This window comes from Lampetra planeri, chromosome 36, assembly GCF_965212315.1.
Source record: "Lampetra planeri chromosome 36, kcLamPlan1.2.h2, whole genome shotgun sequence".
Classification (NCBI taxonomy): domain Eukaryota; kingdom Metazoa; phylum Chordata; class Hyperoartia; order Petromyzontiformes; family Petromyzontidae; genus Lampetra; species Lampetra planeri.
Genome location: NC_136142.1, coordinates 6447389 through 6519477, shown reverse-complemented (window position 1 = coordinate 6519477; position 72089 = coordinate 6447389). Strand labels below are relative to the sequence as shown.

Genomic DNA, 72089 nt, shown 5'->3' with positions numbered 1-72089 from the left:
CCACGAAGATGTTGTTATTCTGCTTTGCAGTAGCCGCAACAACAACAGAAACCACAACTCCACGTCCGCTGCCTGTGTGAGGAGGTGGCGACGATGGCGTGGAGAATATTTCGAACGAGTCCTGGGCCCCTCCGCTCCATTGACTCAGCCTTCAATGCGTACCCGGTGCGGCGGTGTAAAACATCGCCTCTGGCGGGTCGAAGGCGGTGGCTGGCCGCCCACCCCCTCGCGTGCCGTGCCGGCCATCGTGGGCACAACTCTGTAACAGCACTTGCCCCGTCAGTCCGTTGAGGCTATTCGGTGGGGATCTTTGATTGTGTTTGGGAGGTCTTCATCTAGCAGTGCATTGACCATGGCTAATCGATGATGATGATGATGATGATGCGTAGGTTGTCGCGGTTTTACTGCGCAGCGACCTCCAGCGCCACGCATTGTTCGGTCCGACGTTCCGCACCGGGGGCCGTGCGGCGGTGGGGTTTTCGGCAAATGCCCACAAAACCCGCAGCCGAGAGGAGGTGCCACCCTCGATGCCGCCGCACACGGTGGCCGCGATTTCCTTCATGGCCGCGTTGGCGCAAAGACGCTGGCGACGGACGCCTGTTGGGTACGCGTGGATGTTCTCTCGCTATGTCACACTCCAGCACCCCGCCACCACCACCAGCACCACCGATGTGCTTCGAAACGGTTAAACACATTTATATCGGAGGGGGGGGGGGGGGAGGTTGAATGAATGTTGACGTTAAATAATCGTTATTCAGCAAAGCTCGCGTTACGTACGAACTCGAGACCCAGAATAGTGATTAGTCGGCCAGAGAGGTGAAATGAAGAGGAAGTTTGCGCTTTGAGATGTAACGTCGGCTTTTTTATCTCCGCGCCGAAAGACCGCCACGTGAATTCGTCGTCCATTCTTGTCGCCACCTGGTTTTTTTTGAGTTTCGACGTTTTTTTTTAATATTTATTTTGTTTCGCGGACGACGGGACGGGTTCCCCGCGGTGTCGCGACTTTCTGCCTCGGCTATTTTACAACGGGAGGAGAATCCGTGGCGCCCGAGCACGGCAGCGCCAGCAGCGGAACAAAGACGCAAACATTTCAGGAATATTGTGCAACTTAACGTGGTCGATTGACTGTCGTCAATGAAACACGCGAAATAATAATTTTAAAAAAATTTGAAACTGAACATTTCATTTTGAGAGCAAGAGGCGCCACGTGGGGAAAAAAAGGAAGAGTTTGGCTCCGTTTTTAATGTGCAAGTGATGCAACAACAAAAAAATGAGAGAAACTTCGAATCGGTACGAGACCCGTGCAAACGTGTGTGTCGCTTCGATCGAGCAATGCACATCATCGTGCACATCGCCCCGCCGTAGTTCTCGGTCTCGTCGTGATTTGTTCATCCTCATTGGACGGGACCAGGCAGAGAGGGGGGCAGGCTTGCATGCGTCCTCGATTTAAATCGATGAAAATGGATGTTAGTTTTCTCGAGGACAAACCGCAAAGTAATCGCAGGGGTTTTTGTTTGTGTGTGCGGCGTGGAAAACCGTTGGGTCCCGGTGGGGTGTCTGTCAGCTGACCCTCGCCCCCCTCCCCACCCCCCCCCGTCTTATCACCGAGGTGTGCGATGCCCTTTTCTCTCTCTCTCTCTCCACCTTTCCACTCTCCGCCTGCATTATCGCCCTCGGACTTTGCGCGGTCGGGACACCATAAAAGCCGGGACCCTAAATCACAACTTTATTGACTGCCGCTGCCATTTCAGACTCTTGTGCAATCACCTTTTATGGGTTGGGGGCAGTTGGGTTGGGGGCTGTTTGATTGTGGGGTGGTGGAGGTGAGCGGGCAGGTGGAAGCAACGAGAAAATATATAGGCGTGTGTGTGTGGTGTGTGTGTGTTGCTGGCTGTGGGGAGCGGTAGTGTGCTACGAACCCAGCCACCCGAGTTCGATTCCCGCTCACAACCAACGCTCAGTGACGATCATCTGCACCGGTTTTGGGCCTCCCCTAGGTCGGCCCGGCCTCAAATGAGTACCTGGTGCGGCGTGTAAGCGTCGTCGCTTTGACAGACGGCCTGGCGTGGTGCTGCCCCCCCCCTCGTGTGCCGTACCGGCCTTAATAGGTGCTCGCTAACAGCACTTGCCCCGTCAGTCCGTTGAGGCTATACGGGGGATCTTTATATTTTGACGCTTGCTCGCACCTGGGTGGAGGGAACGGTGGGGCAGTGGTTGGCGCATTCGGCATTATGCATCTGGCGATCTGCGTTCGATTCTGGCCGTCACGGCAGTCACTGTGGTGGGAGGCCTTCATCCAGCAGTGGATTTATAAGGAGCGGTGGGGAGGGAGTGTAAGTTAATTATTCACGAATTGTATTTAATTACGTAATGTGTAACGTGCGGGGTACGCATTTGCACGGTGCAGCACAACACGTGGTGTGGGTGAACTACAAATAGCGAGCCTCTTGCCAAAGCTAATTGTTTCGTACACAAAACCTCGGCGGCCGTGTGACACGAGAGAGAAATGCGTCTTTTTTTTACTTTTTAAACCACCGCAATGCCAGCTTTGTGGGTGCAGAGGACTGATGAATGAGGCAGAAAGAGACGTGGAGAAAAGGGTTGGTGGTGGTGGGGGGGGCTGGGTTTGGTGAGGTCCTCTGTAAGACAAAACGCTCAATTTTAAGCCGTCACCTGAGCTGAATGGGGCGGTTCCTGGCTCCAGATTTTTAGGGGGTTTGCCGCACAAAGGTGGTTGCTGTGTCTATACCTGCACTGGTGACCCCCCCCTAACCAGCACCATCCCCCATCCGGCCCCCACCCCTGCCCTTCCCGCCCCCACCCTCACCCACTGTGCCGACTCTGCCCGGCCGCATTCTTTCGCAATGCAGTTACGCTCCGTTAAAGGTCACGGGCGCGACTCCCGGGACACGAACCCTCGCTTGGCTCGTTAGGGGCGATGGGCTCACCTTGTCATGACAGGTAGGGAGGATGGGAGGAGGAGGGGGGGGGGGTAGCTGCAAGGTGGTACGGCGATGGGGGAACGGACTTCATTTGGTCAGAACAACGGTTTAACACCCGTCCCTGGTTTTCCTGAAATGGTATTTCTTGTCGAGGTTGTTCTGGGAATTCTGAAGTCTTTTTCCGGGACATTTAAAATTCCCGGTGCTTTGTCAGGTATGTACTGATAATTATTATGATGAACGCACCACTCCAAGGCTTTACAAGTAGATCTCCCAATCTTTCGCGTTCGTGAGGTCATCATGTTATTGCCGTCAAACGTCCAGGGTTGTTTTTTTATACCTCCCAGAGATGGCAACCCATAAGTCGTAAACACTGCTCGCTGTGGGATTTACAGCCCTGTAATCTGTCCACTGCTGGATGAGCGACTTTGCACCACAAGTTTTGTCTAGTTGTGGTGGTCTTTTAGAGAGTACACTTTTCATCACGACGATCAATGGCAGATTGGCGAACGCGGCAGGGGATGGAGGCCCAGAACTTATTCGGATGTCGCTCGTCACAACTGAACCCAGGTTGCCGGCTTCTTAGCGCAGTGCGCGGGACCACCTGGGATTAGAATCGATTCCTCCAATAGAATATCAGTTTCAACAACAACAAAGCAGGGATAGGCGATCGCTGTTTTGTGAAATTCATATTTGCTCTTGCATTGTGGGATTTTGATCAGAGTACAGCTCCATATGTTGGAGAAACATTCTGTTGACTCGAGAATTCGGTGAGCTTTAAGTAGGACATCACCTAGCAGGGAATCCTGGTACGGTGGTTGAGACTAAGGATGGGGAGTGGCAGTCCTAGGAGGGGAAGAACACGCCCGAGAGAGCACGTCAACTGTAAAGATGCAGCAATGGAGGGATCTGGTCAGCCAGCGCTTCATGGGGGGCTCCGTGGATTGTGGTGTGTGCGTGACAGCGGATGAATGGTGACTGCTCACGTGATGGGGCCTGGGTTTCGGCAACGGGATCGATCGTGGCTCACGGTAGCCGAGGTTTGGTTTAGTTTTGGAACACAACATTCCACACCGAACGAGCCAAAAGCCCCACCAGCTATTATAGCAAGCCCCTGCCTGGCTTTTGTGCCAGATTTTGTCAAGTCTGGTTTCAAAAAGTTTTTCTCACCTGGTAGAGGTCAAATTGCATTCAATGCCTTAGTTTTTTTGTACTACCACAATGCTTTGTATTTTCGTGCCAACCCGTCTAGAGACGTGTACAGTGCTATCCGTACGGAAATATTGTGTACAGTGGCACCAGATTTTTTTACACTCGTTGGACAAGTTACAGGGGGAGAGACTAAAAGATGAATAAACAATCTCTCCCTATGCACCACGCGTCCTTTCCCAACACACATTGCCAATCGTGGCCTCGCGTTTTTCGCTATGACATTTCTACTCAAGAACGTTGCAACAGAGACCCCCTCCCAGTTGCAACCCATTGTTAAAATTGCTCATGGCGTAACTTAATTAGCGGTCTCCTTCACGGGCTTTTTATCTGCCAGGGTTAAATATTCTGATGTATAATGGTCCCAGTCAAATAAGCAACAACTTTGGTTTGAGCACTTCTATAACGCAAGCGATTTAATCTGCAGAAGGGTTTCCCAGGTAAATTGTTTGGTGGTAGAGCTCTTATCGATCAATCGTTCGTGGGTTAAAATCGATGTTTAATGCTCGCGGGTACACGCATGGAATCACGTGTTAAAGAACCGACGGGTGTGTGTGTGTTTTGGCGATACGTGCTAACGGTACGCAAATGCTATTCTAACTTTACATAGATGCCAATGGCTGTATACAAAACGAGACTGGACTTTTTTCTTTTTTTAAAGACAATTACAAACGAGACGGTTAAAATGAGACACGCTGGAACAGACCGTTCTTGAATCGAATCGCAATAATTAAGCCTCGTCGCCAGAGTTTGGGCGACGAGGCCCTCCTCCCTCCTCAAGTGGCATTGGATTGACAGGCCCACGGGCCTTGCCGACGACATAGAGGTGCGCAGTGGGTGTAAAACAAAAAGGCGATCCGCATGTCGGCTCGTGAAATGAACCAACGTGAATCTGAGATTACAACAATCACTTGGGAAGAATGTCCAACGGCAATGGCGGGAGGGAGTCTGGGGGTGTGGGGGGGGTTAAGATGCTTTTTTATTTTCCCCTCTGCGTACATTTAATTGCTTTGATTATTTTAGTCTAATAAAAAAATAAAACTCAGCCGCAGGTCTGTTTTTTTTTTTTTACAGAGCGCGCGCCACGAGACTCGTACGATCCGACCTCGCCATTTGCGCCGGATACTCCCAAATGCAGCGGTACCATCTGACAGGTGGTGGTGGTGGGGGAGTAGCCTATAGGTAAAAGGGAGCCCGCTGTCCCATTTTTAGTCGGGAGCCTCTGAGGAGGAGGGGGGGGGATGGTCACGGGGAGAGAGAAAGATGGCGACGGGGGAGGGGTGGGTGGCGTTCTTCGTCATTTTGATTTTAAATTCTCAGCCTGCCACCTTTTTTTTCCCGAGTTTCCCGTGAAGCCCTCTCGTGGCCAATAGAACCCTCGCGACAATGGCGCGCAGGGCTGCTGAACGCCCCCGGGCCATTCGGTACGCAGGGAAGGGGTAGAGAAACGAGAGAGGGCTTCCTCGTCGTAGAAGATTCGAGGCGAATGTCCGCCGAGAGAGGAGGCTCTCGGAGTTTCCTCCATTTTTGAAAGAGCCGTTGGCATGAGCAAGCAAATTGCAGTGGCTGTACCTTTGTCACACTTTTGTTGTTGAGCCTCAACACGGCAGAACGATTTGAACGGCTCGCGCGAACCTTTGTCCCCCCCACGCGATTGGCTGGAACCCGTTCGCCACGATGGCGAAGGGGGAGCTCTGCGATTGGCCGGCGGTTGCTATGGGAGCCTCGTGCTGCTTTTGTGTGGGCGCGAGAACAAAGGGTTTCCGCCATTTGCAAAAGGAGCCTCTATGTCGGAGCCTTTCACAGCTTCCACGCGACGTTTGCGTGGAACATTTGTGTTGTATCGCACGTTCCTATGGCTACTACTGTGCGATTTATTCTGTAGTGGGTTTTTTTTACATACTTTGTGTATTTAAGGGACTTTGCGTCGAAATGGGATCCCATGTGCCTATAACCATCTGGCAGTTGACTCGCAATTGCTTACAGAAAACTTGACTGCGGATGAGACGGTGAATTTCCAAAACTGTTGGCCTATTATAAGCATCTGGCAGTCCACCAGCAATGTATTGAACAAAGCCTGACTCTTCTGATGAAGACGCAGTATGTCGAAACCGGGCATCCAGAGTTTTGCTTGTAATGAAATCAATGCTGCTGATGTTGTGCACTCCTGGAAAAGAATGTCGTAATGGGGTTGTGTAAGAATTTTTACACGTGCAATTTTGTTCGAAAAAACTGACATCGCTGTCAGGTTTTTCTAAAGTGTGGTACTGCCGGTGGTGGTGGTTCGGCAGCCTTTGGTAACGCATTCGGAGCGGGTCAACGAGCGGCCGTAACGTTTATTAATGTTTGAGTAAAAGGAGAGGAGGGGGAGGGAATAAACAAATAATCAAACTGGCAGCGAACGACGAACTGCCAGCGGTTGTATGGCGCAAGTTCGTGGCAAGCCGTCTGCGGAGACGCGCACACAGAACCTGTTTGATTTGACATTTCTTTCGATGGAAATTGAGAGATTGAGGCCATGGGAGCCCATGGGGTGAGGTGGTTTACAAGTTACGGGACGTGGGACAAGACGCGAGAGAGAAAGAGAAAATGGTAGACGGGCGAAGACACGTGGAGGGAAAGCCGCGTGCGATGGGAGGAGATGTGGGAAGAGATTAAAGGGAGACAATGGAAGTGGAAGATCGAGATGAGTGGGAGGAGGGGGGTGTGGGAGAGTTGAAAGTTTCAGATGGAAACGTCTAGGGGAGGGGGGGGGGTGGTTAACAGTGCCACGTGGAAAGGCGTGGAACATTCCATTTTGGTGAAAGGGGTGAGGGAAACATGACGCTAAACTTGAGCACAGTTGGCAAGGTTTATTTTATCTCGATAAACGTTCATGAACGGTCACAAGATTTTACTCGCAAAGTTTCGAGATCAGTGGCAGAATCTTTGTTTCATCCCTGCGATAGAAATATCACTCGACTGATCGATTACTCTTTTGATTCTTCTCGTCCGCGTTGGGTTTCGTGTGACCTCCTGCAGCCACTAGAGGCCGCTACATTTTTTTTGTATCCGTGATATTTTGAGAAAGGACAAGAATAAAAACGTAATAATCCACTCGTGCATTGAATTGCGACCCCATCGTGCCGAGTTGCCGCTGCGGGTGACGTCGCTGCGTCGACCCTTCCATTATAAAGTCGAGGGCAGACGTCGCTGAGCGTGACCCCGTAGAATGCTGATTCGTTAAAGTGCTCTTTGTCCTGGATACAAAAAATGTAACTCAACAAAAAATAAATCCCGTAATCTATAAAGCGTTTACGAGGTGAGGACACGCAGTGCCGGTCGAACAAACGTCCCTATCATTCGCGCGGCCAATGAAAACGACGAATGGGAGGGTGACGCCGCGACTTTTTCCCCGCTTCTCATTGGCCGAAGCTTTCAAAAGTCGCACCGCAGCCCCGGACTCACAGCCCGAGCCGATCTGAAAGTACTGGGGGGGGCGAGGGGAGGGGGCTGTGGTTTACCTCCAACTTTCCACGGCAAAGTTTGATCGTGAACTAAACTTTTCGTGAAACTGTAAAAAAAAAATGGCAACGTGGGAGAAAATGGTTGACATTGCGGAGAGCGTGGTCGGATGGAGAAGCAGTTTGAGCGAAACGCGTTCGCGTGACTGCCATGGTGAGACGTCACTGCGAGAGTGACGTGACCGTCAACCACAAGGGCACGGCACACGACTGCCTGAGCTGGTTGTGTGTCGTAGTGTTTGTACGTTTGTGTCGACTCGGCCTCAAATGAGTACCCGGTGCGGTGTGCAGTGAGCATCGCTACTGGGGAGACAAAGGCGGTCGGGCGTGGTGCTGGCACACAAACCCCTTGGTGTACCGTGCCGGCCTTCATAGGTGTCTCGCTCGCAGTATTTGTCCCAACAGTCTGTTAAGGCTTGTGTGGTTGTTTCCTGCGGGGTGTGTCCATTGTATGCAAAGAGTGGGTACGTGGCATTGCGTGGTGCGTCGTGTGTGCCTGCCATTGCGAGTACGTGGTGCGCAATCTGCGTGTGCGGGCATGTTGCTGGCCATCCACCCCCTCGTGTGCCGTGCCGGCCTTCATAGGTGCACGCTGTTCTAACTCCCTAATAGCACTTGCCCCTCGAGTACGTTGAGGCTATACCGGGGGTGTGGGTGTCTTTGTCTGTGTACGTGTGTCACCACACCTATGCCCACGCTTGCACAATCCGTCAAGGCGTGGCGCGGTGTTGCGTGTTGCGAAACACTCCGACAAACTCCAGAGAGAGAGGGGGGGCGAGCCGAGTGACCATAAATAAATAAATAGACGCACGGGGAGGGGAGTGGGCGAGACAATTAAACAAAAGCCGAGAAATTGAAAAGATGTCGGTTGACATTTCGTGACCGTGGGGGGGGGGGGGTGTTCGGGTGACGGTTCAGCTATGACGGCACTTACATTTTAAGGTCGGGTAGTTCAGGTGAGTGAAGAAAGAGAGATGGGTGTGGGGGGGGGAGAGAGGAGGAGTAGAGGAGGGGATAGGTTTGGGATGGGTGTAGGTGAAGGCAAGGGAGAGAGAGGAGGAGGAGGCTACGGGGCATATTTGCGCGGGGCGTTGCCGACATTCGCCGCCGCGTCGCGGAATTCGCAGGTGAACGGGCGGCGCTCACCTGGCCAGGGCACACTCAGTGGCGCGCCCTCTCCTCGCCCCGTCTCTCTCCGTCTGCTCGTGTCTCTCTGTCTCCACGTGTGTCTTGTCTCCATGCGTGTCTGTCTTTACGCGTGTCTCTCCGTCTCCACGCGTCTCTCTGTCTCAGTCTCTCGCTCTCTTTCCGTGTCTGCCTCCACGTCTCTCTCTTTCTGTCTCTCGTCGTCTGTGCGACTGCACAGTATCTGTGGTTGCCCGTCTCCGCGTCTGTCTGTCTCTCTGTGGCTTTGGCTGTGCGTCTATCTCCTGGATGAGTCCCGTCTCTGTGTGTTCCTTCTCCATGTATACTCTGTCTGTGTGTCCTGGAGGATGAGGCGTCTCCCGGCTGGCTGGACAGGTGAGATCGAGTTGAGCTCTGTGTCTTGCGTTGTTTCTCGCTCGTACTACAACCGGGTTAGACGTTTCGGCCAGCGAGTCGGAGCCAGATGGTGAGTGAGTGGGTGACCGCACCTTCATAGGTGGAATGCCCTCGTCGGGGTTATTTATTTATTTACAATTTAATTGCGTATAAGTAACCTTGGAGTATTCGAATAATTATTCTAATCGTTACGAAAAACGAATCGAATATGCGGATTCACGGTTCGTTTCACATAAGACGATGGGTTTTACTGAAGCGGCCACTAGTGGTGGACTTCGTGCGCCGTGATGTTTAATGTCGTTATTTTATTACCTATTCTATTTACCGTCTTGTCAAACACCGCACGTGAAAATCGCATTTCCCCTACAATACCTTAATTGTGTTTTGTGCGGTAAATTATAACCGGCTTGTGAACACGCGATTATTTGTTAAAATGTAACTTTTTTATATTTTCCCCAAACAACATTTAATTGTATTAAGTCACGCGAATTCGGATAAAGGCGTGCATGTATAAGTTATTTAATCGCGTGCAATGATAGATAACAAAGACAAAGTTCCCGTGTAGGCGACGCGGGCTGTTGGGACAAGTGCTGTTGGCACCGAAATGAAGGCCGGCCCGGCACATAACAGCAGATCGGCTAAGATACGCAAGCAGATAGGGTGAAGGGCACGGCGAGAGAGAGAGATACTGCTGACCCTGATAACAAATGTCAGAAGTCCGTCCATTTGTATCCTCGGTTCAAATGTCTGGGTGGGAATTCATCGCTCCTATGACGGCAGGCAGTGTAGGGTTAGAACAAACCCCCACCGTTTACGTGGTTATGGAGTTGTATTGTGGTTGTTATTTTGTAGTAACAATCCCACGTCTGCTAACACTCGTCCTCGGTATAATAATGGATGTGTGTGTGCGCGCGCGTGTGTGATGGGAGCGGTAGTCCAGTTAAGATCGACTCAGCCTCAAATGAGTATCCTGGTGAACATCGCCACTTGGGAGACAAAGGCGGCCGGGCGTGCTGCTGGCCAACCCCCCCCACCCCCTCGTGTGCCGTGCCGGCCTGCATGGGGTGCTACTCGCTGACGGCACTTGCCCCCACCGTCTGTTAATGCTACACGGGGGATCTTTGTCTTTGTTTGTTCCACTCCAGTGAACCTGGCGACCTCGTTGCAGATTTCACGGTTAACGTCAGTGGCCAGTTTTATCCCAAGCGCTCATGGCCCCCTTCACCAGATGTTTATCTTGAAGCGGTTGGGTGTGGTGAGTTATGTATTTGTTTTTTGAGTTTTTAAATAATTGTTTAAAAGAGATCATTAACACGTACAACCCGCGCTTGCCTGTAAGTAAGTATGCGACTTTAGTGGGGAGCGGTGGTGCAGCGGTTATCGCGCTACGCTACGCTACGAACCCGGCGACCCGCTCACGGCCAACACTAACGTCAGTGACACTTAATCTGAACCGGTCATTGGGCCTCCGCTAGGTCGACTCGGCCTCAAATGAGTACCCGGTGTGGTGTGCAAACACCACCACTGGGGAGACAAAGGCGGCCGGGCGTAGTGTTTGGCACCGGACCCGCTCGTGTGCCGTATCGGCCTTCCGTAGGTGCTCGCGAACAGCACTTGCCCCCACAGGCTAGTGAGAGCTATATGGGGGTTCTTTACCTTTGATTGTCTGCAATTAAACCGTTAATTCGTCGATGCAGCTACTGCTGCGTTGGTAGTGGTGCACAAACAACAACAACAACAACAAACAACTCCAAGTCAATAACAACACGTTGTGGACTTTGAAACATAAATATATGCTACGGATAAAATCTATATATACTACATATACGTTTCAGGCATTGGCCCTTCGTACCACGTGCTACGAAGAAGCATGGCCTGTGCTATAAAGATGGGTCATTGACTGAAACGTCGCCCGTACGTGTGTTTGTTGAACTTCTTCTGCACCACCGTATACGTAGCCAACCGCGCCCATCGGAGGTACGGGGGAAGGACGACAACCTAAACACAAAAAGTAGTTCTCAAGAAATTGGTTGTCAATCTCGACGAACGTGAGCTTGTTTTTGGGATCCGTGATGAGATCGGTCGCTCGGTTCGGTTCGTTCGTCTGTGTCTCTTTATCGGTCCGTCGCTCCGTCCAATAGCGCGTGCGTTCTTCTTATCAGCAGGTCCCAACGCTTCTGGCACTGACACAGACGCACACACAGCCACACACACAGAGGCGCCTGTGTGTGTGCGCGTGTCCAACGCGGTATGTAATGTGCACGCATGCTCGTCCACCTGTACTTGTGAAAACTATCGGCGTGTGCAATTATAGCGCAGTTACCAAGCTGATAACGTACAATCTGCGCAATTATTAAACGCGGTGCGTGCACGTTTGACGAGAAACTCGACAACACCGGGGTGAGAATTGAACATCAACAAACAACAACAACGGCGATTCTCTCGCGTGAGATTCCCGTGGTCGGGATTGAAGTGTATTGAGATGATGATGAAGAAGATTTGAAATGATGATGAAAATAATAATTATGTTGCTGAAGATGCAATTCCATGCTCGTTTGTTTATACTCGGAAAAATCCCGAGTGTAGCCGGCTCCGTGGTGCAGTTAAGATGAACGGCGACGAAGACGCATTGACGTGGACCAACCCCCGACCTGCTCCAGACTCTGCCGGAGGATCTGCACGCCGAACGGGGAGAGAGAAGAGAGAGAGGAGGGGGGGGGAGATGGTTTTGAATGTGACGCCTGAGACTCGTCTTACCTGGCAGTGGTAGATGTTGCTTCCGTGCGCTCTAACACTGTCTGGTAATGATGTTTCTCGGGTTTGTCAAAAAATCGCCACCACCCCCACCCCCCCCCGCAAAGTTGCGTTGCATTACCGGAAGTCGCGTTGCGTTCACGTTACATTATCGCACGTTGCGTTTTGTGTCGCGTTACATTTCTACTTGTGGTGGAACATTAAACGATCTATCCGTATGCTGCCCCCCCTACCCCCACGTCTATGTTACTCCACAACTTAACCAATGACATCACCGCCAACGAGCGTGGTGAAGTATGGTCAAACAACCCTCCCTCGTACGCTGTAGGGGGGTGGGGGGGGGCTCATCCAAGCAGTGGATTTGACCAAACGGGCCCGTACGGGGGAGGTCTTTGTCTTTGTGTAGTCGTAGTAATATTAATTCAAATGTGTAATGCGGCATTCCATCCTAGGATCTGTGCGCAACGCACGAAAAGCATGAAACCAAAACAGAACCCGGGACAACCGACCAAACTAAAGGGGGGAAGGCCACTTTAAAGAGATGGGGTTTCAAATCAGACTTAAAAATCTATCTTACCGACTCCGATTGCCCCGATTTCAAGTGGTGCCAAGCTCACAAAAGCACCGATCACCGAAAGACCTGGGAATGCCGAGCAGCTGGGGGAGGATCGGAAGATCTCGAGGGCCTTGATGGAACGTTTCCAATGTATTAGTTCCCGCGAGCAATGCGTCTATTGAGTTTTTGTTTTAATACGGGCACGATGCTGACCGCCCCGATCTTCTCCGTGCGCCGCGCCTGCCGTCACAGGCGCTCCTCGCCAGCTACGCTTTGCCCCCAACACTCTCCTGGAGGCGGCGGCGGCGAGGTTACGGGCGGCTGGGTGATGGGGCTCTTTGTCTTCGTAGCCGTTCAACTCGTTGGTCGCCTTCTTAACATCTCGCCAAACTCCCCAAATTAGCATCCAAACTACAACAAACTCTAATCGCTGTTTTTTTAAGTTGTATCTTTTTTTTGCACGTTGCTTGCTTGCGTGTGTGTTTTTTTTAAAGGCTGTGTCCTTGTCCTAATGTGTGTCTTTAGCCGCTTTTCCGCCTAATTAATCTGCTGTCTTTGTTGACTCTCTCTCAATATTGGACCTTCCCCCACCGCTCTCTCGCTCTGTTTGGTTTAACCCCCAACCCTCCCCCCCAGGCCAGCCTCGCCTCTGTCGTTGTTTGGGCGATAGGTAAGCAATCGACTTGTAATCGATGGTTCCACTCAACTGTGGCCACCGCGTGTGGCGTGGCGTCGTCTCGGCATGTGCTACAAAGACAAAGAACCCCCCCCCCCCGTATAGCCTTTACAGACTGTTGGGGAAAGTGCTTTTTAGCGTGTACCTATAGGCGTGTGCTACACACACATCAACAGCAGTATCCCTATCTGTTGCTCCGACTGCCGGGGCCTTTAGCGAAGTAAGCGTGACTGGCGCTTTAACACAAACTTCTACACATCATACGCAGACTTGTGCACAGTGTATCATCGACTCGAGATGGCCTCTCCGCTTTTATAGAAACGAAGGCAGCCAAGCGCGTCAGCTAGGGCCCTCTGACCGATGGCTCGTTGGGTGACCCTGAGTCCCCCGCCCCGTATCGTGAGCAGGGTTCTTCTTCATTGCAAGGCCCCAAGCGGGCCACGGGCAACGGCCCCTGGTGGCCTCGTGTGCGGCCCTCTGACCAGTGACAACTCCCCCACCCCCATCATCATCGTGCTGCTGACACCCCCCCCCTCCTCCTCACTCATCTCGCTCTATACGCTCTTTCCTCGTGTCCTATGTTCTCATAGCCAAGACGTAATTCCGCCCGATTAAAACTTAAGAAACTGGTGGGTGGGGGTGGTTTGGTTGGTCGCTGCTTCTGTGTTGCTGTGCTCAGGGGGTCACGAATGTTCTCGTCGACATCCGTAAATTTGCTGGGTCTCTCTCCCTTTTCAAGCCCATCGCTGAAGACTCGCATCTTCCGTCCGTTTTTATGTTATGCCCTGTGTGGAGGTCATCTGCCCGAAACGTCGCCTCCTTATTTCATGTTTTCTCCTGTTAAAGGCGACACGTGCGCCTGTTGCTGCTGCTGCATTTTTGAGGCCGCGAGTTGTCGAGGGCTCGCTGGCTGCAGGTCACGGGACAGACCCAGGCGCTATGGGTTTGACTGACTGAGATGACTGGCAGATACAGCAGCATCTACAAAAATACAAATATCCCCCGTGTAGCTTTCAGACTGTTGGGGCAAGTGCTGTTGGTAAGCAGCACCTAATGAAGGGCCAGAACGGCATACGAGGGGGTGGGTGGCCAGCACCACGCCCGGACGCCTTTGTCTCCCCAGTGCACACACCGACACACAGACTCAGACTCTTTTCCCCCAAGACCAGAACAAGAATCGGTCTCGACCAACCGCTGCTGTACAATTGTGGCAGTCGCGCTGTGAGAATGCGAAATGAGTTGGCTCGCTGCCGGCGATCCTTACCAGGCAAGCTTAGATTCCTTTGCTGATCCTCTCTAATACTGTCTGGTAATGTCGCCGGCGGTGTGCCGAGTCCACCAGAGACGACTGAGTAACGTTACACAGCAGCAAGATCCACGGTGGAACGTGCACGATTTGTGCTTGTTCACGGAAGACCTGTGGTTATTAACAAATTCCTGCGGAGGGAGCTGGTAGGAACGTTGGGTTGCTCTGTCAATGGCCAGGGTCAACGGCGGCGTGGTGTATTCCGCAAATATGGCCGACTGTGAGGATGGGCACAAGCCGGCGTGAGTAGGTTAAACGTTGAGTTTTATAAGGGCACCACGGGGTGATCAGCCCCTCCCTGCACGACGGACGGACACTAATCCCCTGTGGGCTGGTGTAACCAGGAGGTTCCTACCAGTGTTATTCTTCTTACGGGTGATTTCAGCCACAGTTTTGTCCACACGCCTGGTACGTGTATACGTCCTAGAGATGATGAGAAACGCAGGCGGTCATGTACGTCGCGTTGTTGATCCGGCGGTCCACGCGAGACGGCCTGCCCATCGGTAAGACGGCGAATTAAAACGTTGCACGGTAAGCAATTGAAACCATTTTAAAATGCTGCAACTGGGAGGAGTGTCCAATGCAGTTTCCTTGATTAAAAATATCACGGACAAGAGAGCTGAATGGATGAAAAGACCAAAGATTATCGAACGTCTTTTAGAAAGAACGTGGCTGGTACAGAGAAAATGAGAGTGAGAGAAAGAGAGAGCGAATCTCGTGTTGACCCGAGTTCCCCCCCCCCCCCCCGCTTGACAAAAACAGAGACGTGACTGATGTCGCAATGCTTTCTCACCTGGTGAAATAAAGTCGTCGACTCAATCAATCATCGCCCTTTTTGTGTGTGTGTGTGTGTACTGTGTGTGTGTTCGCTAACAGCACGCAGCCCGTCATCCATCTGCACAAGCAAACGCATTGACTCTGGCCCCTTATTTGATTTGGTCAAGCTTTTAAGTCACGACCGAGTTCCCCACCCCCACCCCATTACACAAAGTTCGATTCACGGCTGACATCAGTGGCGAGTGATGCTCCACCCATCGGGAGTCGGCAAACAAAATAACGAAGAGCAAATTTTTTATATATATAATTCGGTCAATTGAAAAAAAATAAAACTTCATTTTGTTTTCAAGATCGGCAATAGCGATGCCGGTGAAGACGAAGCGGTGGTCCTGAACTCAATAACGGTCACGAATCGGTCCTTGAAGAGCCGCAAATTTGCCGACCCCTGAGCCTCACCGGATTAACCGGTCCTGGAGCCAAAAGATATTATCCTGGGCCCCCCCCCTCCAACGACCAGGGTGGTGAAGTATGGTTAACAAAAAAAAGGTCACGAACATCGTTTGGAAGCCCTTTTTGAATGGTGAATTTAGCATGGATGGAAAGTATCCACCGTGCTCTCCATATTGTTAGTATTACCTCGACTACAAGGCGTACCGGAGAGTATGACGCGCTCAAACTTGTGCCCCCCGGTGATACAGATCTGGTCACGAGCGACAAAGATCCATTCCCCCCCCCCCGAGCAGATTCTTGGCAGCAACTGCATGCACGAACACCGGATTTTAAGACGCACGAACACCGGATTTTTAGACGCACAAACACCGGATTTTAAGACGCACAAACGCCCTCTTTTCTCCCCCCCCCCCCCTAACTTTTTACAATTTTATTTAAATATCTAGGGCAAATTGCGCCGTACAATCCAGCAAATATTATATTTTGTCAAAAATGTTTTATTCTAAAGTGTTTTGTGACGCTCCTGCCGCTCAACGCTTTTCGTCAATAACACTGCCCCTATATACAAACACAAAAATATAAACACGTAACGTTTCGGACAATGACCCTTATCGGTTACCCAAAACGTCTCCTATTTGTGTTTTTTTTTTACTTTTCGGCCAGTATTTTTGTTAACGAATGCGTTAAATGCGTCTATCATACGTATTGTTTTCAAACCCCCATAGGTGTGTAACAGGTGGTTGGTTGCCGTGGACTTTGGGTTTTATTGCCCGCAGTCTTTCTTGGGGCCCTCTGTGAGAGTGGGTGGTAAACCTTGAGGCTCGTGGGGTCGGCGTGGATTGACCCCGTTTATTGGTGGTATAAACGTCTTATGGTGGTAGTAACTGTAGTCGTGGTGCCGTCACATTACTCCTCCTATTAGACCGCACTCACCACTATACAATACTCGAGACTGGGCCCCATCACCTGCCCAGATCTCTACGCCTGCCCCCCACCTCTCCTGCCAGCCTCGCCCATGGCCCCCATCCACTGAACGCTATCAGTGGCCCATCCATAGCCCCTCCACTGAACGCAAGCAAAAGTGGCCCATTCATGTTACATGCGGGGAGCATAGTACAGTCTCACAAGTGTAAACCAGACAAACGCCGTAATGTGATTACTCTTTACTCTTTGGTTCTTTCGGCGATGTCACGTAGAAAGAATATAAACTAAATAATAGAATACAAATTTAAAGAAATAATAGAATACGACGTTTCAATTGCAACACAAGCAACCGTCATCAGGTGCAAATGAATGCAAGATCGGAGACATACAGAGAGAGACAAACACAGACACGGAGGGAGACACACAGAGAGAGACACAGAGAGGGAGAGAGACACAGAGAGAGAGACAAACACAGACACGGAGAGAGACGCATACACAGAAAGAGAGACCCACAGAGAGAGACAGAGAGAGACACATAAAGAGAGAGACACACAGAGAGAGAAAGACACAGACACGGAGATAGAGAGAGACACACAGAGAGAGACACATACGCAGAGAGAGACACACAGAGACACACAGAGAAACAACGCCTCTGTGTGTTGTGACGAGGCATATTTACGTCGTAATTAATTTATTTCTATTCTACGTGACTTTACCGAAAGAACCAAAGAGTAATTCCTGCAGTCACGAAAGCTTCAAAGCAAGTTTAAAGACTAACTTCGTACGGCAGTAAAGAAAATGTCGTTTACACTCGCTGGATATGATTAAAATATTGTTATTTCAAAACCTGTTCGCGAATTCGTGTTTATCGATGATCGATGCACGTCGACCGCGTGCGTCGTCGGCTGTCACGACAACATCGCAACAACAACGACGATTGACACGAGGCGCCCGTCTCGCCACTAAGTTGCGGCGACGTCACCACGGCGCTTGTAGCAGGCTAGGTGCACGTTGAGGCCACGTGGAGTGTGGGAGGCTCGCTGCTCGTGACAGGCTCGCGGGACAGACCCGGGTGCCGTGGGTTGACTGAACCTTGCAAGTACAAAGACAAAGATCCCCCGTGTAGCCTGTAGCAGACTGTTGGGGCAAGTGCTGTTAGCGAGCACCTACGAAGGCCGGAACGTCACACGAGGGGGTGGGTGACCAGCACCATGCCCGACCGCCTTTGTCTCCCGAATGGCGATGCTGACACCGCACCAGGTACACATTTGAGGCTGAGTCGACCTAGGGAAGGCCCAGGACCGGTTCAGATAATCGTCGCTGGGTGTTGACCGTGAGCGAGAATCGAACCCGGGTCGCCAGGTTCGTAGCGCAGCGCGCTCACCGCTACACTACCGCTCCCCGACACACACACCGACACACATACACACAACACACACACCGACACACACACACCGACTTTGGCGTGTATTGTTTGTTGTTGTAACGTACTGACCCGCCCCAACTGGACAATCTGTGAAAAAGAGCTTTATAGCTCATCGGATTCTAACCAGTCTAAGTACTGATTCTGAATTTTGTAACACGCCAGTAAGAAGGGTTTTGATTATCATCTGAAGCGGCGTTGTTCATTGCAAGACCACCACGGGCCACTTTGCAGCCCCTGGTGGCCTTTAGTGCGGCCCCTGACAACACACAACGAGTGACAACACCATCACCCCATCACCACATCATCATCAGCAGCAGCATCGTGCTGCTGTCAAACCCCCAATGGTTTCAAAATGTGTGACGGCCCTCACACACTGACGATGTGCCCACCCCCCCGCCCCCCTCCTGAAAATTAGTTAAGAACAGCAACAACAACAACAACAACAACCGCCATTCGCCACTAAGTGGCGGTGGCGTCACCACGACGCTTGTACCAGGCTAGGTGCACGTTGAGGCCACGTGAAGTGTCGAACGCCCGCCGGCAGGAGGTCACGGGGCAGACCCTGCAGGTGCCACGGGTCGACTGACTGAGACGGCTACTGGCCGATGCAGCACCACCTGTGCCCCCCACACCGCTCTGGACACGTGTGTGGTCTCACTCGCGACACTGAAGCCCTCTCGTCGCGGCTCGCAACCCTCAACATTGGACACATTGCAGCTGCTGACAATATGCGCAACAGTGAGCAGAGTCTCATCTTCTTGGTTCTTTCGGTAAAGTCACAGACGCTGTCTCCCCGACAGACCTGGTCTTCACCTGAGGACGGCTGCTTGCGTTGTGGCCGAAACGTCGTGAGAATTATTTTATTATGTTTTATTTTTATTATTTTATTTTTTCCCTTCTACGTGACTTTACCGAAAGAACCAAGGAGATGAATCCCTGCAGTCAGGAAAGCTTTAAATCGAAAAGTGAGCAGAGTGTTGACACCATTGACGCGAAGGTACATTCTTACTGCTCGCAGTATGACTATAACGTGATGATGTGCAGCATCGCCATCACCATCGTCCATGATATATCCACTGCTGGATGAAGCCGCGCCGTCTCCCAACGTCCTTGCTGTGGCTGCAACCGGCAGTAGCTTGCAGCAGCTGCAGCAGCAGCACGCTAGCAGCGCACACGGCGTCGTATCTAATCGCTCCACCTCCGCAGTTGAGACGTCATCTCTGGCGTGTTCCCTCCATTGGCGGCTGCCCCACTCGATTATTATTATTATTAGTTTTAAAATGTTTTTATTAATTAGTTGTTTACGCCGTATGCACATTATATGCAAATTAGTCGCATATGTAGGCTTTCACGATCAATGTACGTGGATCGTGATTGATGTCTATACAGGTTTGGTCGTCATATAGTATAAAATATAAATGTTGAGCTATCACTTTGTATGTTGAACTTCTTTCACAACGTACGTAGCCAACCGTGAAAATCGGAGGTGAGCAGGCGGGGGGTGTGGGGGGACAAACCTCAACACAAAGAGCAGTTCTAAAGAAATAAGTCTTCAATCTCTATTCATTCAAAGTGCACAGCACCTGCGGCTTTCCCATATCAACGGAAGAAGAAGAGCGTTCCAGACGGCCGCAGAAGCGTGTCTGAAAGCTCGCGCGGTGTGGTGACCTCCGTCTTTGCTCGATGGCCGAGCCAAAATCCGCTGCCGCTGCTGCTGCTGCCGCTGCTGCTGCCGCTGCTGCTCCCGCTGTTGCTGCCGCTGCTCCTGCTGCTGCTGACGCTGCTGCTGCCGATGCTGCTGCTGCTGCCGCCGCTGCTGCTGCCGATGCTGCTGCTGCTGCCGCCGCTGCTGCTGCCGCCGCCGCTGCTGCTGCCGATGCTGCTGCTGCTGCCGCTGCTGCTGCTGCTGCCGCTGCTGCTGCTTCTGCTGCGAGGATGACACCGGAGTGTCGCGGGATGATGGTCTACGCATCCCTGGCGAGACGAGCGCGGTAGTTGCGGTTCATTTGACTCCTCCGCACCACCCGGCAGAGCCGATCGAAGCGACGTTATCACACCACGGACAAATAATGCCAATTGATTTGGGTGGAGGGGAGGGGTTTGTTTTTTACTAAAACGTTACATTTCGTTGGGTTGCCGGAGATAAACAAGGCAGGGGACGGAAGGAAAACGAAAATATTTTTTAAAAAAACACGCGAAGCGGTCGACACACAAAACGAGCCATCGATGGATGCGATCGGACTCGAATGAGAATCGTGAATCGTAACGGTGAAATGTTCTGAGTTTGGGACTTGAAGGAGCGAGTGTTGCGCCACGGAGCTGCTAATACGAGAAGGTGACCGAGCACACGGTGGTTACAGCTCTGTGCCAGGGGCTTCATTTCTCAGCGAATATATTGAAGCTCGTTTGTTGCGATAGAATATCGGTAGATGCGTGCCCGTCAACCCCTTGTCAGTGCTGCCGACCTCATTACACTCACTAGTACACTCACCACTACACTCACCACTAGTACACTCACCACTAGTACACTCACCACTACATGCCCGTCAACCCCTTGTCAGTGCTGCCGACCTCATTACACTCACCACTACACTCACCACTACACTCACCACTAGTACACTCGCCACTACATGCCCGTCAACCCCTTGTCAGTGCTGCCGACCTCATTACATTCACTAGTACACTCACCACTACACTCACCACTAGTACACTCGCCACTACATGCCCGTCAACCCCTTGTCAGTGCTGCCGACCTCATTACATTCACTAGTACACTCACCACTACACTCACCACTAGTACACTCGCCACTACACTCACCACTACACTCACCACCAGTACACTCACCACTACACTCACTCACCACTAGTACACTCACTCACCACTAGTACACTCACCACTAGTACACTCACCACTACACTCACCACTAGTACACTCACCACTACACTCACTCACCACTAGTACACTCACTCACCACTAGTACACTCACCACTAGTACACTCACCACTACGACACTCACCACTACTACACTCACCACTAGTACACTCACCACTACGACACTCACCACGAGTACACTCACTACTACACTCACCACTACTACACTCACCACTACACTCACCACTAGTACACTCACCACTACACTCACCACTAGTACACTCACCACTACTACACTCACCACTAGTACACTCACAACTACATACCTGTCAACCCCTTATCAGTGCCACCTACCTTATTACAGACCAACTCACACCTTATTGGTCACCACGTTTCCTTACAAATCTCAACGTGCATCCTACAAAGCCCCATCACAAGGGAGAAACACAAATAGACAATGTTGTTGTTGTTGTTTCCCGTATTGAAACGACTGTACACCGTATGGTCCTGAACAACTCGAGAATACGGGGTAAACCGTATGGGTTGACAGCTTTGCTCTATCTATGTATCTCTATGGGTCTCTGTATCTTCGTGGGTCTCTGTGGGTGTCTATGTATCTATAGGTCTCTATCCATCTCTATGGATCTCGATGGGTCTCTGTCTATAATTAATCATACCTGTAAACCCCTTATCAGTGCCCTACCTTATTACAGACCAATTCAGATCTTCTTGGTAAGAACCTGAAAACTCAATGTCCGTGTACAAGAATACGGGGAATACACCGTGTGTGTTGACAGCGATGGAGATGGCACGCGTCCCGTCGCAAGGACACTGCGTGTGGTGTGTGCCTGGCACGGGACACTGGGGCGAGTGGCACGGGTCTGGAAGTAGCCACAGACAAAACTGGACGTGGTGTGCCGGGTTTGCAAATATTTTAGATTTTGCCAACCCGCACGGAGCCGGTTGACACGAAGGCCTCGGTCCATTATTCGGGTTTACGAGGATGGGTGTCATTATTCGCGTTTCGCCCTCTTGCGATCAAAGAAAATTATCCATTAAAGAATCTATTTTTTTGTGTATTTTATGGTGGGTCTAGCGGCCTCTAGCGGCTGGAGGGAGCAGCCGACCCATTGCACGCGATCCCACCACGTATAGGGTGCTTGGGCAGGACCAGCGTGTTTATCGATACGAAGCTATCATCCACAGCTCCACCAACAGCGGTTTCTTACAGAGCTATACAGTGGGAGGCATGGCGTTGTGCCTGGGCTTGGTGTAAAGATGAAGGAAGGTAGGATTAAAAAAAAAACATCTTAACATATATACAGAGAACTGCAGAGCGTGGGCAGTTGTTGGTGGTGTAGTATCATCATCATCATCGCTGTTGTTGTTGTCGTCCTGTCGCTGCGTGCGGAGGAGACGCGCGACGTTGTTTTGCGTCTCGGGCCCCCCACCCCCCCACCTTGAAGCCATCGATGGATGGCTTCACGGAGTTCCACCTCCATCCATCCTCCTCCTCCACCTCGGCCTCGTCGTCGTGGATGACGGAGAAGCCAGAGGCTCAGGGAGGGAGAGAGACGCAGAGAGACCCAACCCGAGCAGCAGAAGATGAAAGCACCAAAAAGCGGCGTGTCAATTGAAAACCGTCGCCTCTGGGTCTCACCCACGTGGCGTGTCTCTCTCTCTCTCTCGTAGCCATTCCAGCAGCTTGACTCATAGGTTGCAAAAACTCATTTAAGAAATTGCTTTTTAAAATTGTCCAGTTTGCTGTCCTTCCCACCCGCACATCCGATGAGCACGGTTGGCTACGTACGGTGCGAAAGAAGTTCATACATTGACGATTCCCCCGCCCGGCATTTTTGTTTCCTCCGGAGTCTCGGTCGCTCACGACGCCTGCAAATCTCCGCCGCGATCCGATTATTTTCATCGCAGGCTTGGGCATTGGTGTACTTAATTCTAGATTTGAAGCTTTCGTGACTGCAAGGATTCATACTCTTAGTTCTTTCGGTAAAGTCAATTTTAATTTCATTTTTTTACCTACGTGACTTTACCGAAAGAACAAAGAGTATTGGTGTACTTGTGAAATTTTAACTTATGCACTGTACCTCCATCTATTTTGCGTATTTATTATGTAGTGATTTTCTCACCTTCCCTAAACTTTGAACTCCCGTCGTTGATATTGTGTTTGTTGTTGTTACCGTCTGATCCGGCCCTGCTGGACGTCTGTGAAAATGAGCTTCGCATCTCATCGGATTTCTCCGGAATAAACAAAGATTCTGGTTGGCTTGCACCCCCCCCCCGCCGCCCCCCCCGCCCTGCGTGCCGTCGTGGTGAGCAACACCACTGCCACGTGCAGTTCCATCGCTCCCTTAGCCGGCCCAGCAGGTGAAGCAGTGGGTAGCTTGTTGTTTGTCTATACTTCACCCACGCTGGTCAAGCGCCGGTTGACGAAAGGAGATGGTAGGGGATGCCCGCCCCCCCCCCCCCCCGTATGGCCTCAACAATTTTTGTTGCTAACTTTTGAAACTTTAAGGATTATTTTTAGTTTTGTCTATACTTCACCAACGCTGGTCAAACGCCGGTTGACGAAGAGAGATGTTTGGGGATTGCCCCCCTTCCCCCGCCCCCGCCCCCCCCGTTTGGCCTCAACAATTTTTGTTGCTAACTTTTGAAACTTTAAGGATTATTTTTGGTTTACTTTACCAGGCAAGGCCCACCGAGCCATACAGCTCTGTTTCAGAAGCGACCTGGCCGCAAATGATCGCGTTTTTTTTTCCACCACGCTTGCCCGCCTTTGTCTCCCCGCGGATCTGATGTCTGAACAAACGAGTCAGGCACTGGGTGTTATTTACGGCTGAGTCGATCTATATGCGACGGCGAATGTCACTGATGTTAGCTGTGTGGCCGGGGTATCGAACTCATGTCGCCGGGCTCGTAAGAGCGCAGTACTACCAAGTGGCTCGTCGTCGTCAACGCGGACATTGATAGCGGGAGCGAAATACTCTCGACTCGTGATGTTGATTCCAAAATGTGGAGGGGAAAAATCGGAGGACCCGGAGAGAAAAAAAAACAATCCACGCGACCACGGCGAGAACTCCAAATATACAGCGGGCGTCAGCGTTGGAATGAAATCCACGACCTCCTGTAAGCCCGGCGAGGTAGTTAACATCTCCTAGCCAGCGTGGCGCTACCATCTGTTGGGGTAAATGCTGTTGTTGGCGAGCACCTATGAATTACACAGTACACGCCCGGCCACCTTTGTCTCCCCAATGCTCTTCTTTACACACGGCACCAACTACATACTCATTTAAGGCTGAGTCGACCTAGGGGATGCCACTGTTATTATTGGTCGCGAGCTGAGAATCGGACGTGCGCGGGCCGGTTTCGTGGCGCCAGTGCGCTAACCACCGCGCCACCGCTCCCTCTGAATGAGACACCCACACACAGCGAGTGAGTGGCGTGGTGGTGTGGGCTGGCTGGTCTGGCAGGTTTTGCTGGAGGAGTTGTGAACGACGGCAGGGAGGCAGCACTTGCTGTGGTGGTGGCACGGGCTGGCTGCCAGGGTTCTGTTTGTGGTCCCTGTGTAAGATGACACTTCGCGGTCGAAGTCCGCGGGTCTCTTTAATGAATGAGTCCATGGGTCTCTGTGGGCCAAAGGGTCTCGTTGTAAGTCGATTGAGTCTCTATGAGTCCGCGGGTCTCTTTAATGAATGAGTCCCTGGGTCTCTGTGGGCCAAAGGGTCTCGTTGTAAGTCGATTGAGTCTCTATGAGTCCGCGGGTCTCTTTAATGAATGAGTCCCTGGGTCTCTGTGGGCCAAAGGGTCTCGTTGTAAGTCGATTGAGTCTCTATGAGTCCGCGGGTCTCTTTAATGAATACGTCCCTGGGTCTCTGTGGACCGATGGGTCTCGTAAGTCGATTGGGTTTTTATATTTGCAAGTCTTTGGATCTTTATTCGAGTCTCTTAGTCCATCTGTAAGATTAGGAGTCTCCATAGAAGGCGTATGGGTCTCTATGCCAGTCGTTGGTGACCCGGCTCACTGCACTTGAGTACTGTACTCTATATATAGAAGTTTTATACTGCCTTAATAATAACAGGGTGGGGCGTTGGAGGGGGGGGGGTATGAGAGCCTCTCTTGAGATAGCACAGCCGACTGTGGTACCACAAGCCAGCTGAGATGATACCAGTCAGCTGAGATGATACCACAGTCAGCTGACATGATACCAGTCAGCTGAGATGATACCACAGTCAGCTGAGATGGTACCACAGTCAGCTGAGATGATACCAGTCAGCTGAGATTGTACCACAGTCAGCTGAGATGATACCAGTCAGCTGAGATACCACAGTCAGCTGAGATGATACCACAGTCAGCTGAGATGATACCACAGCCAGCTGAGATGATACCTCAGCCAGCTGAGATGATACCGCAGCCAGCTGAGATGATACCAGTCAGCTGAGATGATACCAGTCAGCTGAGATGATACCACAGTCAGCTGAGATGATACCTCAAACAGCTGAGATGATACCGCAGCCAGCTGAGATGATACCAGTCAGCTGAGATGATACCAGTCAGCTGAGATGATACCACAGCCAGCTGAGATGATACCAGTCAGCTGAGATGATACCACAGCCAGCTGAGATGATACCAGTCAGCTGCGATGATACCGCAGCCAGCTGAGATGATACCAGTCAGCTGAGATGATACCACAGCCAGCTGAGATGATACCTCAGTCAGCTGAGATGATACCGCAGTCAGCTGAGATGATACCAGTCAGCTGAGATACCACAGTCAGCTGAGATGATACCACAGTCAGCTGAGATGATACCACAGCCAGCTGAGATGATACCTCAGTCAGCTGAGATGATACCGCAGCCAGCTGAGATGATACCAGTCAGCTGAGATGATACCACAGTCAGCTGAGATGATGCCTCAGTCAGCTGAGATGATACCGCAGCCAGCTGAGATGATACCAGTCAGCTGAGATGATACCGCAGCCAGCTGAGATGATACCAGTCAGCTGAGATGATACCAGTCAGCTGAGATGATACCGCGGCTATCTATCTGGGAGTTGGATGACTCCACGTGTCATAACCATTGGCCCGCCACTGCTTTATCAGGGCTATTGCTTGTCGGTAAATATCCAGACATGATACGCAAACATTACCTCGGGGTGGTGGCGGGGGGGGGGAACACAATCACGTGGCGAACATCGTCGCGTTTAGAAACCTCTAGAAGGTGAAAGAGGTTTGGGTTGGTGCCTCGACTCCGGGTCTCAACCGCGGCCTGTGATGAAGCCCGGCCAACGATCTAAGGGGGTCGTCCATAAGTGACGTCACGCACCTAGGGGGGCGGGGGGGTCAGACATTTGTGACGAGCGGGGGAGGGGGGGGAGAAATGTGACGTCACATCAAAATGCGCAACTTTAAATAAATATAGACAACACGTTCTACTTAATGAAATAGACGTTTTAATAGATGTTTTCTCCTACAACATCAGAGCGCAGCGCCACATTAAATACGCACTACAATGACAATAGTTTAAAGCGATTTGAAGCATGTTTTATTTGGGGGGGGGGGCAGAGCTTTGTGACGTCATATTTGAGGGGGGGGGGTCTGACTTTTTGGGACGCCGTGTGACGAAGGGGGGGAGAGGGTCAAAAATCGTCCAAAATCCCGTCACGTCATTTATGGACGGTCCCTAAGCGCGCCGCTGGGCTCAGCCCGGTCAGCAGTGGCTGTGCAAGGAAAACTGACAAAAATTCCCAAGATTGAGGGCGGTGCTCGTTTCTTATGCGCACCTAGTAAGTGGAGATGCCACGTTCCTGTGGCGGGAGCCAGGATATCCGTGTCCTAACAAACGCGGGACTTAGTTAATAGACCCCCCCCCCCCCCAGAGGGATGATGATGGTGATGATGGTGATGATGATGGTGATGATGATGATGGTGATGACGATGGTGATGATGATGGTGATGATGGTGATGATGATGGTGATGATGATGATGGTGATGATGATGGTGATGATGATGGGCCGCATTCAGCCCTCCGACCAGGATTTTAGTTGGTTTTGACTGCACCATGTCACCGGAATATTTATTTATCGTGGGAGGAATCCGATGAGCTATGAAGCTCTTTTTCACATGTCCAGCAGAGGCACGGGGTCATAACGTGACAACGAAAAACAGTGCAAACAGTACAGTACAAACAGTGCAGTACAAATCAGTACAAAAACACAGTATAAAACAGTGCAAACAGTACAGTACCAGACAGTACAAAACAGTACAAACAGTACAATACAAACAGTACAGTACAAACAGTACAAAAACACAGTATAAAACAGTGCATACAGTACAAAACAGTACAAACAGTACAGTACAAACAGTACAGTACAAATCAGTACAAAAATACAGCATTAAACAGTGCAAACAGTACAGTACCAGACAGTACAAAACAGTGCAGTACAAAACAGTGCAAAACCTTAAACAGTACAAAACAGTAACAAACAGTACCGTACAAAACAGTACGGTACAAACAGTACAGTACAAATCAGTACAAAAATACAGTATAAAAAAGTGCAAACACAGTACCAAACAGTACAAAACCATAAACAGTACACATCAGTACAAACAGTACAGTACAAATCAGTGCAGTACAAACAGTACAGTACAAACAGTACAGTACAAATCAGTGCAGTACAAAACAGTACAGTACAAAACAGTGCAGTACAAACAGTACAGTACAAAACAGTACAAAACCATAAACAGTACTAAACGACAAACAGTACAAAAACACACGACACAAGTGCAAAGTATAGGAAAGGTAACCAAATCACTAACAACATGTATACACATAAAACTCAACTATGTTTTATCTCTCCAGGTAAACCCCACTGAGCTATTGGCTTCTTTTCCACACGCGATCTGGTAGTAACGTTGGGTTGCTCGGTCAATGGCCAGGGTCAACGGCGGCGTGGTGTATTCCGCAAATATGGCCGACTGTGAGGGCGGGCACAAGCCGGCGTGAGTAGGTTAAACGTTGAGTTTTATAAGGGCACCACGGGATGACCAACCCCTCCTCACCCAGCCCCTCCCCACATAGCCCCACCCCTCACACCCCCACCCAGCGCCACCCAGCCCCTCACCACCCTCACCACCCAGCCCCACGCTCCCCACCCAGCCCCTCCCTGCACGACGAACGGACACAATACTCCCCTGTGGGCTGGTGTAACCAGGAGGTTCCTACCAGTACTTTGTCTATTTGTTTGTGTTTCTCCCTTGTGATGGGACTTTGTAGGATGAAAGTTGACATTTATAAGGGGCACGGGGTGACCAATAAGGTCTGAATTGGTCTGTAACAAGGTAAGAAAGGTTTGTGCCACTGCCACGGGGTAGATCCCATCAGTGTACGGACTTCGGGGTTGTCTGCCCTGTACCATTGGGTCGAACGGCAGAAAATTGCCACCGACGACAACAGGTGGAGTTTGAACCGGTCCCGGGCTGTCTGGTTATCCTCGGCATCGCACCAACCACCAGACCACCAACCCCCCCCCATCCTTACGCGTCGCCTGCCCGCATGCCCGCGTGCACGCCACATTGCGCGGACAATGCCCTCCCTCCAGCCTTGGCCAGGCGAACGCTCATGGCCTTGTCGACCACAGTTGTAGTTCTTGTTTATTGTTCAGGCCACCAACTCGGGAGAGAGAAGAGTTGGAAAAATATGTGGTCATCACCAACAGGCAGCGGTTAAACAGACGCAACTATCGAGCGGGTTTCGTCCTGACAGGGACTCATCAGTGGCCATGCTCTGGCCATGTCGTACATCGCCGGAGTGTGCGCTCGGTGAAGCCCTCTCCTTGTGGCCAGCAGCAGCAGCAGCAGACCTCAACATTGGCATTCGGCTCATGGACGTATCGCCATCCGCAAGAAGATAGAGATACATAGAGACCCATAGAGATCCATAGAGATACATGGAGACCCAGAGACATATAGAGACTCAACGAGACGCATAGAGATATGCATTAAAGACAAGCCACAGCTGCGAGACTGTGGGACATGCAACCCGAGCTATGGAACCACACACAGTAAACCCATAGAGACACATCGAGATACGTAGAGACCCATAGAGACACGGAGATAGACACACGCATGTATAGAAACACATAGAGATACATAGACTCATAGAGACACATCGAGATACGTAGAGACCCATAGAGACATGGAGACAGATACAAATACATATATATATATAAACACATAGAGATACATAGACTCATAGAGACCCGGAGAAAGACACATATAGAAACACATAGATATACATAGACTCATAGAGACACATCGAAATACGTAGAGACCCATAGAGGCACGGAGAAAGACACACACATATAGAGACACATAGAGATATATAGACTCATAGAGACCCGGAGAAAGACACACACACATATAGAAACACATAGATATACATAGACTCATAGCGACACGGAGAAAGACACACATATATATAGAAACACGTTGAGATGCATCGACTCATTGAGACACGTGGAAAATTCGCAGAGACTCGTCGAGATGCATAGAGATTCACAGAGACCCCTAGAGATGCATTCAAGAAAATCCACAGTTGAGAGACTGTGGGCCATGCAACCCGGGGCTATGGACCCACAGAGGAAACCCACTGTGGCTTGCGGTCCTTCAACGGAGGAGAAGGAACAGCGGACACGACACGAACTCTCTCTCTCTGTGACACTGATGGCTGCTCTGTGCTTCCAGTGTTCAGAGGCCTGCTTAAGGCGCGGCTCCGGCTGGAGCACGCCACGTATCACACACATGTTGGTGATGTGCACGTCTTCTTCGAACGCTAGGGAGCCGGAAAAGCCCCTCTCTGTACCAGCGTGGACGGCACCCTCGTGGTGTTCACCTTCTGAAGCGCTCGCTCGTCACTGTGGCGTGCGCGATGACCACCACCACCACGTGACTTTTTTTTGTATTGTGCGCGGTGCTTTTAGCGCCACAGCGCGTCGATTTGTAGCGTTTGTTTTCTTTTGTTTGCTGGTGACTTTGTGTATTTAATATCGAAATCGCCTCCAGTGCAATTGCTGCTGGCGGCAATAAAAGTTGTTTAAAAGTCAAAATCTCTGTGATCAAGCCCTCTCATCGTGGCCACCGGCAATAGCAGCAGCAGGACCTCGACGTTTGGCATCGAGCTCGGCCTGAACGCATTGCCCGCTGCCACGGTGTGCAAGACGGGGATATACGGGGGCTCCCTCGCTCTTCGCGGGTTTTCGCGGTGTACAATGGGCGCTGCAAAAAAACACACGTGGACGCTTCTGAGATTTTGCAACGACGCCAAGAGAAACGCGCCGCCTCCGAGTTCTGGAGTCCACGTGGAGAAGATTCCAGGCACGCGTTGACAACGATGGCGAACGAGTGGGAGGCTTTTTGACTTTTTGAAGCTATTAACGTTACATTTGTTAGCACGTTAAAAGCGAGAGTCCCATATAAGTGCGTGTGTACTGTGTGTGTATAGTGTGTGTGTATTGTGTGTGTACTGTGTGTGTGTACTGTGTGTGTAGTGTGTGCACTGTGTGTATGTACTGTGTGTGTGTGTACTGTGTGTGTGTACTGTGTGTGTGCTGTGTGTGTGTACTGTGTGTGTGTACTGTGTGTGTGTGTACTGTGTGTGTGTACTGTGTGCACTGTGTGTGTATTGTGTGTGTAGTGTGTGTGTGTACTGTGTGTGTACTGTGTGTGTGTACTGTGTGTATGTACTGTGTGTGTATGTACTGTGTGTGTGTACTGTGTGTGTACTGTGTGTGTACTGTGTGTGTGTGCTTTGTGTGTGTGTACTTTGTGTGTGTACTGTGTGTGTGCACTGTGTGTGTACTGTGTGTACTGTGTGTGTAGTGTGTGTACTGTGTGTGTGTGTGTGTACTGTGTGTGTGTACTATGTGTGTGTGTACTATGTGTGTGTACTGTGTGTACTGTGTGTATTGTGTGTGTGTACTGTGTGTGTGTACTGTGTGTACTGTGTGTGTGTACTGTGTGTGTGTATTGTGTGTGTACTGTGTGTGTGTATTGTGTGTGTACTGTGTGTGTGTACTGTGTGTGTACTGTGTGTGCTGTGTGTGTGTACTGTGTGTACTGTGTATAGTGTGTGTGTACTGTGTGTGTACTGTGTGTGTGTACTATGTGTGTGTGTACTGTGTGTGTACTGTGTGTACTGTGTGTGTACTGTGTGTGTGTGTACTGTGTGTGTGTATTGTGTGTGTGTGTGTATTGTGTGTGTACTGTGTGTGTGTGTATTGTGTGTACTGTGTGTGTGTATTGTGTGTGTACTGTGTGTGTGTGTACTGTGTGTGTACTGTGTGTGCTGTGTGTGTACTGTGTGTACTGTGTGTGTACTGTGTGTAGTGTGTGTGTACTGTGTGTGTACTGTGTGTGTGTGCTGTTTGTGTGTGTACCGTGTGCGCCACTCGGCAGGCAGCTGTCTCTCTTGTGGGGGTTTCGCTTTGCGCGCCCCATCATCGTCATTATTAGTTTTTGGAACGCATCTACCACTCCTGCCACTACCGCACGGGGCGCGGGGAAACCTCGTGGAGTCATCGATGTTCGCTGCTGTCTGCACGCGAGTCGGTGAGCTTCACGAATGACAGCCTCAGGCGGAGAGAGCTGGCGGGGGTGGGGGGGTCAATTAACGCGCTATTGTATAGAGAGAGAGGGGGGTGGGGTGTAAAGTATGGGGAGCTAAGATGTTAATTGCTGCTGGGGGAGGAGGGAAGGGGTCGAGGGGAGGGGTCGAGGGGAGGGGTCGAGGGGAGGGGTCGAGGGGAGGGGGAGAGGGGAGGGGGAGAGGGGTCGAGGGGAGGGGAGGGGGAGGGGAGGGGAGGGGGATGAGGGAAGGGGGAGGGGTCGACGGGAGGGGGAGGAGGAGGGGTCGAGGGGAGGGGTTGAGGGGAGAGAGAGGGGAGGAGAAGGAGGGGAGGGGGAGGGGTCGAGGGGAGGGGTTGAGGGGAGGGAGAGGGGAGGGAGAGGGGAGGGGTCGAGAGGAGGGGGCGGAGGGAAGGGGGAGGGGGGGAGGGGTCGAGGGGAGGGGGGACCTCCTCCGCTCTTTGTTTGCGGCCGCCCCGCCTCGTGCCCCCCCTCCCCTTCAGCCTCCACGCGGTGGGGGGTGGGGGCTGTAAGTGGAGGCCGCGTGGCGAGTGACGCTGATTGCGGTGCCCCCTGGTGCTGCTCTCCTTGCTCCGAGCACCGCCCGCTCGCTCGCACCCCGCGTATCGCGTGTCCCCTAGCACGCTCTGGGGGGTAGAGGAGGTGGGGGGGGGCCTTCGTAGGGGGTGGTGAGAGTGTGAGTTACTGTGTGTGAACGTGTGAGTGGGCAGGTGTGTGTGTTGTGTGAGAGTGAATCACTTTGTGAGAGTGTGAGTTACTGTGTGTGAACGTGTGAGTGGGCAGGTGTGTGTGTGTTGTGTGAGAGTGAATCACTTTGTGTGAGAGTGTGAGTTACTGTGTGAACGTGTGAGTGGGCAGGTGTGTGTGTGTTGTGTGAGAGTGAATCACTTTGTGTGAGTGTGAGGTACTGTGTGTGAACGTGTGAGTGGGCAGGTGTGTGTGTGTTGTGTGAGAGTGAATCACTTTGTGTGAGAGTGAGTTACTGTGTGTGTGTGTGAGTGGGCAGGTGTGTGTGTGTTGTGTGAGAGTGAATCACTTTGTGTGAGAGTGTGAGTTACTGTGTGAACGTGTGAGTGGGTAGGTGTGGGTGTGTGTTGTGTGAGAGTGAATCACTTTGTGTGAGAGTGTGAGTTACTGTGTGTGTGTGAACGTGTGAGTGGGAAGGTGAGTGTGAGTTGTGTGAGAGTGAATCACTGTGTGTGTGTGTTGTGTGAGAGTGAATCACTTTGTGTGAGAGTGAGTTGCTGTGTGTGAACGTGTGAGTGGGCAGGTGCGTGAGACAGTGAATATCTTTGTGGCTGTGTGAATCTGTGTGTAGGTGAGTGTGAATTACTGTGTGTGTGAATGTGTCAGTGGGCAGGTGTATGGCAGTAAATCTGCGTGTGTGGATCTGTGTGTTTGTGCACCTAGCCTGGCACAAGCGCCGTGGTGACGGCAACCGCCGCTTCGTGGCGAACTGCGTTTTTGTGGGGGCGCGGTAGTGTAGCGGGTAGCGCTACGCTGCGCTACGAACCCGGCGACCCGAGTTCGATTCCCGCTCACGGCCAACATCGGTGACGAAATATCCGAACCGGTCCTGGGCCTCTCCTAGACCGAATCGGCCTCAGACGAGTAACTTGGTGCGGTGTGTAAACGACGATATGTGTGTAGACATCGCACCAGCCGTTGGGGGGGGGGGGTTACACTCGGCAACTGACATCTCCTGCCCACCACTTTCCCCGGGCCCGTACCTACACCACGTGGCAAGCCCCCACCTACAACACGTGGCAAGCCCCCACCTACAACACGTGGCAAGCCCGCACCTACAACACGTGGCAAGCCCGCACCTACAACACGTGGCAAGCCCGCACCTACAACACGTGGCAAGCCCGCACCTACAACACGTGGCAAGCCCGCACCTACAACACTGGCAAGCCCGCACCTACAACACGTGGCAAGCCCGCACCTACAACACGTGGCAAGCCCCCACCTACAACACGTGGCAAGCCCGCACCTACAACACGTGGCAAGCCCGCACCTACAACACGTGACAAGCCCCCACCTACAACACGTGGCAAGCCCGCACCTACAACACGTGGGCAAGCCCGCACCTACAACACGTGGCAAGCCCGCACCTACAACACGTGGCAAGCCCGCACCTACAACACGTGGCAAGCCCGCACCTACAATACGTGGCAAGCCCGCACCTACACCACGTGGCAAGCCCGCACCTACAACACGTGGCAAGCCCGCACCTACAACACGTGGCAAGCCCCCACCTACAACACGTGGCAAGCCCGCACCTACAACACGTGGCAAGCCCGCACCTACAACACGTGGCAAGCCCGCACCTACACCACGTGGCAAGCTCGCACCTACAACACGTGGCAAGCCCGCACCTACAACACGTGGCAAGCCCGCACCTACACCACGTGGCAAGCCCCCACCTACAACATGTGGCAAGCCCGCACCTACAACACGTGGCAAGCCCCCACCTACAACACGTGGCAAGCCCCCACCTACAACACGTGGCAAGCCCGCACCTACAACACGTGGCAAGCCCGCACCTACAACACGTGGCAAGCCCGCACCTACAACACGTGGCAAGCCCGCACCTACAACACGTGGCAAGCCCCCACCTACAACACGTTGCAAGCCCCCACCTACAACACGTGGCAAGCCCGCACCTACAACACGTGGCAAGCCCCCACCTACAACACGTGGCAAGCCCGCACCTACACCACGTGGCAAGCTCGCACTTACAACACGTGGCAAGCCCGCACCTACAACACGTGGCAAGCCCGCACCTACACCACGTGGCAAGCCCCCACCTACAACATGTGGCAAGCCCGCACCTACAACACGTGGCAAGCCCCCACCTACAACACGTGGCAAGCCCCCACCTACAACACGTGGCAAGCCCGCACCTACAACACGTGGCAAGCCCCCACCTACAACACGTGGCAAGCCCGCACCTACAACACGTGGCAAGCCCCCACCTACAACACGTGGCAAGCCCCCACCTACAACACGTGGCAAGCCCCCACCTACAACACGTGGCAAGCCCCCACCTACAACACGTGGCAAGCCCCCACCTACAACACGTGGCAAGCCCCCACCTACAACACGTGGCAAGCCCGCACCTACAACACGTGGCAAGCCCGCACCTACAACACGTGGCAAGCCCCCAGGTGCACGCGCATTCAGGGCTCGGAACCCAGTTTCTCATCAGAACCCCGCTTGGCTTCCGAGTGCCGACAAGGGCCCTCCACATGCCGCGTAGTTCAGGGACGTGCGCTCAGGGGAGGCAGGGGGAGGCAGAGCTTCACCTGTAATGCTCCAATGAAAATAGCTGTTGCGAAAAGTAAAAAAAAGAATAATCAAATTAAATGAATATTAAGATTTTTCCACTGATCTGTGTTGTAAATGTCATTTCTGTACGAGTCCAATCAATTTTGTTCAAAATCGCCAAATTTGCGGAGTTCCGCTGCAAATACAGGAAGAGACGAGAGGTGAGGCAGCGACGCGCTCAGCCTCCCCTGATTGCGCAACCCCTCAGTAACTGGATGGAGCGCGGGCAATAAGCGCGTGCCTGTTACTGTCCCAGTATGTCACCAACGTAATGTTTTGTAGACCCCTTAATTTCATGTCCTCGCCTTCCATACTCCAAGTAACTTATTTCACGTATGTGTATAAAGATATTGAGGCTCGCTGGTCTCGTCATGAAACTGCAATGAAAAAGCACCAGGGGAGGCAGCTATCACATCTGCCTCACTGAGGGGGACGTGTCTAACACGCCCCCTTCAGTGAGGACACGCCCCCTCAGTGAGGCCACGCCCCCCTCCGTGTGTGAATCTGGCTCTGACACGAGCGAGTGCCTCCCCAGCCATTGACCTCACCGCACGTCACCGGCGTGCTTTCACCTGTGCGTGCGCGCGTGCTGTCATAGTTCGTGCGCGAACGAGCGAGTGTGTGCCTTGGCTCGGCTGAAACCAGCTGAGGTTTATTCGTAACAGGGAAGGGAGGGTGATCACCCCTTTTGACTTCGTTAAACGTTGAGCAGAGCAGAGCCCTGACTGTGTCGACGAGACGCCTCACGTCGAAACCGGTTCTTGTGTTCATGTATTGCACTACTGTATGTTCAACTTCTTTCGCACCAAATCCGTGCCAATCGGAGGTGCGGGGCAGGGGGGACAAGACACAAGAAGCACAAAAAGCAGCTGTTATGGAGAAATCCGTTTTTAAATCGAGATCATTTAAAAGTTTCGATTTAAAGCTTTCGTGACTGCAGGGATTCATCTTCTTGGTTCTTTCGGTAAAGTCACGTGGAATGGAAATAATAAAATAATGAAAATAAAACATAATTAAATAAAAGTCACGTAGAATGGAAATAATAAAATAATGAAAATATAACATCATTAAATAATTCTCACGACGTTTCGGCCACAACGCAAGCAGCCACCTGAGGACGGCCACTTGCGTTGTGGCCGAAACGTCGTCCTCATGTGGAGAACAGGTCTGTCGAGGAGACAGACCTGTTCTCCACCTGAGGACGGCTGCTTGCGTTGTGGCCGAAACGTTGTGAGAATTATTTTATGATGTTATATTTTCATTATTTTATTATTTCCATTCTACGTGACTTTACCGAAAGAACCAAGAAGATCAGTTAAAAGCTCCAGTGGCTTCCGAATATGGGAAGATGCATTCCAGACGGCCCACAGAAGCGCATCCGAAAGCGCCCCGCGATGCGATGGCCGCCGTCTTTGTTGGATGTTCCAAGCCAAAAGCCGCCGCTGATGCTGCTGCTACTGCTGCTGCTGTTGTGAGGATGACCGGAGCTGGCCCGATGGTTTACGCTCCTTGACGAGATGAGCGAGGCTTTGTGGTTTATTTGTGGCGAGCGCTTTGTGTGTAATGATGAGTGGTGCACAGTAGGACGTGGGTTTCATCCCGACTCTGACGCCTGCTGCTGCTGTTTATTTGGAGTTTGCGTCTCTCTCTCTTTTTACGATTAGTGGAAACAAGAAGATGCTCGGTGTAGTCGGCACTTTGCTTCGTTCATCATTTCGGTTTTTTTGTTCAATGCTTTGCTTTATGTGCCCCCCCCCCCTATTTAAATGAAAGATTTCACGAAAGATTTCAAGCTCTACCCCTTCTTCTTACCCCTTCCCTCTCTCTCTACCCCCTCTCTCTACCCCCTCTCTCTACCCCCTCTCTCTACCCCCTCTCTCTACCCCCTCTCTCTACCCCCTCTCTCTACCCCCTCTCTCTATCCCCTCTCTCTACCCCCTCTCTCTACCCTCTCTCTCTACCCCCTCTCTCTACCCCCTCTCTCTACCCCCTCTCTCCCTACTCTATGCCCCCCCTGTTCTCGATGTAATATTTTGATATATTTTTTAACTCCCTCTCTCCCTCCCCCTCTCTCTCTTTTTTACGATCACAGGAAACAAGAAGATGCTCGGTGTAGTCGGCACTTAGCTTCGTTCATCATTTAGTTGTTTTAGTTTTTTTCAATGCTTTACTTCAAGACCCCCCCCCCCCCCTTTTTTAAATGAAAAATGTCACGCTCTGCTCTCCTCCTTCTTACCCCTTCCCTCTCTCTCTGCTCCCTCTCTCTCTCTCTTTTCTTCTCTCTCTCCCCGTGGATTTTTCCCCGGGTCATCTCCCGGTGTTTCCCTTCCACATTTTAGAATCAACATCACCACGCGTTTCGAGCATTTGGCTGCTGCTGCTATAAATGTCCACACGACGATAAGCCACTTTCGCTGAGCTATCACTTGTGGCCAGGTCGCTTCTGAAAAAGAAACCGAGCTTCATACATACAGTACCTCAGTGGGGCCTTGTCTGGTGAGATAGAACGTTGAGTTAGTTTAGTTTATGCGATCATAGACGAGCTGTGTTGACGATGGGATGCCCTCGCTAACAGCACTTGCCCCCTAGGCTATACGGGGAGGGATCTTTATCTTTGTACTTTGCATACCTGGCAACGTGGCTTACCCTGTCTCTGTGTGGGAGGTAATCGCCACCCTCGGCCCACTTCCCCCAAGCCCCCCCCCCCTCCCCCCCGCTGCGATCGACGGCTGCGTCGCCGAGGAGGTGAACATTTTGCCCACGCACACAAACAAGACAAAGATCCCCCGTGTAGCCTTAACAGACTGTAGGGGCAAGTGCTGTTAGCGAGCACCTATGAAGGCCGGCACGGTACACGTGGTTGGTGGGTGGCCAGCACCACGCCCGATCGCCTTCGTCTCCCCCAGTGGCGATGTTGACACACCGCACCGGGTCCTCATTTGAGGCTGAGTCGATCTAGAAGAGGCCCAGGACCGGTTCAGATAATCGTCACTGGGTGTTGGCCGTGAGCGGGTTATCGAACTCGGGTCGTTGGGTTTCGTAGCGCAGCGCGCTAACCACGACACCACCGCTCCCAACATAGCGACACGTGATCTCACCAGAACTAAAAGCCTGTGTCATGGATGATATTGGTCGCGAAAGCCGACTTGGTCTCAAAGAGACACACACAGACACGACATTCACTCAACGCTCTGTGGACCTCACGTCGGAGGGATTTCTTTTTTACATATTCACAACTCGCGCGGACGTTTTTATATTGTTTATTTTTTAAAAAAAACACACCACGGCCCCTTCCGCTTGCGAGTTTTTGGCAGCCAAAATCGGCACAAACGTCGAGCAAAGACCACGTTCGTCCGCGTCGTCGCAGCGCTTTCGGGCGCGCTTCTGCGGCCGTCTGGAACGCTCTTCCGTCTCCGATACTAGGAAGCCACTGGGCGCTGTGCACTCTTAAGTCATTTGGATTGACAAACTAATTTCTTAAGAACTGATTTTTTTCGTGTGTAGTTTGTTGTCCCCCCCCCGCCCGCGGGTTGGCTACGTACGGTGCGAAAGAAGTTCGGTGCGTACATGCAATGACGCGGAGATGTGAGCTTGGATCGCAAGCTGCTCCGGGAACGCGCCGCGTTTTCTACGCACGGACGGCGAGCTGCCGGTGGCCAGTACGTGGCAGCACGTTAGTGTGCGATTTCTTGAATCCATCTGTGCAGAGCTTAATAGTGCCACGCACCCCCCCCCCCTTCCCACACAAAGTCAAACTTTGCACGGGACGGGCTCGCTCCAGAAGTCCTTCGTAAGCGAGAGGGCTACGGGTTTCGCCAGCGTCGGTGCGGCCCCTTGAACATTTTCTGTCTCGCTCGGCGGTGGGCCCGGGATTGTGAACTGGTTGCAGCAGGCAGGATCGGCCAGAGAGAGAACCAAACTCAGCCACTCCAGGGGGGTCGTGGCACAGGCGACGTTCGTGACGAGACGGAGGGGGCAGAGTCACGGGTTGGTCGGGGCCTGGAGGTGCTCAAGGCTCCTTTACCCCTTGTCGCATCTCTCTTCTGTCCTCTTCTCTCTCTCCTCTGTCTGCCTGTCTCTCCTCTGTGTCTCTGTCTGTCTCTCCTCTGTCTCTCCTCTGTGTCTCTGTCTGTCTCTCCTCTGTCTCTCCTCTGTCTCTCCTCTGTGTCTCTGTCTGTCTGTCTCTCCTCTGTCTCTCCTCTGTCTCTCCTCTGTCTCTCTTCTGTGTCTCTGTCTGTCTATCTGTCCTCTGTCTCTCGTCTGTCTCTGTAGGGACGCGAGAGTTTTGCTCTTTGCTTTGAGTGGCACCCATCCTCTGGTCACCGCTACGGATGGAAGCATTATTTATTTATTATTTTCTTACAGGCAATATGTTGTGTAGCGACTGCTGGCGATGCCGGCTGGTCAGCCGGTGATATGGAGCTGTCGCTGGTGAGTGTGGCTCGTGGCGATCACCGCTCCCTCTCTCTCTCGCACACGACATGTTATACCTACAGTCACCCTAACTAAATATTATACTGTACCTACATTCAGACTGACCATAGCCCCAACCATTATACCTACAGTCACACTGACCCCAACCATTATACCTACAGGCACCCTCACACTGTTGCTATGATACCTGACACGGGCCCTAACAGACCTAACACACCAACACCCTTAGACACAACACCACCCCAAGCATTGAACCTGACACCCTGGTAGGTGCGTGTCCCTGTGTGTCTGGGGAGCGGTGGTGTAGCGGTTAGCGCGCTGTGCTATGAACCCGGCGACCCCAGTTCGATTCCCGCTCATGGCCAACACCAGTGACGATTATCTGAACAGGTCCTGGGCCTCCCCTAGGTCGACTCAGCCTTAAATGAGTACCCGGTGCGGTGTGTAAACATCGCCACTGGGGAGACGAAGGCGGCCGGGCGAAGTGCTGCTCACCCACCCCCTCGTGCGCCGTGCCGGCCTTCATAGGTGCTACTCGCTAACAGCACTTGCCCCCACAGTCTGCCCAGGCTATGCGGGGGATCTTTGTCCTTTGGACCTCGCTAACAGCACTTGCCCCCACAGTCTGCCCAGGCTATGCGGGGGATCTTTGTTTTTGGACCTCGCTAGCAGCACTTGCCACCACAGTCTGCCCAGGCTATACGGGGGATCTTTGTCCTTTGGACCTCGCTAACAGCACTTGCCCCCACAGTCTGCACAGGCTATGCGGGGAATATTTGTCTTTGGACCTCGCTAACAGCACTTGCCCCCACAGTCTGCCCAGGCTATGCGGGGAATATTTGTCTTTGGACCTCGCTAGCAGCACTTGCCCCCACAGTCTGCCCAGGCTATGCGGGGAATATTTGTCTTTGGACCTCGCTAACAGCCCTTGCCCCCACAGTCTGCCCAGGCTATGCGGGGAATATTTGTCTTTGGACCTCGCTAACAGCACTTGCCCCCACAGTCTGCCCAGGCTATGCGGGGAATATTTGTCTTTGGACCTCGCTAACAGCACTTGCCCCCACAGTCTACCCGGGACCGCGAGAGCGTGCGCGCGAGTGTCGCCACCATGCGAAATCAGCCGTCGTAGCAGCAGCCGCGGCAGCTGCTGCTGCTGCTGCGACAAACAAACGCAGTTGTCTCCTGCGTTTGTTTGCCGGGTGGAGGGAACCCATCGGGGTAGAGAGAGAGAAAGGAAAATCATGATGGGAGGATTGGTGGCAGAGCTCGCAAACGGGTTTTATTCCTTACCCGTACCCGGCCGCACCAGGGTCGCAAACGGGTACCCGTACCCTACCCGATACACGGCTACCCGTACCCGGCCGGGTATCGGGTAGGGTACGGGTACCCGATTGCGACCTCTGGGATGAAGCCATGTTGCAGGCGCGGGTGGGTTGATTCTAGGAACTTGAATTGTGAGAAGAGACAAGACGTTGGGAAATGAGTGACAAACGGTTACTCACCAGTGACTCGCGGCCTACCCGTTCCCGTACCCGGCCGCACCAGGGTCGCAAACGGGTACCCGTACCCGGCCGGGTACAGGTATCGGGTACCCGATTGCGACCTCTGATTGGTGGTGGTGGTTGACGCGCTGCGCTACGAACCCGGTGACCCGAGTTCGATTCGCGCTCACGATCAATAACAGGGGGGCGAATATTTGAGCCGGTGATGGACCTCCCCTAGGTCGACTCGGCCTCAACATCACTACCCGGTGTGCGGTGTGGCGTAAGCGTCGTCACTCGGGAGACAAAGGCGGCCGGGCGTGGTGCTGGCCAGCCCCACCTTTTCGTCTGTCGTACGTTCATGGGTGCTGCTACTCGCTAACACACTTGCCCCAACAGTCTGTTGAGGCTATACGGGGGATCTTTGTCTTTGAACCTTGCCAACAGCACTTGCCCAATAGTCTGTTGAGGCTACACGGGGGATCTTTGTCTTTGGATCTTGCTAACAGCACTTGCCCCAATACTCTGTCAAGGCTACACGGGGGATCTTTGTCTTTGGGGGGCGGGGCAGGATAATAAATAAATGAATCTCGCGAGATCTCGAGTTGCGGTTTGTTTGACGGAGGGGGGAGGGAGGGAGGGAGGGAGGGGGGTGGAGAAAGGGGTGGAGGGAGGGGTGGAGGGAGAGAGGGTGGGTGGAGGGAGGGGGGGGTGGAGGGAGAGGGTTGGAGGGAGGGTAGAGGGAGGGAGGGGGGGGTGGAGGGAGGGAGGGATGGAGGGAGGGGGTTGGAGGGAGGGGTGGAGGGAGAGAGGGTGGGTGGAGGGAGGGGGGGTGGAGGGAGGGGGGTTGGAGGGAGGGAGGGGGGGTGGAGGGAGGGAGGGATGGAGGGAGGTAGAGGGGGTTCTGTGATCACCGCGCGTGGCGGTGTCACCCCCCGCCCCGCCCCCCGTGAGAAGCTGGCATGGCCCCCCACACCCTGCACCACTGATGGAGCCACGCCGGTGGTGGTGGGGGCGGTGATTGTGGGGGGGGGGGGGCAAGGTGAGCAAATCACATTTTTTTTATTTTTAAAATAGATGAAAGATTACGAATTGAAAAGCCATTCGCGAAGGGAGGAAACCTCGTCCGGACGCCAAGATGCCGTGACGGTTTGCGACGTACGGTGCGAAAGAAGTTGGGCATACAGGGCCTACCTCTACTTACGAACATTCGACGTACGGACTTTCAGAGACGCGAACAAACCTGCCCGCATGTCATGTCGACGCCACGTGAAGAACCAGTGGCGTCTACATCTGCAGAACACGAAGGACCAGTGGCGTCTACTTCGACAGACGATACAACTTTTTAAAGCCGTTCCCCGCGCTTAGTGTACACGCCGTGCGCAACGTGTTTGGAATCGTCACGAGGAGACTTTCACTTACGAACAAATCGACTTACGAACGCGCGAAAGGAGAACATTCGGCTCCGGCGTTTGTGCAACTGCGAACTCACAACGAACGGTGCCTGGAGCTGACCAGTGACCTTGTCTCCCTGCCACCCCCACCCCCCTCTCATTGTCACCTCCATCCCTTGCACCTCCCCCTCACCCCACGCAGGCAGAGCTGCGTCTGCTGGGAGCGCCGATGCCCAAGGGGGTCCCGGGATCGTGCGTGGACCCCGAGCGCGAATCGTGGCTACGGTCGCGCTTCGTGCAACGCGTGCGCTCCTACACGGGCACCCCCTACGCGCAGAGGCACCACCCGCCCGGCAGTGGGTACCCGCTCAGGCCAGCACGCACGCGCGTGCGTGTGTTGGTGTGTGTATGTGTGTGTGTGTGTTCATCTTCTTGGTTTTTTCGGTAAGGTCACGTAGAATGGAAATGATAAAATAATAAAAATACAACATAATAAAATAAAGCATAATAAAATAAGCGATATTTATTTTATTATATTATTATATTATTTTATTATTTTATTAAGTTTTATTTTTATTATTTTATTATTTCCATTCTACGTGACTTTACCGAAAGAACCAAAAAGTAGAATCCCTGCAGTCACGGAAGCTTTAAATCGAAATTTATGTGTGTGTTGTCATCTCGGTCAGTCGACCCGTGGCACCTGGGTCTACCCCGTGACCTCCTGCCAGCGGGCGTTCGACACGTCACGTGGCCTCAAGGTGCACTTGGCCTGGCACAAGCGTCGTGGTGACGTCACCGCCACTTAGTGGCGAATGGCGGCGGTTGTTGTTGTGTTGTTATATGTATGTTTGTGTGTGTTTGTGTATGTGTGTGTGAGCGGTAGTGTAGCGGTAGTGTAGCGGTGAGCGCGCTCCGCTACGAACATGGTACCTGGTGCGGTATGTAAACATCGCCACTAGGGAGACAAAGGCGGTCGGTCGTGGTGCTGGCCGGGGTATATTGTATGCGATCTAACCCAAAAAAGCCGCTAATGGAGCAAGTGTATAATCTATTTCAGTTTATAGCGCCACACCCTGCTAGATGTTGTGAGCCGCGTGGCTGGGAAGGGTCTCGAGTCAAACGTGCACTCACTGATTCTGCACGTATTGGTGTGTATATAGAATTATACATACTGTGTATATATGTGTGTATGTATATATAACACATTCCTGCGGAGGGAGCTGGTAGGAACGTTGGGTTGCTCGGTCAATGGCCAGGGTCAACGGAGGCGTGGTGTATTCCGCAAATATGCCCGACTGTAAGGGCGGGCACAAGCCGGCGTGAGTGGGTTAAACGTTGAGTTTTATAAGGGCACCACGGGGTGACCAGCCCCTCCCCACCCAGCCCCACCCTCCCCACCCAGCCCCTCCCCTCCCCACCCTCCACTCCCCACCTAGCCCCTCCCTCCCCACCCAGCCCCTCATCTGCACGACGGACGCAATAATCCACTGTGGGCTTGTGTAAGCAGGAGGTTCCTACCAGTATCGTGCCAGTGTAATTTCACGCACGCGTCCGTGCTAAAAGAAACAGCTCTCCCAAGATTCTCGCGCACAATTTGGCTCGAAAGCATTCGACGTAAGCCGCTGCCCCGGAGTGTTTGGGATCTTCCCTCTCGAAGTTTCGCGTCTCTCGGCATCTCCATTTCTGCCACGTCTCTCTGTCCTCACTTAAACTGTCCCGACCCGCCGAAAAGCCCTCCTCGAGTGCCGCTCGCTGCCCCCGCGCCCCTCCGTACCACTTCAGGTCCCGAGTTCGAGTCGCCGCTCTTCCTCGACTGCTGCGGGCTGGTGCGGAGGGCGCTGATGGACCTTCGCGCCGAGCTGGGCTTCTCGGTGGGGCCGTGGAACCAGGCCTACCTGTACGACACGCTGCCCCTCGACGTGAGCGGCGCCGCCGACATGCAGCCCGGGGACCTCGTCTTCACCACCGCCACCTACTTCAACCCCAAGGGTACGGGGGTGGTGGGTCTAGCGGACCCGGGACTAGGGGGGACAGTCTGCTGAGGCTACATGGGGGGGGGGGGATCTTTGTCTTTGTGCGCGCGCGCGTGTTGAAATTCGCTGGATCAGCGCGAAACGAACCCGGCACCCGAGTTCGATTCCCGCTCGAGGCCAACACCGGTGACGGACGATTATCCGAACCGGTCCTGGGCCTCCCCTAGGTCGACTCAGCCTCGAATGAGTACCTGGGTGCGGTGTGTAAACATCGCCACTGGGGAGACAAAGGCGGCCGGACGTGACGTGGCTGCTCGCGCACCCACCCCCTCGCGCGCCGTGCCGGCCTTCATAGGTGCTCGCTAACAGCGCTTGCCCCCAACAGTCTGTTGAGGCTACACGGGGGATCTTTGTCTTTGTGCGTGTGCAGCCAAGCGGCACCCGCACGGCGTGGTGCACGTGGAGGTGTGGGCGGGCGACGGCGAGCGGACGGTGGCTGCCCGCTGGCGCCGCGGCCGCGTGCAGGAGTTCCCCTCCTACCGCTTCGACTCGGCGGCGTACGGCGACGCGCGCTATCACTTCCGCTCCATCAGCACGTGGCTGCAGGGAGTGTGCGTCAGGTGCGCGTCACAAGGGGGGGAGGCGGTTACCCCCCCCAGCCATCCCTACCGAATTGTTTGTGTTGGTGGGGGTGGGCTGATGTGTTAGCTGTCGACCACTTATCAGTGCTGCCGACCTGATTACACACACGCACACCCCGTGCCCTTATACATCTCAACGTGCATCATACAAAGTCCCATCACAAGGGAGAATCACAAACAAATGGGCAATCGACACTAGTACACTCACCACTAGTACACTCACTAGTACACTCACCACTAGTACACTCACCACTACTACACTCACCACTACACTCACAACTAGTACACTCATCACTACACTCACCACTACACCCACCACTAGTACACTCACTAGTACACTCACCACTACACTCACTACTACACTCACTACTAGTACACTCACCACTACACTCACCACTACACTCACCACTAGTACACTCACCACTAGTACACTCACCACTACTACACTCACTACTACTACACTCACCACTACACTCACCACTAGTACACTCACTACTCGTAGTCGGAGACTTGCACTAGACACACTGTGGGACCCAGAGAATTAGTGAGGTTTGTCACGTGAACAGAACGTGCCAATTCGTTACTAGTGTAGAGGTGTTACATAACGGGGAGAAACGGGCAGTTACACTGGGGTGTCTACATCCACGTCCGCAAACGGTTACCACCCTGGGGGGCTGTGTGGGGGAGAGGCTGGGATCCCACACAGAGAGCTTGTGGCAGTCGTTGGGTACAGATCAAGATGAAGAGCCAGTGAAGACTGAAGGCCACAGCTAGCTAGACCTGGAACTACCCTGACTCGCTGTGCTTGTAAGAGCCGAGCAGGGCAAGCCAGTGGGGCGACCTCAGAGCAGCGAGGTCCGATGTCCTTGTAAGGGCCAGACTCGTGTGGCTGAGGGTCGGAACCTGGCCAGGTTAGCTAGCCTACATTTGGGGAAGGTCTGGGATAGAGAGAAGTAGGGAGTTAACGGGGAGCGTTAGCTGGGGAACACTTCCTCTAATAGACTGCGTGAAGAGGCCGATACCTCTTCAAGTGTTAGAGTCGTTACTCTGTTGTACTGAATTTATTTGTAATAAATAGGTGTTGTCTCCATCAACTTCTCCTACGTCACGTACACCCGTTACACTAGTACAGCACTAACCGGTGTGTTGGAGAGCCAAGCCACAACATTTACCATCTGAGTACGACGTTTCGCCGGTAATTACAACTAGATTCATCAGGCAGCAGCCAGATTTGTGGAGAAATCCTCCCGTTTCGTTCCTTAAATAGATAGATGTGATGACGTCACTTGTGTGCCCTTTTTGCGCGAAGTGGGGGGCGATTCATGAATGCATATAAATGACAAACCAGTGTCGTTGTTGTTTGTTTGTGCCGTTGGTCTTGCAGCCACTGCAGCGAGCACGCGTGGGGTCGCTGCCGCCGAGACTTTCCCGGCCCCAAGTCGATCTTCTGTCCAGACGAGGGCGCGGAGCGCGAGGACGCGGGCCACGTGGCACAGACAGGGCCACAACAAAAACAACATGAACAACAACAACAACATCGCGGGGTCGAGAATTCACCACCACCGCCACCACCGTCGCATGACCAGTGGCTCGTCACGACGAAACCAGCAGACTCTCCGCCGCACGGCAACAACAACAACGACGACAACGACGAGGAGGAGGAATCCTCCGGCTTCCAGCATTCTTCCTCCGCTCTGCTGCCGCTCCAGGAAGTCTCCGCGGAGAAGCAGCAGACGTTGGTGGGGTCCTCGCGGGAGAGACGGCGGCGGCATCGGCGGGCATCAACCTGCGAGCCGTCGGTGGCACCGGCGCCCGTTCGGCGTGCCGCCGCCGGTGAAGGCGGTGGCGGCGGCGACGACGTCGACGGCGGCGGCGGCAGAGAATCGTCGACGCGGAGCCGGCGGGACGCGCGGGGGGTCCGCGCGGACCGGCGAACGTGGGAGGTGGTGGCGGCCGTGGCGGCGGTGGGCGGAGGGTCGCGGGCGGCAGAGGAGGAGGACGAGACGCCGGGGTGGCCGCAGGGGGCCGCGAAGGCCCCAGGGGGCGGCCGCACGGGGCTCCCAGGTGACGAGTTCGGATTGGCCACAGTCACGCTGGCCGTGGCGTTGACGCTCGAGGCGATCGTCGTTCTGCTCTTCGTCGTTTTGTGACCGCGGGCCGCATGGCCCGAGGGATGATCGTGGTCGCGACGCGCAGGAGCGGCGGTTTCGAGACGGGCCGTCGAGCGGTGCGCGACGGCCATCGGCTCGGTCCTCGCATCCGCGCGGCGTTGTGACGTCGCCGCCGAACGCGACCGTGGCTCTCTTTATTGAGTCGGCGGTGTGAGCGACGCCACGTGCGCGACGTCACGTGGCGGCGCAAGGCGGGATGGGAGGACCGGTCCCGCGGCCACACACACCGCGCCTCTTGCTGCACAGTCACCACCTTTTCTCCCCTACCCCCCCGCACCTCCGATTAGCACTGTTGGCGATGTACGGTGCGAAAGAAGTTGAACGTACTTATATGTACGTAGGCCAAAACGTGGACATGTTTCCCAGCCAGAATCTGGTATATTATATATCAGCACTCTGCAATGAAACTGCAATCAAGTTCAATGCAGTACCGGCACCAAATGAATCCCTGCCGCCACAAAAATACGGACGCCTATTCCTGGGCTGTCCACATGGTTGGCTACGTAGGGTGGGAAAGAAATTCAACATACATACAAACCCACGCCATACCCAGGTAAAAACCCAGACAGGTGGCAACCTACCTATGAGTCCGTTTTTGCATCGTTGTATTATTGTTATATTACTCGTGTTCGTATCCAGCCTACATGCACTTTTCTGTCTGATGAGCTTCCAATCAATTTTACAAAAAATTATTCAGAATCGATAGTTTCTTGGTTATTGGAGCTGCGTGATGTGGCTCGGCTTGATAAAGAGGGCGAGAGAGAGATGCATTGTTCTCGTTGGTGAGATCCTGACGTCACAGACAACAATGGCGCGCCACGTGGAACTCGCGTCGATGAATCTAAGCGCCCTTTTAGGCGAGTCGGCGGGTTCGGTTGATGTTTCACAGCAGCACGGCTACCGGTTGGTTATACTGAGAGTTCTTAGCCGGGCCAGCATCCACCACACAGCGCCATCTTCACCGTCAACATCGTAATTATCGTAATTATCATAAGCATCATAACCATCATGACCATCGTAATCATCACTATCATAACCATCACCATCGTAATCATCACTATCATAACCATCACCATCATCATCATGACCATCGTAATCATCACCATCAATCGTCATCCGTCCAGCGTCAACTCGTGAGGCCGTACTGTTTGTGAGAATTCACCGGCAGTTGTGGGCACGTGTGCGGCGAGGTTACAACCGGAGGCCGAGTGTGCGAGCTGTCTGAGTAACATTTAATTGACCTATTGTAGATCCAAAAGTTGAAAAGAGTCAAACGCTAAAATAATCATAATAACAATGTCATCCGCTCGACGACTAGCGGAATCTCGCTATTACACGCGCTACGTGCTGACGTCCGTAGTACGTTTGTAAAATTTCAATAAACGTAAAGAAACCCACGCTGGCTCCTGTTTTTAATTCGCAGTGCTTTTCACGTTTGGATCTACAATGATATTCGTTCATGTGTAGAGTAAATAGTTAAATTGTGAAAAAAATGCTTATTTTTCTATTTGTTTAAGACTTATTTCCTCGTACGCAACATAACAACAGTCGTGCATTTTATCAGTCACTATGTTGACACTGGCAAAAGGGTCCCATAGATGTAACCGCTTAACCCGAGTCATTAATCCTATGGCGACGGCATTGTCCTTGTACTGTTCGCCGTTTGGCGGCCTTTGCTCTCTAGCGCCGGTGAGACAGAGCCAATCGGTTTCACGGACAATGCGGACATGATCAAAGCATAATTGTTTTTTACCACAATTATGTGTGGTTCATGCAGACTTTGATACATTGTAATAGGTGTCAATTTGGATGTTTGAACATCTTAACACTTCCCGTATTTGTGCCAGAAAGGGTAAAGCCTCACCATCAGCCATGGTCAAACAGCTGCTGGATGAAGGCCTTCCCTAAGACACCGCCTCCTATCACGATCCTGCGATGTTTTAATCCAACCGAGCACCTGGACACGAACTGATTTCATCGCTCCATCTCTTCGGTGGACGTTATCTCTCGGAAGCGTCCCGTTTCTCAGCTGCCCACTCCATTTTATATTATTGACCATCGGTCATCATCCCTCCCAGCGACGAGTCCCCCCCAAGCCCCTCGTGCCCCCCACCACCCACCCCCTCTCCAGGTTACTAAAGCTATGCCAGAGACAAGGATCGCCTCTAGCCATGCCTCTAGCTAACGTGGTGTTAGTACAGTAAAACCTTGGATTGCGAGCATAATTCGTTCCAGAAACGTGTTTGTAATCCAAAGCACTCGTATATCAAAGCACTTGTATATCAGTTGTGATCACGTGACGCTCGGCAGACAAAGCGTATACGTACTACTCGTATTGCAAGACCTCGCTCGTTTATCAAATTAATATTTATTTAAAAAAATTGCTCGCAGACCAAGTTACTCCCAATCCAAGGTTTTACTGTAATAGCATTCGCTTCCCACGTTGTTCCACGTTGTAGAGAATCTTGGCTGCTATAAAATTCCACACGAAGAGCACTGAGCTATCATTTGTGATGGCCAGGTCGCTTCTGAAAAGAGCGACATATCTCAGTGGGCCTTATCTGGTAAAATAAAAAATATATTTTTCTAGTGTAATGGTGTTTTGTGTTAGTAAGGTTTTTTAGTTTCGTGTGGCACTTACATTCCACGCGTGCCGCTAACATTTCTCCTGCACGGTATCCATGCCGCAGTCTGTGCCATCCGTGAAAAGATTTTGCGGCCCAGGAGTTCAGAACCCCTGGATTATCGTGTGCACGTGTGTGCATGTGTTTGTATGTCTGGTGGAGAGCGGTAGTGTAGCGGTTAGCGCTGCGCCACGTTACGAGCCCGTCGACCCGAGTTCGATTCCCGTTCATGGCCAACACCAGTGATGATTATCTGAACTGGTCCTGCACCTTTCCTGGGTCGACTCAGCCTCAAATGAATACGTGGTGAGGGGTGTAAACATCGCCTCTAGGGAGACAAAGGCAGCCAGGCGTGGTGCTGGCCTCCTACTCTCTCGTGTGCCAATGCCGGCCTTAATAGGTGCTCGCTAACAGCACTTGCCCCAAGAGTCTGCTACTGTATTTATGCTGAACTTATTTCGCATCGTACATAGCCAACCATGCTAATCGGAGGTTCATAAGCTCTCCAGAGCCACGGGCCTTTGTCTTTATTGTATGTCTGGTAAGTGTTTGGACATGATCAGGGCATAAGAGTTGGTGGCAGGTGAGTAGCTCAGGCCATGATGCACGAGGGCAATTTGATGGCAATCGTCGCCGGCAATCTTCATTGTTCACCCAAATCTGAAGAATCCTCATTCAAGCTGCCCTCTAGTGCTGCCCCCTAGTGGGCAACGGGGGAGGTAACTTCCAATCAGATCGGAGATGGAGCGCACGGGACTGTGCTGCCTGATGACGTCACTCCTTTCTGCACCTGAAAAAAATGGCTGCTTCAAAATCCATTCATGAGTGGGATCTGGACAAACGCAACAGAAGACATTCTGATTGATTTTCTAATAAGTAATATGTTGTATTGTATTGAGTGGGTGACTGGCTAACTGGCTGGTAATAATGGCCTGCATAAAGGAATGGCTGTTACCTAAATAGTCACTTGTACTAGACCTACCCCACCCCTAATCGCCTAGCAACTAGTACTAGGCCTACCCATCCCTAATCGCCTAGCAACTAGTACTAGGCCTACCCATCCCTAATCACCTAGCAACTAATACTAGGCCTATCCTATCCCGAATTACCTGGTTCATATACAACCTGTAGACCAATCGTTGGTCAGCATACATATGAAGTATTGGAAAATGACGGCAGGAAACTCCTTGACGGGAACACACTTCTTTTATTAAATCTTGACTTGTAACAATACAACGCGTGGCCTCTCTTCTTCACAATGCGCTTCTCTTGACTCTGGATTCTGTGCTGCCGGCTCTCTGTGCCTCGTGTAGACTCTGCGCCTCGGCTACACTCCTCTCTCGCCTCGTGTAGACTCTGCGCCTCTGCTACACTCTCCACTCGCCTCGTGTAGACTTTGCATCTCTCTCTCTGGCTACACCGTATGCATACTCGGCTCGTGTAGACCTTCCTCTCTCGCTGGCTACACCGTATGCATACTCGGCTCGTGTAGACCGTTCTCTCTCGCTGGCTACACACTATACATTACTCAGCTCGTGTAGACCGTTCTCTCTCGCTGGCTACACACTATACATTACTCAGCTCGTGTAGACCGTTCTCTCTCGCTGGCTACACACTATACATTACTCAGCTCGTGTAGACCGTTCTCTCTCGCTGGCTACACACTTATACCTTACTCTCCTCTACTCTCCATTACTCTCCTCTCCGGGCTCTATCTCTGCACCTTCGTCTTCATTCTTAGATGGTTCCACTTCCCCCCTGCTCCTCTGTGCATCACCTTATATACCCCTTCTTCCCGGGAGACGGAGCGGATGCGGACCTCAACGTCGGCACCGCTCCTCAGTTACCCAATCCCCACGCGCTATCCCTACGATCCGGTTCCGCTCAGCGCGTGTTTCCACTCCCCGACCAATCACACCGCGCTGCTACCCGATCACTCCCTCTGGGCGCGTCACCGGCACACAGCCAATCAGCAGCACTACCCCCACCCGCGCACTGACGCCTGCTCCTCCCCGTCAGCGCGCGTCACCACACACACACCCGTACATACGCGCTGGCACACGACATATACACCCAGCGCGTATCACCACTACATCACCCCCTCCCACATAGCTCGCAGCCGGCCCGGCTGCTAACAACAACCAACCGCGACGATAAAACGACAACCAACAAAAAAAACCCCGTAACCCCCCGAGTGTGCCCCGTAACATAACACAACAACAACAACAACAAGAATAACTATGTACAGATTGACAATGAACCCGAAAAGTCAACAATAACACGATACGAGCAAATTCGAAACGAACGCGCCCCACGTCCCTGCGACTACACGCAGTGACGAGGCGCTCCAACTGCCCCGACTCCTCACGAGGCAGGTCATGCAAAGTAGCACGACCTGGCGCGAGTCCGTCTGGCTGGTCCATCGTATGGGGCGGGACACTGACGACCGTCCGGCGGTTCCGGCTGCTCCAGACGGCGCGGAACGGGCCTGAAAGGGCCGGCCCCGCCGCGGAGATCCGGCCGCCGGTGATCGGCAGCTGTCAGTTCCGAGACACCTGGGAGCAGATCAGGCGAAAATACGTGTGGATCAGGCAGAGACATTTCCCCCTCTGGGTCGCCGGTCACGTCACACGCCCGGCCATCACGACACAAGGGGAGGCCATATGGAGGCGAGAACGATTTCAGTCAGGAGGGGTGAACGTACCACCGGCGCTTTCCCCACTTTATCTGAACGCACTGGGGCCGTGCAACGCGCACGACCTCCACGGGTCCCCTCCACGGTCTCAACAATTTAGGCGACGTAGCCAAGGGTGCCTGAGGGCAATGCAGCCAGGCCCTGTCACCTGGTTTCCATTCGTGCATGGACACCTTCCGTGCCCGCAACCGTTCATTAGCAATTTGGCGAGCCCGCGAATTAAGCCGCGCGGCCTCCCTCGCCTCTGTCAGCTTGTGAATATTAAACTTAATATGTTCTGCCAAATTAGAATTAGTTCGTGGAGCGGACAGGCCAAGTTGCGTTTCTATTGGCGGGTCAGCTTCCCGACCGTACATCAAATAGAATGGGGAAAACCCCGTAGCTGCATGGGGGGCCATTCTATACGCGGCAAGGACTCCCGGGACCTGCAGGTCCCAATCTACATGTGCCTCGCACACCTGCTGGCACAGCATGGAAGTCAAGGTTTTGTGGAGTCTCTCCACCATCCCGTCAGTCTGCGGGTGGTACGGGGAGGTACGCACCTTCTTGGTACCCAACAGATCGCACACCTCTTGCAACAATTTACTCGAAAATTTTTTACCTTGGTCGGTCAGCAGGCGTTCGGGAGCCCCCTTGTCCAGGACATAGCCCTGGACGAAGGCATCCGTCACAGCCGCTGCCGACTGGTTAGCGAGAGGCCACGCCATAGGCCATCGGGTAAAGTATTCGACCCCCACTAACAAATATTTATTCCCTCTCGGCGTGACTGGGAAGGGCCCCAAAATATCGAGTGCAACGAGCTCGTTGGTACGCGAGACCTGAATAGATTGCAGCGGTGGATTAGCTGCCACGGCCGGTGGTTTACGCCTGGCGCACTCAACGCACCCCTTCAGAATATGCACCACATCACTTCCCATTCCCGGCCAGTAATAGTCACGCTGAAGCAGGGCAAGCGTCTTGTTAACTCCCAAGTGCAAGAGGCGTTCGTGTGCCGCCAAGACAACCCTCCCCCTCACAGCGGAAGGCACCACGAGTGCGTTCCGCCGGGACAAACTGTCCCATTTCAATAACACGCCCCGCTCAAGTACATAGGAGCCGGTACGCTCCTGGTCCCCCTCGGGACCCCCAACCTTGCGGCGCAATGCTAGCAGCGACCTGTCCGCCATCTGGAGGCGGCCCCATTCGCTGAGCGACAGCGAGAGCAGCGAGTCCCGACCCTGAGAGGCAGTGGAATCATCCCCGATCGGTGCGCCCGCTGTCGCAGCCAGTGCCCCCATCTCCCCCGCAAGCGTCGGTTTACAGCGCGCCGATCCCGACAAACACGCGCATTCATCACAAGGCAACAACCGCGACAAGCAATCGGCATTCGTGTGTCGCAACCCCTTACGGTACGTAGTCGTAAACTGATAGTCCTGGAGGACTTCCAACCAACGCGACAACTGGCCCGAGGGCTGGGCGACCCTCAATGAATACTGTAGCGCCGCGTGGTCCGTTCTGACTGTAAAGTGACGACCATAAAGATATGGCCTAAACTGCTGCACAAAAAAAACAATGGCAAGCAGCTCGCGACGGGTGACACAGTAGCGCTGCTCCGCCGGAGACAACACCCTACTACCGTAGGCGACAACTCTTTCGACACCCCCAACGACTTGGGATAGCACCCCCCCAATGCCCGTGTTGCTAGCATCCGTGTCCAGCAAAAAGGGACTGGCAAAATCGGGATAACACAAGGGTGGGGCACCCACCAAGGCGTCCCGGAGGGAGCGAAACGCGGCCTCCTCCTCCGGTCCCCATTTGAACTTCACTCCCTTCGCCGTTAGAGCGTGCAAGGGTTTTGCAATAGTGGCGAAGTGCTCAACGAACCGCCGATAATAAGAAGCAAACCCGATGAAACTACGCACGTCGGAAACGGACGTAGGTGTCGGCCACGAACCGACACAATCCGTCTTCGCGGGATCGGTGGAGATCCCCGAAGAATCGACAATGTGACCCAAGTATCTAACGGACCTACGAAGGAGGTGACATTTGGCCGGTTTAAATTTCAACTTAGCCGATCGCATTCGCAAGAACACCCCTCTCAATCGCCGGAGGTGTTCCTCAAACGTTTTACTGAAAACAATGACATCGTCCATATAAATCAAGCATGTATCCCACTGCAAGCCCGACAAAACCAGCTCCATAAGTCGCTGAAACGTCGCTGGAGAGGAGTGAAGTCCCATGGGTAACCGGTTAAACTGGAACAGCCCCCCTGGAGTCCGAAATGCTGTCTTAGGTTTCGACTCTTCGTCGAGCGGCAACTGCCAAAACCCCGATAACAAATCAAGAGTCGAAAAATATCGCGCACCAGACAATGCATCGAGGGACTCATCCATCCTGGGGAGCGGATACGCGTCAGCCACAGAGATCTTATTCAGGCGACGGAAATCAACGCAGAATCGCAGGGACCCGTCCTGCTTCTTAACCAGCACAATAGGCGCTCCCCACGGGCTAGAGGAGGGCGAAATAATATCGGCTTCTAGCATATCGTTAACAGCCGACTGAACATGTTCCTTCTCCACGGGACTCAGTCGGAAGGGATTTAGCCTGACCGGTGCCGCATCGCCCGTTTCAATGTGATGGTGCAACAAATCCGTGCACCCAATGTCATACTTATGTTTACTGAATACATCAGAGAATTCAATGAGCAACTCGCGCAGCGCACCCAACTGCGCCGCCGACAAATCGTCCGAGGCGGCACATAACGAATGGACCCACTCAAGGTCTTCCCTTGGCTCAACGTTCCGCGCGGGGCTCGAGCCCACCTGCGCAACCAACCCATCATCCCCAGGGACCTGCGCCGCGTGAGCCAGCACGGTGCCCTGCGGAATGACAGCTGGTCGCGACCCCGCGTTCAAAACCATCACAAACGGATCCCTGTCAGCCCGCACCAAAGTGTGAGCCACCGATAAATCAAGACCCCCGACAGCCTTGTTAGAAGGACCCAAAAGCATACTCTGTCCCGAAGCCTCCCTCACCCATGGTTTCCGCAACCGGAGGGGAATCAACATCTGTGAACCCGGGGGCACTTGCACTGTCTGCGTCGCCACCGCTTGTATCGTAGCGCACGCCGTCCGAATGTCAGTAGGGCCCGTCAAAAATGAAATCCGGCGACCCGATGGCAGTTCAATGCATCGTTGATCGATAAGAATTTTAATGGGCATTTTAGCCAAAAAGTCAGTGCCCAAAAGACACGGAACTGCCAAAGAAGACGAAACGAAAACGGGTCCCGACAATTTGATATCTCCAATGCAAATGGACGCCCTAACCTGACCGATAATGCCCAACGATCCCCCATTAGCGGCGTAAAATGGCACATCCACTGGAAGCAGCGGACGACATTGGACCGGAAGAATATTATAAATGAGGTCCGATATAATAGTTGCCGATGCCCCCGTGTCCACTAACACCCTAATCTCAACCCCATCAATAGATCCCGTAACAACGGACGAACCCGCCGAAGCAGCCACAATTCTATGCCCCAATTCCGCCCATTCAATGTCTCCCTGGTCCCGGCCGAACCCCCCTCGCCGAACCGAATCCCCGAACCTTAACCGGCCCTCCTCCGCCGCAACGCGGCGTCCCATGTGTGCCGAATAAACAGGCCGAGCGTGTGAGGTGCCGCGACTTGCCGGGGATTGTAGAGATGACTTGGGCTCTCGGTCGTCGTCCAGCCGAGCTCCCATGGCGCGCTGCCGCGGAGCGCGGCACCCGGACGCCACGTGGCCCCGGAGGCCGCAGTTATAGCACGTGACGAGGGTCGGAGTAGATCTTGGTTGCTCCGACTTTCGGCCCGATCGCAGAGGCGACCGGGCCCCCGGCCTCCAGTCCCCTGGTCGTCCCGTGGCGAACGCCTCCTATCGTGGGCTGACGACTTGGGGTTCGGCGACCACCAAACCCGGGGCTGCGACGACAGCAGCGTTGCAACCAACGCCTTGCTTCCGTTGCAGGGCCTCGTGCGCTTGAATACTCGTGGCGACTCTCAAAGAAGAAATATCAATCTCGTCAGCTGTGTTGATAGGGACCCCCAGGTCCTGCGCCAACTTGAGCAGCTGCTCCAAAACCATCGCGTCTTGGCCCTCCTCGTCCATCCGAGGGAACGCAGCATCAGCAAGAGCCAGCAACGCCGTGCGATAGGCCAGCGCGGTCTCCGTGGCCGCTTTCCGTCTTGCGTAGAACTGATGGCGGCACGTAGAGGGAGGCCCGTAGACCCTGGCCAACAAACCCAGCGCATCCTTCAGCGTGGAGCGGTCCGACTTCCGTGCAGCCCTGAAGGCCGCGAGCGCATCGTCGTCCAGCATGGCGGGCAATGCCCGCAGCGCCGTAGCATCGGACCACGCTGACATCTCTTGATGCGCCAAAAACCTTCGCTGAAATTGGCCCCAGTCTCCGCCTTCCGCCTTGAAGGCTGACAACGTGGGCAGGCGCTGCTGAAAAATGAAGTCATCCGCCTCGTGGTTCCTCTCCGCCTGTCCGTCGGTGTCTCAGATGGCGGCTCCAGCAGCAGACGTAAGATGGCGGACCCCCTCGCGCGCTGATGACGTCGATGCGCGCGCTTGGGAACCCACCACCACGTGGCGCTCGCCGTTCCCGCCAAAAGTAGGCCCAGGCGCAATGGCGGGAATCCCCCATTCGTTTTGGCGGGAATCTGCGGGGCGACCTTGTAAAATGTCCCCCACCGTCCCCGCTCCTCCCGACGAGCTGATCTCCGCCAAGATGGACGCGGCGGCGAGCAGCAGCTCCGCCAGTCGGGAGTGCGCCTCACGAAGCCCGGCGTCTGTCCCCGGCCGCTCGGCCGGCGCCGTCGACGGACCCTGCAGCGTGGGCAAGTCCTCTTCCTCACCCCCCGCCACCAGCGGCCCCGAGTCGTCCAGGTCTTCCTCGCGGTCAATCCCGTGGGTCCTACGGGTCTTCCTCGTCTCCATACTTGGAAGCCCGTTTCACTTCTGACGCCAGATGAAGTATTGGAAAATGACGGCAGGAAACTCCTTGACGGGAACACACTTCTTTTATTAAATCTTGACTTGTAACAATACAACGCGTGGCCTCTCTTCTTCACAATGCGCTTCTCTTGACTCTGGATTCTGTGCTGCCGGCTCTCTGTGCCTCGTGTAGACTCCGCGCCTCGGCTACACTCCTCTCTCGCCTCGTGTAGACTCTGCGCCTCTGCTACACTCTCCACTCGCCTCGTGTAGACTTTGCATCTCTCTCTCTGGCTACACCGTATGCATACTCGGCTCGTGTAGACCTTCCTCTCTCGCTGGCTACACCGTATGCATACTCGGCTCGTGTAGACCGTTCTCTTTCGCTGGCTACACACTATACATTACTCAGCTCGTGTAGACCGTTCTCTCTCGCTGGCTACACACTATACATTACTCAGCTCGTGTAGACCGTTCTCTCTCGCTGGCTACACACTATACATTACTCAGCTCGTGTAGACCGTTCTCTCTCGCTGGCTACACACTTATACCTTACTCTCCTCTACTCTCCATTACTCTCCTCTCCGGGCTCTATCTCTGCACCTTCGTCTTCATTCTTAGATGGTTCCACTTCCCCCCTGCTCCTCTGTGCATCACCTTATATACCCCTTCTTCCCGGGAGACGGAGCGGATGCGGACCTCAACGTCGGCACCGCTCCTCAGTTACCCAATCCCCACGCGCTATCCCTACGATCCGGTTCCGCTCAGCGCGTGTTTCCACTCCCCGACCAATCACACCGCGCTGCTACCCGATCACTCCCTCTGGGCGCGTCACCGGCACACAGCCAATCAGCAGCACTACCCCCACCCGCGCACTGACGCCTGCTCCTCCCCGTCAGCGCGCGTCACCACACACACACCCGTACATACGCGCTGGCACACGACATATACACCCAGCGCGTATCACCACTACACATACACACTTTTCATCCATGTTTACTTTGATTGCCCAGAGAGAATTCTGTCTCTCCATTCCATTAACCCACCCGAGTTACCATCGGCGCTCGTGGTCGATGCATTGCCGGTGATGATTGCCGGCATTGATTGCACCTGGAATCGTCCGAGCAGACCGTGGCCTCATAGGCTGCTTCCTGTGTAAGCTGTCTGGTGGCGTGCGCACGTGAGCATGCGAAGTGACGGAGCGCGCAAAAGAAATAAGAGTGCGCGCGCAGTGTTTTGTTGTCAGGTTGAAAATGTTCCCCCCAGGGAGCCGATTAGTGCGATGCCGACGCTTGGTTTGTGGCCGTTAAGGAGTGCGAAACGACATCTACAGAAGCGGTCGCTTTTACGCTCTTCCGCTGGCATGACCACAACAGAGCCAGCATGGGGGGCTTCGCCGCGTCCCGACTCGTTCAATTGTGAGCGGCTTCTGCAGTGGAAAAAACAAACCGACACCTCCTGAGCTGCGCCAGGCTGCCTCGGAAGGCTGCCGCGGCGCTGCCTGCCCTGGCGCAGCTCGGTCGTGCGGTAAAAAAAAAGAGATCTTCGACGCCTGTGCAGTTGTGCATCCGTATTGTAAGGCCGCCCGTGTGTGTCTGTGCGTCGCACGGGATCAGGTGGCGCCGTGGTCGACGCTCGTCGCGTGGCGGAGGTCGGTGCCCACGACGGGGGCTCGCTGGGAGGCGGCCCGTGTGGGGAGGGGCCCACGGGGGGGTCGGTACACCCTGGGGCACGGAGGGGCCCACGGGGAGGAGAGAAGAGGCTTCGGCGAGCAGCGGGGGAGGGAATTCTTCTTGCAGGAGGAGGAGGCCGTGGGGGAGAGGGGACTCTTGGAGGAGAGGGCACTCCTGGAGAACAGGGGACTGATCAAGCAGGAGAGGGGGAGAAGCAGGGAGACAACGAAGGGGCTCAAGGAGGGAAGGGGACCCGCCAGGGTGGCGAAGGAGGAGGTCAGGGGGGAAAGGGAGGGAGTCAGGGAGGAGGAAAGAGGGGCCGTCAGGGAGGCGAGGGGGGCCGCCCTGGTCGGCTGGGAGAGACGCGGAGCTCCGGACCCTTCTTCTACATCGGAGGGAACAACGGAGCGGCCTTGTGAGCACCCGGCACTTCCGTTACCACGGATACTGGCCCTGACCTGATAACTCTAAGCCTAACCCCGATGCTCTTTCTAATCTGGCCCTAACACTCTTAACCCTGACCATGAGTGAACCCCTAACACCTGCTGCCCCGACCTAGAGTTGCCAACTTTTCCACTGTTAACACCAATCCGGGCATATGTCGCACCTCCGATTAACACGGTCGGCTACGTACAGTGCGAAAGAAGCTCAACATACATACATCTCTCAGTCAGCACTAGGTCTGCGATCACTGTGCAGTAAAATGTAACAAAGTTCAACACAGCGGCACCGGTGTCAGCTCTCGGTACAAGTCTATCCCTGCTGCCACCCGAACGCAATTGCCGATTCCTGGACTGTAGCAGGTCAAACCTGAACAGTTGGCAACCCAATCCTCACCTTAACCCGAGTCCTAACCTCACACTGTCCTCTAATTCGAACGCAAGTCTATAGCACGAACCGAGCAAGCCACTCGCCTAGGAGAGCTAAGCCTGACGTGATGAGCACCCAGTGAGAACCTCCCCTAGGTAGACTCAGCTTCAGTGGTTAGCGCGTTGCATTCAGTGCTGGATTATCGTAGTAGCAAAACTTGCTACAAATGCTACGGGCCTCGCACGTTCAAGGGCCCCGCGCTAAATGTTTTCAAGTTATAAATTCCGGTTCAGTGATTCTGCACTTGCTCTATTACTATAGTACTATACTGCCTTCAACTTTTATGAACGACTGGCTATTTAAGGTTAGCGTGGTGCTGGCCACCCGTCCCCTCATGCGCCACCAGCCTTCGTGGGTGCCGCTCGCTAACAGCACTTGCCGCAATAGGCTGGTAAAGGCCGCACGGAAGAGCCTTTGTCTTTGTGTGCATGGGGCAGGGTGAGCGAGTACTGCTTGAGGCGAGGCTGGGAGAGAACGTCGGACCGCACGAGGGAGGACTACCGCCTCAAGTGGTGCGAGCTCAAGTCCCGCTCCGCATACACGGCCTTCCGCGAGGGTGCGATGCCACGCTCACTCCACGCCATGTCACACCATGCCGTACCGCGTCACACTACTCTGCGTCACAATACTCTTCACCGCGTCACAGCACTCCGTACCACGTCACACCACGCCGTACCGCGAAACACCACTCTGCGTCACAATACTCCGCACCGCGTCACACCACCCCATACCATGCCACAACACTCCGCACAACTCCGGACCAGTATACGATAAGTCCTCGTTTAACGTGATAGGTGCGTTCCTGAAAAGTGCCGCGTTAAGGGGAAAAAAATCCTTAAAATCGTGAAGCGAAAAACGATTTCCCCATAATGTAACGATAACGTGCGGCGAAACACGACGCACGCACACCACAGACGGCAAAACAAATAACTGAGGTTACACCGCCGCAGTACTGTATCGTTCCGCCTACTATATTGAACCGCTCAGCCACGCAGCTCAAGAAAGTAGTTCGTCGTCGACCGCTCAGAAACCGCGTTATAACGGGGTGTGCGTTTCGCGTTATAACGGCGCGCGTTCCACGTTGTGTGAAAACGTGTTCCCTCATGGAAGAACCGCGTTGTCGCGAAAACGAGTTAACGTGCGAACACCGCACGTTAAATGAGGTCTCTCCATACAGTAGAAGGACGGACTGTGCTGCACTGCCTTCTGCAAGGTGTGTGCGTGACGTGAAGCCGCGTGGCGTCGCGCTGTATCATCGCGCTGTATCGTTGCGCCCACAGGGCAGCAGCTGCTCTACCAAATCCAGAACAACAAGGTGCTCACCAGCAAGATCGGCCTCCTGTGCAGCCTGCGCGACTACGAGCGCATCATCAGCAAGCTGCGAGTCACCTCCCAGCCCAGGTGAGCCCACTCGCGTGGGTCTTTGTGGGGTCCGTGTGAGGCCACAGGAGAAATTTTGTGTGTCCGTGTGAAGTTCATGTGAAGTCCATATGAGGCAATGCGAGATTCATGTGATTGGTTGGATTATTAATTGATTGATTAGTGATTGGTTGATTGACTGTTTGCTTGGTGTATTAGTATATTGATGACTTGGTCGATTGTTTTGTGATTGATTAATTGGTTGCTCAATTAGTTGATTGGTTGGTTGCTGATTGGTCTGGCGACTGGTCTGGCGATTGGCAGGATGTTGAAGATGGAGGACTTCTTCCCGCACACGCTGCGCCTCGACGTGCGTGGGGAGAGGGACGAGTTTTTCGACTCCTACCAGGGTGAGCGCTGTGCTGCGTCGCGTTTCAAAGCCCGACCTGCTCGTCAGGAATCTGATGATCTATAAAGCTCTTTTTCACAAATGTCCAGATGTCCAAATCGTGTCTGACAGAGGAGCGCAGGTCACGGCGCATGAGGACCTCAAACGCTTAGCAGGAGAGGCATTTGCTGAAAGAATGCTTTGTGAATTTAGGGGAGTGATTTGAATCGTGCAGCACAGAGCTCAGTTGGAACCCAGGGCAGCGGGGCCCGGTAAAGTCGGGGAAATTCGGTCCCGACGTGGTCAGGCCGGCGCGTCGCAACCGGTCCGACGAAGCGGCCGGCCGAAACGGATGGTGCCGTGCCATGCCGGAGGCGGTCGACGTGCGGTCGACGTCGTCCGCTCCTCGCCCCCGTGGGAACGAAAGCCAGGTGCGGCATCGCCAGCAGGTAGAGGTCGACCCACGGGGAGCCGCATCTCCCGGCGGGGGCTCGCGCGGCTCGTACAACCGCCCGCTCTCATCTACCCCTCCACCGGTATGCGGGGCGAGCAGAGGGGGAGAAGTGGATCTGCAAGCCGACGGGCCTCAACCAGGGCCGCGGGATCTTCCTGCTGCGCTCGGCAGGCGACGTGGCGGCGCTCCGCGAGCGGCTGCTCCTTGACGCCGACGTGGGGCCCCGCACGCCGCGCGCCCACGTGCCGCAGGCCCGCATCGTGCAGAGGTGAGCGCTCGGTCGCTCGCCACACACTCACCACTCACACCCATTGCGAGCTCACGCACCACAAAGACATGAGAGGAGTCGATCAAACGCGCAGCTCGGTCGACTTGAGAGTTGTCAGCGCACCGACAACCGGAAGATGATGTCTCAGAACTACTTTGGAAGTCATTCTTCATTCACACTTCAAGTGACAGCCTCAGCAGAGTCAACTCAATGTCTCTGACATCTAACCCTAACCCGGCCACCTCAGTGTTGTTCGCGGTTTGAATCCGGCAGGCCCCCCTGCTTAATACCATTGGGTTTTCTTTAAGACATAAAATACCGCGCCTGCTTCGCGGTGGTCGTTAACAGTCCCACGACATCATTTGAAATGATAATTGATAATTGTTTTTTTACCCTTTTATCTGGCAACAAAACTGACACCTTTTTTACGAGGAATCATGTTTGCATAGACCACAATACCTGCAGTCATAATGCAAACAAAAAACATAACTCTGATAATGTATGCACTGTCCTCATTATCAGAGTTATGTTTTTGTTTGCATTATGACTGCAGGTATTGTGGTCTATGCAAACGTGACTCCTCGTAAAAAAAGTGTCAGTTTTGTTGCCAGATAAAAGGGTAAAAAAACTATTATCATATTTTTTACTGGCAAATGAGGTACCAATGGTGTAAATCATTTGAAACGGTTAAAAGTTGCCAAATTCGAGTGATTACACCGCAAGCCACTCAATTGGGATCTCACACCACACACACATACACAGAGGAGCATCGCCCTCGACTGTCGAACTACTGCAGACTGTGTCTATGAAACACAGCAGCGCCTTGCTCCATGATCTTCTCCTTTGGCAATCCCTCGCAGTCGCGGATGATGACCATCTTCCACCAGGGTCCGAAGATGGGCGATGAGGCCCATCCACAATCGACAGACTCGCGCTATGACAATGGCTCGAAAACCACACGTACTAAACGATTGCGTATGCACGTTAAATTTATTTCCCATCGTACGTAGCCAACCGTGCTAATCGTAGGTGCGGGGGAAGGACAACAAACAAAACACAAAAAACAGTATTAAAGCAAATTAATTATTAACGATGCATTATATTATTTTGTCGAACGTGCGTGGTGGTTGGGGGTTGGGGGTCGGTTTGCCGCCCGCAGGTACGTGACGAACCCGCTGCTGCTGGACGGGCGCAAGTTCGACGTGCGCTCCTACATGCTCATTGCCAGCGCGGCACCGCCCATCGTCCTGTTCCGCCACGGGTACGCGCGGCTCAGCTGCCAGAGCTACAGCCCCGAGTCCAACGACCTCACGGCACACCTCACCAACCAGGTGAGCTCATGCACACACGACGCGCGTATGCACGCACACACAGAGAGACAACGATTTTCCCCGCATGACCTTCACAAGGCTGTTGGGGGGAGTGCTGTTAGCAAGCGCCAATGAAGGGCAGCACGGCGCATCTATGCCGGGGGTGGGTGGCCACCTATCACAGGGTGGGTGGCCAGCAATATATAATTTTTTTTGGGATTAGACTCGGCGAGTAGACCTCCACTCTTGCTCGGTTGGCTTGGCCTCTCATTTGTAAAGCGTGACCCCTGACCCCTGACCCGTTCCCCTGGCAGTACATGCAGAAGAAGAGCCCCGTGTACCAGGAGGTGAAGGAGGAGACTGTGTGGACCATGAGCCGCTTCAACGACCATGTCAACGAGCACTGCGCCCCACACAAGGGGCTGCCCAAGGACTGGGTCCTCACCACCTTCACTGTGAGGGCCCGGTGACAATCGCCCCACCACTCACCCTGACACTAGGCCTAACACTAAGCTTAACACTAGCCCTGACACTAAGCTTAACACTAAGCTTGACACTAGGCCTAACACTAGCCCTGACACTAGGCCTGACACTAGGCCTGACACTAGCCCTGACACTAGCTCTGACACTAGGCCAGACTCTAGGCCTAACACTAGCCTTGACACTATGGTATGGTTAATCTCACTCCAACCCACCCCCCCCCGCCCAACCCCGTGCCACAACAGAAGCGCATGCAGCAGGTGATGACCCACTGCTTCCTGGCCACCAAGTCCAAGCTGGAGGGCAAACTCGGCCTCTTCGACCTCATCGGCTGCGACTTCCTCATCGACGAGGACTTCAAGGTACCGTGGCCGCGCAGGGTGGCGTTGGGGTTGGTGGATCGCATGTGCTCCTGCACACAAAGGCGGATCTATAAACTATGGAGCGATGGGGGCAATTGCCCGCTCCGGGGATCCGCCACTTGTCTGCACAACGAGCTGATTTCATCGCTCCATCTCCGTAGGTGTGTTCTCTCCTTTGGCTGCCGCTACACCGTTAGTCTAAACCACCGGCAATCATCCCTTCTAGCGGTGCATTCTGCCTAAGCCCCCGCTCCTCCGTACACAATGCCACATAAAAGCATCACTGCCACAGGGTAGAGCCATCAGCGAACGGACACGGGGCTGCCTGCCCTGTACCATACGGTCGAACGGCAAAACATTACTACTGACGAGAACAGGTGGAGTTTGAACCGGTCCCAGGCTCTCTGGTTAGCCTTGGCAGCACACCAACTGCACCTCCGATTTCCACGGTTGGCTGCATAAGGTGCGAAAGAAGTTAAACATATGTCCTGCTGTCCATTGCAACACGGTGCTCTAACCCAGACCTCTGCTCGACTTTCATTCCTTCCACCTCGACACTGCTGCCCCCCGCTACCCCTCCACCCCCAATTTTTTTCCCATCATACCCCCCCCCTCCCGACCGGCAGGTGTGGCTGCTGGAGATGAACTGCAACCCCGCGCTGCAGACCAACTGCATGGTGCTCAAGGAGGTCATCCCGCAGGTGGTCAACGAGACCCTGGGTACGTGCACCTGCAGAGGCGGAAACGGCGCGTCGATGCGTTGCCGTTTGGCGTCGGTGTGCCAGCCGACTTAGGCGAGCATCAGCTGACCGCGCGCGACGAGAATCCGATGGCGTTTTCATCGTCTGTCGCGCGTGATGCCCCCCGGGCGTGATTCTTGTTGCCGCTGGTGGCCGTGACGATCGCCGCGATCGGTGCTTGATTTGAATCGCGAGCCGGATTGGGTTCATGCATCGTTACAAACGCTGATGAATCATTCCACCCCGAATTGCCATGATGTGATTTTTTTCATGATACGATATTGTGTACGTGTTCACGATATGGCGATTATCACGATGTCAGATTCCCATGCCTTTGTGATTGCAAAACGGACGATACGGTTATTGTGGACTTTTAATTAATAATGGTTAATTATTTAGTTTGTCTAGTATTTCATTCCACCATTCTTGTAGCGCAGGCTATCACCACGAATGAAGACGCTGCTGTGTTTCACAGATACAATCTGAAGTAGTTCCCAAAATTAGCAATTTATGGGTGATGTTTAAAATGTGGACATTGTCGACGTGTGCGGACTCGCTCTTGTCGCGTGCCCCTAGACCTGGCGCTGGAGACGTTTGAGAAGGTGCGCCGAGGCCAGCGGGTCATGCCGCTGCAGACTCGCCGAGACTTCACGCTGCTCTACAACGGGGACCCCAGCGACCCGCACTCGCGCCCGAGCTGGCCGTCGTCAAGGCCCTACCTAAACCTCGGCCTGCTGGTGCCTCGACAAAAACAGCAGCATCAGCAAAATCATCATCAGCAGCAGCATCAACAGCAGCAGCAGCAGCGTCGTGCGACAAAATCAGCGGCACGAAACTTTGCGCTTCCCGAACCGCGCACACCGAAGCCGAGAATTCGCTACAACATCTCCATCGCAAAGGTGGCGGCACCTCCGCTGCAGAAGCTGAGTCTGAGACCTCAGGGAGTGGAGGATGACGATGACGAAGACAGGGAGGAGGACGAGGAAGACGAAGCGGAGGAGAGAGGGGGCGCCACCTTGGGAGCCATTACGAGACGCGTGGGGTGCTCGAAGTCGGCACGTCGGCCGCTCAAGAGCGCCGCTGCGCCGCGACCCACACCGCCCGACCCCCGGCACCATCGCTGGGCGCTCACGCTGAGGTCCAGGGCGCCGGCGGCCTCGCTGTCGTCGTTGAGCGCGCGCGGCGGCGTCCGGTCCGTGGCTGCCCTCGCCGCCACCATCTCCGTCCTGACGACGTCGTTCCCGCACGAGGCCTCCGCCACTTGGAAGACGGCGTTGAGCCTCCCGGTGCAGAAGGCGGAGGAGGAGGCGGAGGAAGAAGAGGAGGAGCAGGAGGAGGAGGTCGACTCGCAGAAGCTCCCTCCGCTGCCATCGCCCGACGATGCCTCGCCGGCCACCACCGCGCAGAAGCAGCTGTCAGAGCGAGGGGCTTGACCTCGGGACTTCGCGACGATCGGGGAAGTGCGAACGGTCACCGCGGCTTCCGAGCCGCCCCGGATCATCGCAGCCGCACGGTCTCTGCTGTGAGCCTTCCCGAGAAGCTGCAACTCGATTTAAAAAGAAAAAGTCTACGAATTTCTGTGTCCTGCAAATATTTTTCATTTATATATAAGCCATGATTATTATTACAATAGCCATATCAAGATTGTAGGTGCATGTGTGTGTTGGTGTCTTTGTTAGGGCTTTTCAAAGCAGCACTTTGCCCAACAGTCTTTTAAGCCTATACGGGGAGTCTTTGTGTGTCGGGGTTAGGGTGCTCGCTAACAGCACTTGCCCCAATAGTCTGTTGAAAGCTATTCAGGGGAGCTTTGTGTTTAGGTAGGGGAGCGGCGGTGCAGTGGTCTGTGCACTGCGCTACGAACCCGGCGACCCACTTTTGATTCCCGCTTACAGCCATCAGTGATGAATATCTGAACCAGTCTTGAGCCTCCCTTAGGTCGACTCAGCCTTAACGACTACATGGTGTGGAGTGTAAACAATAGCATTGGGGAGACAAATGTGACCGGGATTGGTGATGGCCACCCGCCCCCTTTTGTGCTGTGCAGGCCTTCATAGGTGCTCCTTAACAGCACATGCCCCAACAGTCTATTTAGGTTATGATGGGGATCTTTGTGAAGGTTTATTGATGTGTTGAAGTGGTGGTGCAGTGGTTTCCAATCTGCACTACAAACCCGGTGACCTGAGTTCGATCCGCGGCCATGGCTAACGTGGCGGTTGATACCTGAACCAATCCTGGGCCTCGTCTAGGGCGACTCAGCCTCAAATTAGTACCTGGTGCTTCGTGTAAACAAAGGCGGGTGGGTATGGTGCTGTCTACACCACCGTCTCGTGCACCGTGCCAGCCTGAATAGGTGCTCGCTAACAGCGCTTTCCCCAACAGTCTATTTTGGCTACACGTGGGAGCGTGGTGTGTTTGTTGGTGTGGATGTGTGTGGATGTGTGGGTGTTCATTCGCAGGTGCTCGCTAACAGCACTTGTCCCAACGGCTAAAGTTGACTCTTCGGGAGATCGTTTGTCTTTGTATATCCGCTCGAGTTGCAACTGATTATATTAACAGAGTAATTGACCAAAAAGTTTGGTCCTGGTCGAAAGTCAATGGGCTAATTGCCAATTGATATAATTATAACGGCAATAGTGCTTAATGTAGCGCGCGCGTGTGTGTGTATTGTTAATTTATTTCATTGAGGCCTGTTACTGGTAGGAACCTCCTGGTTACACCAGCCCACAAGGGATTATTGTGTCCGTCCGTCGTGCAGGGAGGGGCTGGGTGGGGAGGGAGGGACTGGGTGGGGAGGGGAGGGTGGGGAGGGGCTGGGTGGGGAGGGTTGGGAGGGGCTGGGTGGGGAGGGGAGGGTGGGGAGGGGCTGGGTGTGGAGGGTGGGGAGGGGCTGGGTGGGGAGGGTGGGGAGGAGCTGGGTGGGGGGTGGGAGGGGTGGAGCTGGGTGGGGAGGGGCTGGTCACCCCGTGGTGCCCTTATAAAACTCAACGTTTAACCTACTCACGCCGGCTTGTGCCCGCCCTCACAGTCGGGCATATTTGCGGAATACACCACGCCGCCGTTGACCCTGCAGGCCATTGACCGAGCAACCCAACGTTCCTACCAGCTCCCTCCGCAGGAGGAATGTGTTTCAATTTGTCGGAGGCGGTGTTACGATGCCCAGGGTGCGGTGCACGGGCGTTGCCAGACGGCACGGGGGTTGCTCGCCCGCGTCTGACATCTTGTGGCCCCTGGGGACTGCAGCCTGAGCAGCAGGCCACTCACTCCGCCTCGCGTTGTTACAGCGTCGGGTGCTGACGCGTGCAGGTGGATTCGTTAATAATGGAAACGCAAATGGTGGTGGTGGTGGTGCACCAGTGCTCGCTAACAGCACTTGCCCCAACAGTCTGTTAAGGCTATACGGGGGGAGTCTTTGTCTTTGGTGGTGCACCAGCATTGGGTCTCTACGTTAGTCTCCGTGTCGCTGTGGATCTGTGGGTCTTTGTGTGAGTACATGGGTTTCGGTTTTAGCTTCGGTCTCTCTGTGATTCTATGGGTTTCTATGAGTCTATGAGTCTCTGTGTGAGTTCATGGGTTTCTATGTGAGTCTATGGGTCTCCATGAGTCTATGTGTCCCTATGTGAGTCCTTCGGTTTCTGTGAGTCTATGGGTCTCTATCGATTCTATGGGTTTCTGTGCAAGTGTATCGGTCTCTGTGAGTCTATGGGTCTCTATCGATTCTATGGGTCTCTGTGCAAGTGTATCGGTCTCTATGTGAGTCTGTATGTCTCGATGTGAGTCTGTGGTTCTCGATATGAGTCTGTGGGTCTCGATGTGAGTCTGTATTTCTCGATGTGAGTCTGTGGGTCTCTGTGTGAGTATCTGGGTCTCTGTGTGAGTCTCTTGGTCTCGATGTGAGCCTGTGGGTCTCGATGTGAGTCTGTGGGTCTCGATGTGAGTCTGTGGGTCTCGATGTGAGTCTGTGGGTCTCGATGTGAGTCTGTGGGTCTCGATGTGAGTCTGTGGGTCTCATTGTGAGTCTGTGGGTCTCAATGTGAGTCTATGGGTCTCAATGTGAGTCTATGGGTCTCGATGTGAATCTGTGGGTCTCGATGTGAGTCTGTGGGTCTCGATGTGAGTCTCTGGGTCTCTGTGTGAGTCTCTGGGTCTCGATGTGAGTCTCTGGGTCTCTACGTGAGAAAGAACTGACGATGCCACTGCCAGCGCGTTTCACTTCCTCAGCGAGTCTACCCTGCACACGTCACGCACACCGAGACTTGAAAACCCCGTGGCTGGCATGGTGACCCTCCTCGTCCCGAAGCCACGGGTGGACCGCCGGCCTGGCCGGGCTCGTCTTTGAGTCCTCATGTTTCATCATAACGAGACAAAGTTCGAAACACAGCAAACTCCGAGCGCTTGCGTCGCCGTTGATTTCATCTCCTCCATGAGCGGTCATTAGGAGGCAGCAATTGAGATCATCCGGAGTTTTGAGATAAGGGGTTTTAGGATGCCGCAGGGGAGAGAGTTGCAGTAATAAAGTTGAGATGCAATGAAGGTCGGATAAGAAGCCAGATTTAAACACGTTCCATGATGGAGTGAGGCTCCTAACAATTTACGCTCCCCAGCGAGTCAACGGATTGTCGCTATTCAGCACACGTGATTTCACATGAAGGATTGATTGTTGCTTTTATATGTTCTTACCGTCTTGTTTGCATTGTTTCTTGTGGGGTTTTTTTGTTGTTCTGTCCCGTTTATGAAATTGTGTTTGCTCCGTTAGCCAAAATGTAACAGAATATAATGTTGCATGAATCGTTCATAAACCGGAGTGTGCCGCTGCTGCTGCTGTTGCCGTGGTGCGATGGTGACCGTGCTGGACTTGAAATGAAAGAGGCCGCCGGTTCGATCTCCTGGCGTGGCAGTTGAAACAAACGGTGCAAGCTTCGATTTAAAGCTTTCATGACTGCAGGGATTCATATTCTTGTTTATTTCGGTAAAGTCACGTAGGGAAATAAAAAAATAAAAAAAATAATCACGACGTTTCGACTGCAACACAAGCAATCATCATCAGGTGCAAGCTTCCTCACTACCCTCCCACCTGCCTCTGTCCATCCGGCAGTTTAATAAATAAATAATTGCGTGCACCACGGCGAAGTCGTTCGGCAATGTCAAGTGTGGTGGGGTCAAAGTGTGGATACACTCCACCTATTCCGAGAAGTCTGACCTGTGTGGAAGAGTAGGCCAAAGGAGGATTCTCTAGAGCTCCCTCTTAAGTGGTGGCCCCTTCCGCCAGCAGTGACGTGAGCAAGCAATTGCAGAGCTGCGCCTTGGCCTGGATTACTAGTGGATATTTACATAATAATTATCATTATTTTCTTCATTTTTAAGATGCATTTTATCCGTATAACCCAATGCGTTCAAGATTGGAAAGTAGGAAAACAGAACCATGGTTAATGGCCAGAACTGGGGAGGTTAAAGGCCGGTTTAAAGAGGTGAGTTTTCAAAGACAGACTTAAATATATCCAATGATTCTGATTGCCTTCATAGCAAAGGCAAAAGATCCAAAGCGTGGGGGCTGCACTGGCAAAAAAGCCCAATCACCCCCGGGGAAATGACCCTTGACCTCGGAGTACTTCGAAGTGATTCGTTGATTGCCCTGTGCTGTGAGCGAACAATGTTGATCGTCATACCTCTTCGATTGGAAATGATGAAATCGTTTGTGTCATAACTCAGGTGAACGTGCCTCTTGTAATCCAAATGTTAATGCTGTAATCCGCGTGCCCAAAGTCATGAGCCGCATTCGTGTGTTGCGATCCAGGTGTGTGTGTGTTATCACCCGGCTGAGATGCCTGTGTGATGTTATAAGCCAGGTCCTGTGGCAGATCTCCAAGCCGGACTAAATTGGGGTGGGTGTGGCGGGGGGGGGGTGGCGAGGATTTTTATTAGATTTTTCTAGCAACATTCATTTATAGCTCGGGATCAAAACGTGCACGTCAACTGTTAAGTTATTCACAACGGTCGGGGATAGCTCTCTGAAATTTATTTTGAGATGAAAAAACCTCATTTTGAATGTCCTACAAGTGATTAGCGTTGAGCTACAAAAATACTACCGAGCGTTTTCTTCTATTTAAATGCGAATATTGCAACGTGGGAGCCAGTGGTTGGGCATGTGGTGGGATCTGTTGGTCAAACGGTGGCTCAACATCGGCTCAACATTGTCCTCAACTTTGATGCTTACTCGAGTCCGGCTTGGAGGAGTTTTTGTTGTTGTTGTTGCTTAACATGTAGGGTTTCGCGACCAATATTATCCACAATAGAGGTTTTATTGGGGGTGGGATCACGTAAAAATAAATGTATAATTGAACCCGCTAATTATGGACGTCTCCTGATGATGCTGGTTGTTGTAATTATCGGCGAAACGTCACGGTACTCGAATGGTAAACGTTGAAGTGGGTTTACTCTCCAACACATCGGTGTGCTGAACTGGTAATGAATTGGCACATTTAGTTTTTACGTGACAAACCTTACGAATTGGCTGTGTCGGGTGGTGGCGGCTTGAAGGACACATTTATATTTACGCGATCTAATCCAAAATAACCCCTCTATTTTGGTGGTTGTTGTTGTTGCTGTACTTGTATTCTAATCCAGGTGCTCGCGTTATGCCAGAGGTGCTTCCCGTGTGACCCCTGTTGCTATGCGGGACAATTTATCAATGTAATAAGCTCGTTTTGCGTTTGCGAGATTAAATTAAAACTAAGCCAATTTGAATGTTCCAAACTCACGTGTGTTTAATGTCGCGCGCGCGCGGGTCTAAAACGGTGGCGAATATTTAAATTGGTCCTGGGCGTCCACTAGGTCGACTGAGCCTTGACCGTGTACCTGGTGGCCAGAGAAGGCGCTACAAGGGTCAACTGA

General features: G+C 53.3%; 1 protein-coding gene across 1 annotated transcript; it reads left to right on the top strand.

Annotated features, from left to right (window-relative positions):
- The first annotated feature begins 38582 nt into the window (after positions 1 to 38582).
- Positions 38583 to 67950, top strand: TTLL10 (tubulin tyrosine ligase like 10). Its single transcript, XM_078611268.1, has 16 exons — positions 38583 to 39354; positions 42435 to 42592; positions 44018 to 44224; positions 44639 to 44828; positions 46234 to 46995; positions 48705 to 48709; positions 58914 to 59385; positions 60278 to 60396; positions 61121 to 61241; positions 61524 to 61609; positions 62141 to 62309; positions 63469 to 63640; positions 63934 to 64074; positions 64345 to 64461; positions 65088 to 65181; positions 65778 to 67950. The coding sequence occupies exons 1-16, from the start codon at positions 39317 to 39319 to the stop codon at positions 66632 to 66634; spliced, it is 3708 nt and encodes a 1235-aa protein (XP_078467394.1). The 5' UTR covers positions 38583 to 39316; the 3' UTR covers positions 66635 to 67950.
- Positions 67951 to 72089: the final 4139 nt, after the last annotated feature.

Coding starts and splice junctions, on each gene's coding strand:
- TTLL10 (XM_078611268.1), top strand. CDS start 39,317: ATGCCGGCTGGTCAGCCGGTGATATGGAGCTGTCGCTG. Junction 44,225..44,638: donor CACCTACTTCAACCCCAAGG/GTACGGGGGTGG, acceptor GTGCGTGTGCAG/CCAAGCGGCACCCGCACGGC. Junction 61,610..62,140: donor GTTTTTCGACTCCTACCAGG/GTGAGCGCTGTG, acceptor CGGGGCGAGCAG/AGGGGGAGAAGTGGATCTGC.